Source organism: Triticum aestivum, chromosome 6A (assembly GCF_018294505.1).
Source record: "Triticum aestivum cultivar Chinese Spring chromosome 6A, IWGSC CS RefSeq v2.1, whole genome shotgun sequence".
Taxonomy (NCBI): Eukaryota; Viridiplantae; Streptophyta; class Magnoliopsida; order Poales; family Poaceae; genus Triticum; species Triticum aestivum.
The window spans coordinates 187,606,672-187,678,760 of NC_057809.1; the positions used below are offsets into that span (position 1 = coordinate 187,606,672).

The window sequence follows — 72,089 nt, forward strand, 5'->3', positions numbered from 1 at the left end:
TGACATGTGGGTCCCACTGGACCCACCTGTCTGGTTTGACTGGTCAACCGACCAGTTGACCTGCTGACATCACTCTGATGTCATGCCTGCGTCATCAAGCACTGTTCTGGATAAGGTTGGATTTAAATGAATAAATAAAATCAGAAAATGATTTAAATCTTTAGAAAATCATATCTTTTAATTCGTAACTCGGATGAAAATACTTTCTACATGAAAGTTGATCAGAACGACGAGACGAACCCGGATACGCAGCCCGTTCGTCCACCACACACCTCTAACATACCAAACACGCAACTTTCCCCCTCCGGTTCATCTGTCCAAAAACGCGAAACACCGGGAATACTTTCCCGGATGTTTCCCCCCTTCGTCGGTATCACCTACTACCGCGATTGGGCACACCTAGCATCGTTACTTGTCATGTCATGCATCGATATGCATTTGTTTGCATTGTATTCATTGTTTCTTCCCCCTCTTCTCTCCGGTAGACTACGAGACCGACGCTGCTGCTGCCCAGTTCGACTACGGAGTTGACGACCCCTCCTTCTTGCCAGAGCAACCAGGCAAGCCCCCCCCTTGATCACCAGATATCGCCTATTCTACTCTATACTGCTTGCATTAGAGTAGTGTAGCATGTTACTGCTTTCCGTTATACCTATCCTGATGCATAGCCTGTCCTTGTTACTACTATTGATACCTTTACCTGCAGTCCTATATGCTTAGTATAGGATGCTAGTATTTCCATCTGTGGCCCTACATTCTTGTCCGTCAGCCGTGCTATACTATCGGGCCGTGATCACTCGGGAGGTGATCACGGGTATATACTTTACATACATACATACTATACAGATGGTGACTAAAGTCGGGTCAACTCGAAGAGTACCCGCGAGTGATTCACGGATTGGGGGCTGAAAGGACCTTTGTCCCGACGGCCCTCTGTGTGGATCTTTGTGGCGGAGCGACAGGGCAGGTTGAGACCGCCTAGGAGAGAGGTGGGCCTGGCCCTGTTCGGCGTTCGTGGATATTTAACACGCTTAACGAGATCTTGGTATTTGATCTGAGTTGGCTACGAGCCTATACGCACTAACCATCTATGCAGGAGTAGTTATGGGTATCCCGACGTCGTGGTATCAGCCGAAGCACTTCGTGACGTCAGCGACTGAGCGGCGCGCGCCGGGTTGGACTGCGTTAATGCAACTTCCTTTGTAATGGAGGTTGCTAGGTCTGCTCACCGGCCGCGTACGCAACGTGCAGGTGTGCTCAGGGCGATGGGCCCAGACCCCTGCGCGCTTAGGTTTAGACCGGCGTGCTGGCCTCTCCGTTGAGCCTAGGTGGGGCTGCGACATGTTGATCTTCCGAGGCCGGGCATGACCCAGGAAAGTGTGTCCGGCCAAATGGGATCGAGCGTGTTGGGTTATGTGGTGCACCCCTGCAGGGAAGTTAATCTATTCGAATAGCCGTGATCTTCGGTAACAGGACGACTTGGAGTTGTACCTTGACCTTATGACAACTAGAACCGGATACTTAATAAAACACACCCTTCCAAGTGCCAGATACAACCGGTGGTCGCTCTACCTCAGGGATATGAGGAGGGGATCGCCGGGTAGGATTATGCTATGAGATGCTACTTGGAGATGCTACTTGGAGGACTTCAATCTACTCTCTTCTACTTGATGCAAGACGGTGGCTGCGAGAAGCGTAGTCTTCGACAGGATTAGTTATCCCCCTCTTATTCTGGCATTCTGCAGTTCAGTCCACTAATTTGGCCTCCTTACACATATACCCATGCATATGTAGTGTAGTTCCTTGCTTGCGAGTACTTCGGATGAGTACTCGCGGTTGCTTTCTCCCCCCTTTTCCCCTTTCCTTTCTTTCTGGTTGTCGCAACCAGATGCTGGAGTCCAGGAGCCAGACGCCACCGTCGACGATGACCCCTACTACGCTGGAGGTGCCTACTACTACGTGCTGCCCGCTGATGACGACCGGGAGTAGTTTAGGAGGATCCCAGGCAGGATGCATGCGCCTCTTTCGATCTGTATCCCAGTTTGTGCTAGCCTTCTTAAGGCAAACTTGTTTAACTTATGTCTGTGCTCAGATATTGTTGCTTCCGCTGACTCGTCTATGATCGAGCACATGTATTCGAGCCCTCGAGGCCCCTGGCTTGTATTATGATGCTTGTATGACTTATTTATGTTTTAGAGTTGTGTTGTGATACCTTCCCGTGAGTCCCTGATCTTGATCGTACACATTTGCGTGCATGATTAGTGTACGATTGAATCGAGGGTGTCACAGGGAGCCAAAGAATATTCTCAAGTATTAGCAGCCGAGTTGTAAATTCAACCAAACCTGGAAGACTTAATATCAGCAGCAAAGTATTTAGTAGCAATAGTAGTATGGAAGTAACGGTAGCGATGGCAAAAGTAATAGTAGCAGTTTTTGTAGTAATCGTAACAGTGAAAACGGAAAAGTAACTAAGCAAAGATCAATATTTGAAAAGCTCGTAGGCAATGGATCAGTGATGGATAATTATGTCGGATGTGATTCCTCATGCAATAGTTATAACATAGGGTGACACAGAACTAGCTCCAGTTCATCAATGTAATGTAGGCATGTATTCCGAATATAGTCATACATGCTTATGGAAAAGAACTTGCATGACATCTTTTCTCCTACCCTCCCGTGGCAGCGGGGTCCTATTGGAAACTAAGGGATATTAAGGCCTCCTTTTAATAGAGTTCCGAACCAAAGCATTAACACTTAGTGAATACATGAACTCCTCAAACTACGGTCATCACCGGGAGTTGTCCCGATTATTGTCACTTTGGGGTTACCGGATCATAACACATAGTAGGTGACTGTTGACTTGCAAAATAGGATCAAGAACTCGCATATATTCATGAAAACATAATAGGTTCAGATCTGAAATCATGGCACTCGGGCCCTAGTGACAAGCATTAAGCATAGCAAAGTCATAGCAACATCAATCTTAGAACATAATGGATACTAGGGATCAAACCCTAACAAAACTAACCTGATTACATGATAAATCTCATCCAACCCATCACCGTCCAGCAAGCCTACAATGGGATTACTAACGCACGGCGGTGAACATCATGAAATTGGTGATGGAGAAAGGTTGATGATGACGATGGCGACGGATTCCCCTCTCCGGAGCCCCGAACGGACTCCAGATCAGCCCTCCCGAGAGAGATTAGGGCTTGACGGCGGCTCAATATCGTAAAATGCGATGAATCCTTCTCTCTGATTTTTTCTCTCCCCGAACGTGAATATATAGAGTTGTAGTTGATGTCGGTGGAGCCTCAAGGGGGCCACGAGGCAGGGGGCGCAACCCAGGAGGCGCGGCCTGCACCCTCGTGGACAGGGTGTGGGCCCCCTGGTGTTGATTCTTTTGCCAGTATTTTGTATTAATTCCAGAACATGTCTCTGTTGATTTTTAGGTCATTCCGAGAACTTTTATTTCTGCACAAAAATAACACCATGGCAATTCTGCTGAAAACAGCTTCAGTCCGGGTTAGTTCCATTCGAACCATGCAAGTTAGAGTCCAAAACAATGTTAAAAGTGTTTGGAAAAGTAGATACGTTGGAGACATATCACACACCACAAAAGAGTTACATCATATGGATCTCCAAGAGACCATTGTATTGAGAATCAAGAGAGAGAGAGAGAGATGAAGCAATCTAGCTACTAACTACGGACCTGAAGGTCTACAAAGAACTACTCACGCATCATCGGAGAGGCACCAATGGAGGTGGTGAACCCCATCCGAGATGGTGTCTAGATCGAATCTAGTGGTTTTGGACTTTGCGGCGGCTGGATGAATATTTCGTCGACTCCCCTAGGCGCCCAGATGTTTGGCACTATGTCAATAGGTTAGTACCAAAAAATGATATAAAATGACTATAAAATGATTATAAAACATCCAAGATTGATAATAAAATAGCATGGAACAATAAAAAATTATAGATACGTTGGAGACGTATCAGTCCCATGCAAGAAATGGGAATGAAATTCAAACATCTGGGCGTCGTGGCTCGGTCGGACTTGGTTTTTTAATTCCTGTAAATCGAAAACACGCCTGAAAATCATGAAACTTGGCATGGTGTCATGACATGGCACCAACATGTTGTGGTAAATTTTTTGGCCGAATTGGGACAAGTTTTGGTATAAGCTTCTTGCAAAGCGGAGCTTCCCTCAAGAAGGCTCGTGGTTCCGAGAGGGAACGCGTCACCTCCGTGTGTGAAACAACATACACTGCCTTCTCCCATCTGATTTTTTTACATAGGTAGATTAGACCAAATAGAAGTATCGTGCTAAATTTTGGAATTATTCCGGGTTCGTTTGGTCTTTTTTATACATTAATTGAATTTCTGGGCATTTAATGTGCATAATTAAAATTTGAACTACAAGCACATGCTCCAGTGCACCAAAGTTGGTTGAAAAATCACATGTGTGTCCTTGGGTGAATTTCTAGGTCCCATGCAAGAAATGGGAATGAAATTCAAACATCTGGGCGTCGTGGCTCGGCTGGAAATATTGAGAAACTTGGTTTTTTTTAGTTCTTGTAAATCCAAAACACGCCTGAAAATCATGAAACTTTGCATGGTGTCATGACATGGCACCGACATGTTGTGGTAATTTTTCTGTCCGATTTGCGAAGACGCACACATTAATAATCAACAAAGTCATTTTGGAACAAGTGTTGTCATGTTACAAATCGGAAACACAAGTATTATTGAAACTGTGGGCATTCTACATACCAATTACGTGCCGCCACGTGTCCCCTTTTTTATTGGCTAGGAGGTGACGTGCGGGGTAGCTATTTGAGTACGGGAGGTGTGCGATCAGACCCCTGCGCGTGCTCATCGGGAGGAGAGCCCTTTGACCTCTATCCACCGCACACCTCCCTCCCAACGTCTCCATTAATGGCGTCCGAGCCCCTATTTCATGGCGTGGCTATGTCTCACTGGACTGAGATTTAAGAGAGAAAAAAGAAAATCTAAAAAGGAAGTTTTGCACGGATCTTGATGTAAGATCCGATGGACCTATATAGCATCGACGCGACTTATAGCAAGACTGATGAATATAAGGACAATGATAGTGGATAATAATTGTCTTACAAATTTAGGAACATGATTAAAAAAGCCACATGCGGCAACGCCCGAAATACACAAGGGCAAAAGAAGAAGGAAGACAACGATCTGGCTCATTGATCTCTACTTTCTTGATGTGTTGCTGTAGCCCGCAGGAACTAGTCTCCGCGGCGAGCGGCGAGCGGTTCTTTCTTATCCTCAAGATGCTGCTTGAGAGCATCCACGGATTCCTCCACCAACCTTCTACGCTTGATGCACAGCATGGCATTCTCGTCCATAAGTTTCTCGACGATAACGCTGGTCCTCTTCGGCAAGGCAGTGGTCTCCTCCCGCTGCTCCACACTTCCGACGATCTTCGCCCTCAGCAGGTCACGCTCGGCCCGAAGCTTCGTATTGCTCTCCCTTAGTTGCCAAAGGACGCCGGTAACCTGTTCAAATGAGGCGTTCATGTCGTCCTGCAACCTCGCCCAGCCGGAGATCTGATCCATCTGGCTATGGACGATCGCATGCATGCGCCTGTAAGAGTCCTCGCCTACCCACAAGACATTTTCCCAGGCTGTCGCGGCGTGGGAGGACATCTCTGCTGCATTCACGGCACCGCAGGACATCTCCGCTGCTTTCGCGGCGCGGCCGGACCAGTCTGTTGCGTCGACGGCGCGACCGGACCTCATGCTGCTTCGGTGGTGCTGTGGGACCTCTATGCTACTACGGCCGTGCGACGGGACATGTCAGCTGCTTTCGTGGCGAGGCGGGACATCTCTCATGCTTCCGCTTCCATGCTCGCGTCTCCTTGGTGGAAATCTCTCGACCCAGAACTCACGCTAGCCATGGCAGACGCAAGGGAACGATGATGAATGACTTGTTTGTTTTTGTGGATGAGGAGTTGAGGAAGAATGTGCAGTCATCTTGGAGTAGTAGTATCTATAACCGAGTACTAATATGCTCCGAAGTGGGAAACCGTTTAGGTTTTGATCGATGTGAACATGTTTGCAATTAAATATAGCGTGGTAGTAATTTGGAATGTGATGGGATGCAGGCTCAAAATTTATTGGCGGTTTCATAATTTCTAAGTGCGGCACTATTCCCAGACGGTGTAACGTGGGCACGTTTTCTCAAACGCATACGTGGCGTTCGCACCATAGGGTGCACCGTAATAGGCAATGTCAGCACATGTCTTGTTCCAACAACCGTGCGCGCTCGTTATTACCATCGCGCACGCTTATTTTAATAAGAATGTGTGTCCGTCTAGTGCACACATGTTGATCTATCTAACTGTTTTTGTTTGTTATGGCTAATAGCAAACAGTTCATCTGTGTGAAGTGTATGCCATCAATCGCAGACACTTTGATCTGGCTGACCATTTCTGTTCTATTGCCTAATCGCAAATAGTTAATCCTTCTAAAGTGTATTCCCTTAATCGCACACACCTTTATCTAGCTGCTCATTTCTGTTGTTCCTCCTCATCACAAACAGTTAATCCAAGTGAACTGTATGCCTTATATCACACACGCCTTCATCTGGCTGCATGTTTTTGTTTTGACTCATCGCAAATAGTTCATTGAACTAAACCGTATGCCCCTCATCGCACACGTAACTAAAACCGGAACCGTGTTTGATGCATCCGTCATCGCAAACGTTTTGCACCTTTTTGACGGGTTTTTACATCACCGTTTGCGATGAATGCATCGCACACAGTTTCGTCAAATGGTCTCTGATCATAGTGTCGCGTTAGCAGCATCATGTAGTAGTGAGTGCCAGTCTTAGCAGTCATATTATTGGATGGAGCAAATGCCAGAAATTCCAGTTGCATGGGGTCCACCTCTCTAACTTCACAAACTGATGTATGTTGTTGGCTGATAACCTCCAAACTCATATCTATTACTGGTAGGTCTTGATTGGCTGGAGGGTGCAAAAAGCAACATGATCAGGCTGTGGGTTGTTTTCAGTAGCTATCAGTTGTTGTTGGGCCTCTGGAAGCAGTAGTGAGCCTAGCCCAACAGGATCAAACGCTGTATTCAAATCAGGAATATCTGGTTGTGGTGGCTGAAGGAAATATGCCCTAGAGGCAATAATAAAGTTGTTATTTTATATTTCCTTATATCATGATAAATGTTTATTATTCATGCTAGAATTGTATTAACTGGAAACTTGGTACATGTGTGGATACATAGACAAAACACCGTGTCCCTAGTAAGCCTCTACTAGACTAGCTCGTTAATCAAAGATGGTTAAGTTTCCTAACCATAGACATGTGTTGTCATTTGATAAACGGGATCACATCATTAGGAGAATGATGTGATGGACAAGACCCATCCGTTAGCTTAGCATAATGATCGTTACGTTTTATTGCTATTGCTTTCTTCATGACTTATACATATTCCTTTGACTATGAGATTATGCAACTCCTGGATACCGGAGGAATACCTTCTGTGCTATCAAACATCACAACGTAACTGGGTGATTATAAAGATGCTCTACGGGTATCTCTAAAGGTGTTTGTTGGGTTGGCATAGATCGAGATTAGGATTTATCACTCCGAGTATCGGAGAGGTATCTCTGGGCTCTCTCGGTAATGCACATCATAATAAGCCTTGCAAGCAATGTGACTAATGAGTTAGTTGCGGGATGATGCATTACGGAATGAGTAAAGAGAATTGCCAGTAACGAGATTGAACTAGGTATGAAGATATTGATGATCGAATCTCGGGCAAGTAACATACCGATGACAAAGGGAATAACGTATGTTGTCATTACGGTACGACCGATAAAGATCTTCGTAGAATATGTGGGAACCAATATGAGCATCCAGGTTCCGCTGTTTTTTATTGACCGGAGAGGTGTCTTAGTCATGTGTACATAGTTCTCGAACCCGTAGGGTCCGCACGCTTAGCGATCGATGACGATTTTTATGTGATTTGGTGACCGAATGTTGTTCGGAGTCCCGGATGAGATCACAGACATGACGAGGAGTCGCGAAATGGTCGAGAGGTAAAGTTTCATATATATGAGATAGTATTCGGACACTGGAAGTGTTCTGGGGGTACTGGGTACATATCGGGTCACCGGAAGGGGTTTCGTGCACCCCCCTGGCAAAGATATGGGCCTTATTGGGTCAAGGGCGGGATAGACCAGACCCTATGGGCTGGTGCGCCCCCATATAGGCCGAATAGGAAGGGGAAAGGAAAAGGGGAAGAGAGAAGGAAGGGGAGGCAATTCGGCCTCCCCCTTCCTTCCCTCCTCTCTCTCCTTTCCTTCCCTCTCTGGAAAAGATGGTAGGGGGCGAATTGGACAAGGCCCCCAAGTAGGATTCCTCCTACTTGGGGCGCCCCATGGCTATTCCCCTCCCCCTCACACCTATATATATGTCGGGAGGGGGAGCCTAGAACACACAACAAAGATTGTTATTAGCCGTGTGCGGCGCCCCCCTCCACAGTTTACTCCTACGCTCATATTATCGTAGTGCTTAGGCGAAGCCCTGCGCGGATCACTTCACCATCACCGTCACCACGCCATCATGCTGATAAAACTCTCCCTTGACACTTTTCTGGATCAAGAGTTCAAGGGACGTCATCGAGCTAAACGTGTGCAGAACTCGGAGGTGTCGTACGTTCGGTGCTTGAGCGGTCGGAACGAGAAGAAGTTTGACTACAATAACCGCGTTGTCAAATGCTTCCGCTTTTGGTCTACGAGGGTACATGGACACACTCTCCCCCTCCCGTTGCCATCTCCTAGATATATCTTGCGTGAGCGTAGGAAATTTTTGAAATTGCATGCTACGTTCCCCAATAGTGGCGCCAACGGGCCATTTGCAGAGGCAAAAAAATTATCTGCTGGGCCTCCCGAAATAGTTATACTGTTGTTGGCATTGACTTCACCATCATTTTATTCTGCGTTGAGTGGTTCTATTAACTCATTGAGAGGAAGGAATTCTCCCTGATGGAGTTCCAAATCAATCTCATTTTCTTGTGGCATGGCGCAGTGGCCCTAACCAGGTAGCTCAACTTCCTCCTCATTCTTAGGAGGTTGCTCTTCTTCCATATATAGCCTGGTTATCAATCTCAATTCAGTGCAAGATGAAGATTAACTTGATGAGCCTCTGGTTGATTGTGTGTGGGGTGGAGATCATCATGCTCATGTTGTTGTAAAGGTCCCAGAAAGTGATTATGTTGATTAGGATGATAAACAACTTGTGGTGGTATTGGATGAGGATTATCCTGTGGTTGAACTGGATCTTCATCTGGTGGCACTACCCCTAGGATCTGGTGTTGCAATATCACTATAGGCACAGTCAGAGAACCAGACTGGAATGTGTCCCCCTCTCCAAAAACAATACTGGTGGGGATATCACTGAGTTTCTCAACTCTCACTTTAACCATGAGATTGGCCCTTGTACACCTAACTCTGTCCCATGTGAGAAACTTGCCAAATTTGTTAACTGCATTACTCAGTTCCTGAATGTTCCTTCTGTCAAATGGTACCCACACATTAAGATCCAAACATCTTTGTTTTCTACTAAACTTCTCCAGTTCAGACCTTGATTGTGCTTTTGGAAGATGACATGCACATCGGTGAACAGATGTGGGTTGTACTATCAAAGACACTGTTCAACTTAACATATGCCTACCCAAACGGGCACGGCTCAATCTCAGAAAATCCCAGTCTTTTGACCTCAAAAAAGTCAGATAATACCTCTCTGATGGTGTTAAAGGCGACTGGCAGATTCAGCATTGGCACAATCGTCACAATCGCCCAGTCCTCGTGGGTGGGTGGTGCTGCTCCGGTGATGACCCGAACCCTAGTAGGTCTTCCTTCCACCTGGATGCTCTGATGATTCGAAGGCAAAAACGGGGTGGGATCAAAAGGGAATGCGGCCATGTTTGAGGGGGTTTGTGAGGTCGTCGGTGGATGAATGCGGGATGGAAGATTAGGGTGGATAACCGCAATAAGGAGGCACTGGGTGGTGGAGTTTTGGGAAGTCCTTCAATGTTGGTTGTCTTCCCAGTGTGATTGCAGAGAGGCATTAATTGAGAAATCCTGGTTGGTCGGCTGATAGATTACCTGTGTAGTCTCAATCGCGGGAACAGTGGCATTCTATCTCAGGAATTCAATCGTCAAGTGCTTAGTTGGGCCGGGGCTTGCGGTTGCGTTATGCTGGGCTGGGTGTGACAGTCTCGGGCGATGTGGCCCCAACGCTTACAGGACCGACATTTGATACGATTGGTGCAGCTGGGCCGGGAGTGGCCCGATAGCAGGCAACATACACATAACGCATTTTGTGCATCATTTTGAACATGCGAAGATCCTACCCTATGATTAGTAACTGCAACATTGATGGTGTTCGTACCAGGGGGCCTAAATCGATCCGGAGATGGGGCGGAGTTTGAAAAAATGGCATGAGTAGGGGAAGATCTAGTGGCTGCATTGCTATGATCAGAATACGTCCCCGGTGATCTAAGAGCTTGGAGGTAATATTTTCTAGGATGCTTGCAAAAATGTGGGTCCATTCATCTTCTTTCTCCTAGAGGTATTGATCTAACTCCCAGCAAGAGTTGGGTCCCCCATTGCCCCAGAGCAGAAAATTGACATTGAGCATAGGGATAGTGATGTTACCTCCCTTGATGATGGAGAAACCTACTTCCTTGGATGAGACAAAGAATTTGAAAGACCAATTTTGAAGCCGTTGGACTTTGAAGAGGGAGGCATGACCACCGAAGCGGGATAGAAGAACCGTGCTTACAGATTCTTCTGTGAGTCTGATTTGAGACCGAGTGAACTTAGCAACTAGCAGAAATTCCTCCAGATCTTTACCCTCTATGAAGTTGATCGGGACGCCCCATTTTTCTCCAGACTTCCGCAGCAAAGTCCCGACCAATGTCAAAGTTGAGATCTGCAAGAGCCATGATGTCGTGACGGCAGAGGGAATTGGATGTGTTGGACTGAGCGAGGGTGGCTAGGGTCACCGGCGATCTTACCGGTGAAGATCGTGGACGCCAGGGCCGGAGTGGCCACCGGCGGGCTAGGAAAGGGGGCTAGGATCTCCCCATGTTTTTGCTTGCGAGACACAAATGTATTTTAGGCCAATCGTTAGATGAGATTAATTTGGAACTTAACTACCATTGCTTAGATTCATGACTTTGTCGCCATTCGGAGTGCTCCTCATCAGTGCATCTACAATAGTCACGAGACGGCCTCGACTGATGGGAATTATTCCACGGCTTGGCGTATAGGCTTCAATTCGAGGGGCGACGACGCCCCTTCAATGCCAATAAGGTTTGGAGGCTAGGATGGATCTCAAGTGTAAGTTTTTTCTTGGCTTCTTCTCAAAAGGAAAGCCCTCGCTGTTGATCGCCTTGTCCTCTAAGGATGGCCTCATGATAAGGTTTACGCTTGTTGCTAGGTGGCTCTCTATTGCACACAATTTGGCACTGGACTTGTCATCCCTTGAAGATTGGTGGAACTCGAACATTGCTCACCTTGATTTGCGAAGGAGAATTTTCCAGCAAGGTGGCCAAATTGTCATGTATATTCTTTGAAATGTATGAAAGGAGCGAAATGACCACGCCTTTAGCTTTAGAAAGGACGAGGCTTGCACGCTCTCTCCGCGTGCTTCGTTCCGTGCTCAAATATATGTATCTAGCACTAAAGTACATTTAGATACATCCATTTTGTGATAATTAATATGAGATGAAGGGAGTACTATAAGAGTGTAGCAAGACACATTTGATTTATTTATCTGTACTGTTGATTTATAAAGAAGTATAAGAGCTTTTAGATCATTAACAGAGGGGTATTTATAATAGTTAATCCAACGGCCAGAGCAATCTCCTCCCCCACGTTCCTTTTTCAGCCAAAGTACTCTAAAATATAAAAAATCCTGTATTGTCGTCTGTCATCCCCGATGAACCATCGTATTTTCTTCTCCCCGCGGAGGGGAGCCGTACGAGCCTGCGAAATAATCCGTGCAAGCACGGCCCCGTATTGACGACTCTGTGAACAGCGACGTGGCTGGCACAGCGGGCAGCCTCGCGTAGATGCTGGACCCCGGAGGCCGGAGGTGACTTTGACCCACGCGAGGACGGCTCGTCCACGTAAATATTCTTGGCGTCCTAGCATGCGAAGACCGATCCAGAGTCTACCGCAGGTTTCTGGAGAGAACTGTAGTCTGTTGCATGTTCTTGATCAGCTCCTCAACACCCGCTCCCAGCGTAACCGTGGCCCGTGGGGACGGTGCCCAGCCACACACGCCGAGCAACGCCCGCAACCGTCGTGACTCCCGGCTAAATCCGGCATCCCATCCCCGCCTTTTAAAGCGCGCGCCGCCGGGCCTCTCGTCCCGCTCGCCAGACTTCAGCGGAAAGGAAAAGCTCCTGCACGTACCCCACGTTCGTGCCGCCTCCACACCACCCGCCGTCTACAGCATAACCAGCACGGTCATGGCGCGCGTGTCGCTGATCCTCGCCGCCGCGGTGCTCGCGTGCGCGGTGCTCGCCACCAGGCATGCGGCCGCCGCCGGGGCCGGGGCCGCCGCCGCCGCCGCCGCCGGCCCGGCGGCCCCCGCCCCCGGCGGCTTCGCCTGCAACCCACTCAAGGACAAGACGTGCAAGCTGGGGGAACCCAAGGCGCCGGAGGACACGGAGGAGGAGGGCGGGCTCGGCACGAAGCTGCCGTCCCTGACGTCCATCTCCATTCCTGGCGCCGGCAAGGTCGACCGCGACGGCGATGGAGACACCGACGAGGACGACGAGCTGCCGTCGTTCGACACCCACATGACCATCCTCGGCCACTGAGAGGATCCAAGCCTGACTTCTAAGCACATGGTTGTAGTATCTTCTTGCATTTGCGTTGCTTGTGTAGTTGTGTTGCTGCCCAGAAGAAAGAAACAGAAAAAAGGAAAAAAGGAAAGAGATGAGAGAGTGAGCGTGTCACGATGATCCCCGCTAGCTGATGACGAAATTTGCCAGTTGCTCTTGTTTCTTGTTAATATCGTTCAAGTTCAGATATTAGTTCTAAATTCTAGTCGATTTGGCCTCGTTTTGGTCTTCATATTATTGGCATTGAATAATGTTTGAGCTTGGTCTACAAACCCTTTTTTCCCTCCGCCAAAACGTCCTCTCGTCCCCTCCGTCTTCTTTTCTTGAGTTGGAACCTGGTTGCATCTTCCGCGGGAATTGTAGAAACTTGTATGCTTTCAACCAAAATTTGTATACTAATTTTTATGTAACCTAGCTCAATTTTGTACAAACTTGTCTGATATATATAGTCAAAAGTTATGAGCACTTAGACTAATTGAAAAGTAGAAAGATGTAGCAGTCTCTTCACAAACAAGAATTAAAATATAAGTAGTACATTCCCTAATGATGTATATATAGGATCTTCAATGTTTTTTCAACAATTCATATGACAATCGCTCAAGTGCATGAATAAGGTATACACATAACTAGTTGAATTTATGATGTATCTCTCACAAAGTCTTGTACAACGGTTTGCACTGCAATAGGAATTCTCACTGAGTGGGTATTTTCATCCGACCATGTCAAACTCCCAAAGGTGTACCCACCTTGCACTCTCTTCCTTGCTATGAACATCACCGTAAACATCATGCTTTTGCTACCACCTCTTGTAAAACTGATCATAGATGGCTCCACAGTTACGATTATACCTGCGGGAGCCTCAACCGTCACTCGGTAAGTTGCTTCAACTGGCCCAACATTCATGACAGTGCGCCGGACTGTGATATTGTCTATGATGTCTGGCATGGCGATTGATGGGAGGTTAAGATTGCTGATATAGAACTTACAGTCATCTAACAATTCATTGGTGCAATTTAAGAACTTGTTGTAATCTCTTGCATTCATGCCGTAAACCAAGCCAGGGTCAATGGCCTTATCTGGATCTATATGGCCACCGCCAAAGTCGAATGGGGCGGCTAGTTTCCTCGGGACACCCTCTGCTTGGATCAGCACACCGAAATGATCGGTCATGGAAGCTACAACCATGCCACACACACAAGGTTTAGTCATACTACAATGTTGAGAAGAATTTCTTGTATCGTTCTCATGTGCATACCTGTAGTGATGATGGCAGACTTTATCATGGCAGGGGACCAATCCGGGTGAGCTGACTTAAGTAGTGCAACCACCGCGGATACATGCGGACACGCCATGGATGTCCCGGACATGAACACATAAGTGTTGCCCTTGGCTGCCAAGATGCTGACCCCAGGTGCAGCAACATCTGGCTGTTCATACGTAGGGATGTTTAACATCGTTTAACCTACTGTATAATGTTGTTTCATGTTATAAAGATGATACCTTGAGTATTCCTGGGAACGCGGCACTCGGGCCTCTTGATGAGAATGAGGCGACCATCGGCGACAACACTTGGTTCCCAATAACACTCATGGCAGGAGACACCTTCACCACTGGATTCCTATCAAGTCGTATGCCAAATATGAACTTCTTACAAGGAAAAAAATCACGGCCCCTATTTTGTTGGACAATGCGACATGTACTCACTTTGTTTTATCCAAATATGCGAGAATTGTGTGCGCGATTTCGAAGTCCACCACTACACATGCCATGTTGCCTTTACACATGGTCAAGATGTCAAGGATGTTGGCATCATATTGTGCAAAGATAAGGCCCTTCGCGCCGGCCTCCATTGTACAATTTATGACAATAGGAAGTGCTAGCCGAGGTGGTGTAATGGCCGCCTCTGCCGGTGCATAGCACAGAACAATTTTACCGGTGATGTTGCTTGACGCAAGCGACTGCATGCTACAGCTGCATAAAACAAATAAATTGAACACCGTTTCATAATCATTGTGATTTTAGACAAAGAACAAAATGGGAAACCAAAATGTGTCAAGTGATGCTTTATTTCATTACCTCCTCGCGTAAACAAGGGTCTTAAAGTCACTGATGTTCATAGATGCATTGTTCTGAAGAGATTGCCCCTGTGTTTGAAGTCAAACAAGAAAGAGTTCATCTGAACTTGATGTAGTGTTAACTATGAGAGGAGATAGTGTCGAGGGAGCTCCTATACGACGCTTTATGCGCCGATTCAGGCATCTGGCGCTCACTGCCGCACCTGGTGGGCCGACCCACGAACACCCAACGTAGAGAAAATGTATTTATAACACAACCCCCCCCCCCACACGCACACACAAAGAAAAAAGCGGCTCCCGTGAGGAACCGACCTTACGCCGTTTAGCTCCACTGTAGGTCGCCTAACCACTAGAGCTACAAGGTGCTACTCGATGATTGTAGGGTCAACTATTTAAGAACAAACTGTAGCCGCGCTTTGAAAAAGGTTCATCAATTTCAAAAAATTCACAAATTTGATTTTTTATTGATTTTAAAAAATATTCACAAATTTGAAAAAGGTCAATCGATTTTGAAAAATAGTTCATCCATTTGAAAAAATCGCCCATTTTAGAAAAACTTCATCAATTTTGGAAAAGCTTCATCAATTTTCTTTAAAATTCTAACAAAATTTAGAAGTTGATTGATTTGAAAAAAATCATTGATTTTCAATACAAAAATTACAAATTTGAAAAAGTTCATCGATTTTGAAAAATGTTCATCAATTCTGAAAAAAGTTCACAAATGTGAAAATTTTCATTGATTTTGAAAAAAAAACATGGATTTAAGAAAAGAAAAAGAAAAGCAAAAGGAAGAAAGGAAGAAAAAATAAAAGGAAAAAGGGAGAAGTGATCACAACTAGAGTCGTGGCCCGGGTGGTTGCTGTAGTTTATCAAGTAGAAAGTAGATCCTGGGTTCAACTCATAGCGTGCAGGTTTTTGCGGTTTTAATAGGAAAAAGGAAAAGGCCAAACGGGCCGGCCCCTCTCAGAGGGGGGGGGGGGGTGTGCACCGGTTTGCGGTTAACACCTTAATGGGTGCAACTGACATTGAATAGGAAATGCCTAGTTTCGAGGACATACCAAGTAAACATTTATCCAGGGGAGGGGGTATAATAACAAATATCTCTACTCCTAATAGAGCAGTTGATAGTCTTCGCCGGTTAATTTTCGTCCCACCTCCGCTGGTTTACTTTTGTCCTAAAATTTCGTAGATTAATCAGGGACAACTCCCACTTCCCAGGTTTTTTTCGGTCCCAACTCCCACCCCAACCCACGTACGCACCCAAAAAACCGGCCCTCATCCACCTCTCGACCCACACCAAATAGGGTTTCCGTCCGCCACCGCCGCTCGCATCGTCGCCTTCTCCTCAGCTCTTGAGCTCCCACCCCTCTCGCTCGCCAGTCGCCTGTGCCCCGAGCCCCCACTAGCCCGACCTTGGAGGAGGCTGCGGTCGCCGGATCCAGCCATGGCCGTCACCAACGCCCTCCTCTCCATCGCCGCAGGCCCATGTTGGATTCAGCCGGCGTGCCGGCCGAGCGCGCAACCCTAACCTCAATTAGGAGCCCGAGGGAGGGGGAGCGGGACTGGAGCTCGATTCAGCCGCCGTGCCTTGGATTCAGCCACCGTGCTATACCCGGGGGAGGGGGGAGCGGGACTGGAGCTTGATTTGGACAGGGGGCGGTTTGTGGCTCCCGTGCGCGTTGAAGATCCGGCGGCGGCCGCGTCCTGCATCAACGGCGCGACGAGGAATCATAGGACAGATGGGAGAGATGAGGAGATGGGAGGAGGAAGGAAGGAACGGGGAGGGACTCACCGACGCGGTGGCACTCGCCGGAGGCTGGCTGGCGGCAGGGTCACACGAAAACGGCGGCACGCGTGTGGCACCCTCCCCGGCGGCGCGAGCAGGAAGGAGGAGGTGCACAGGAGGCGTAGGTGCTACGGTGAGATGGGCTTCAGATGTGCAGCCGGCCCTAGCGCTGCAACTTCTGCATCAGAGAAGGTTTGTGATGCAAATGCCTACTCCTTTACTCTTTTTTTATTAGTTTCAACTGATCGTATCGGTTGGATTAGCACATATTATCTGTGATTCCAATGCCTTCTCCTTTCCTCTGCTATAGAATTTCCTCTCTTGTCGATAAACTTTAGTTTCCAGTAAAAACCCCGTGCGTTTGCTTTTTTCCTGGGTGAAAGCACTGGAGGTTTTGTTCATGCATGAACCTTTATTTATTTTTCCTCTTATATTTTTTCTATCTTGCATGATAGGAATGTAGTTATGATATACTCCCTCCAACCCAAAATAAGTTATTTTGGGACGGATGGAGTGTATCTTAACTGAATATTGTATCTCATCAACTGAAAAATGTAGCAATCAGTCACACATCGAATATTCAATTTACATCTTTCTGGTACAAAGACATCAATTATCTTCTATTTGCATCCATGTGCGTAGACATTCTCATGAAGATGGCCATGTTACTTTTAGGTGGAAGATAATCTGTTCAATCTTTTCAAAGGTACATTGGTGAAATGCAGCAACCAGATAAAAGAAATGCATTACTCCATCACCACACTGATGCTCCATCTCCCTCTGATGGCAAGTGCGACCCTGATGAAGCTGCTCCCCTACATCAAGGACTACCCCAACAGTGCGGCCTTGATGGCACAACTCCCATACACCAAGGACTAGCCCCATGGTGCGGCCACGACATCACTGCTCCCCTACACCGCCGACTACAACCTGAGATCTTAGAACAGGTGCAGAACTTACACAAATTCCATCTCCCTCATTTTTGATCAATTACATCTATATTCTTGCTTGCAAGGTCATGTGGATTGTTTTTATTATTATGGCCAGTCGTGAGATCGATTGTTTTGGATGCAGGTTTGCAGGTTCATTGGAACAAATGTTCAAAAGGAAGATGCACAGTAAGAATTACAGTAAGAAGTTCAACTACGAGCCCAGACATGAGGTATTTTAACCGCCAACAGAGGGTGTGTTGCGCTAAAAAATAGTAATCTTCGCTCCAAATTCTTAGGTCACTGGCCCAGGTTAGTGCCCATTGTCATTGTGCATCTCTGTTAACTATTTTAGAACTAGCACAAATCTGAGTAGGGCTGGAACAAAATGAACACCCAGGGTTCGAGTACCTCTACTATGATATAATTATCTTCCAAACAGGTGTCATTTCCTTATCAAGATGGTTCTCGTGATTTAGGAAAACTAACAACACCTCAATGGTCTTCGCACTAGATTAGCTGTAGGATCCATTTTCTGGAGCATTTTGATTTTGGTGGACTATTTAGATACTTCCATACATACACTTTACTGAAGGTTATTTTGACGGAACGTTAGCTTGGAAGCTTTTCCATACTTTTTGTAACTATCCTTCAGCAAAACTAGATGCAGTTTGTGTTGTGATGAAATTAAGATTGCTCACAATATTTTGCAGGATAAAATTAATTACAATGTAAGTTCTTTGGTGTGTGATCCATTACAATACAGGAAGTTTGTGGTTTATGCCATAAAATTTCAGTTAATATTTGGTACATGAAGTGATCTAAGTCTGCCACACTGTTTGCATTTGTAGCTTGCTTTGTTTAATAAATAGATTGATCTTATTTTCTATAAACTTTTTTATTTAACCTACTAACTTCAAATACATTATATTTGATCCTTCAAGGGGCAAAATAGTTCAGCTCTTTGTTTTACAAGTTTCAGGATTGAAGGGGGAGATGCTACAGCAGTACAACTACAAGTTCCCTTGCTTCTTTGTAAGGGAACCAATCAACTAACTTAATGAGATTGATGCACGAGAGCTTCTAGATGTTCTTCTCGATCTTGAATATTCATTTTCTCCAACTATGCAAGATTTGCTTGTGTATAAGTTTGATAAGGCCAGGGGCAAGAACAAAGTGGTTGATTCATTGAGTAAGTTCATCCCTCAGTTAGTTTAACTTGGCTGCTTGTGTCCCATAAGGTTGTACAACCTTTTGCAGCATCTAATCTACTAACACATGGTTAGATTGAATTTGTGTAGTTTCTCATTGTATTCATGCTTTGTAGTCACCGTCTCAAATTTATTTAATTGCTTCAGTTAATTCCATTGGTTAATATGTACTCTTTACTTTATTTGGTTACAAATATAAACCTGCATTACTCATGCCCTTGATATATAATATCATTCGTTCAGGGTGGTTGAATCCACTATAGGGAGTTCTTTAAATTCGCATGTTGTGTTAGTGCATTGTAATTTGTTTGGTACATACGCTGCAATCAATTAGCAGCCACAAGCTTTCCTTTTTCTTTAGCACTATTTTTTCAACTGCAATTGATGCTTTCATTACAGTTAGTTTTATTTTTCCAGATGAAGTATGCGTTATGTACAGTCCTCCAGAATTCAGAAATTGATCTATAATTCTGTGAAGAGAAGGTTTTCAAACCCAAAGGAGCATTGGCAACCTTAGGGACTTGGGCGCCAACGTGTAGTCCCAGCAGAAGTTGCTCACCCGGAAGGTGGTCTTCTCCAAGGCCTCCCTAGCCTTTGAACAAGACCGCTCCATCAAGGTATCTACACACGTTTCCAATTACCAAACATATCTTTTCTCTTGGGCCACAGGACAATATCTTCGTCTTAATTATTTGAATCCATTATTAAATCTTATTCTTTAGTCGAGTTGAATCTATGAGTCTCCCATGGAGCAATGTCGTCTTTGTTAGGCTGCAATTATATGCCTGGGGGTGGTCAAACTGAAAAGTTCAGGGGAGATTCAGATTACATGTGGTAGTGCTGAACATTGTTGTGGCGTTCATCGAATGTGGTAGTGCGTATAAGGTTGTAGCCTCGGGTTAAACTAAAAATATATCTGCAATTTGCTTTTACAGTGTCTAAGAGTTAATGATGTCTAGAATTGCTGCAAATTAATTAATTATTATGGTACCATGTAGTGGTACACTGATTATCTGCCGTTAAGTAATTAATTGAACATTATTTTTGTGTTCATCGATTGTGGCAGTGCATAGGCTGTTATATCTTCAGTTTAAACGAAAAACCATCTAAAATTTGGATTTACATTGTCTAACTGTGAATGGTGGCTAGCTTCGGTTGAAGCTGAAATACCAAAGATCACACTAGAGTGAAAAAACACCCCCGCGTCGCCCTCCTCTGGCGACTCGAGGGGCGACTCCACCCGCGCGCCGCCGGGACTTCCCCTCTCCCCGCTCGTCTCGCGTCCCGGTGCTGCAGGATCGAGCTCGTCCCGCGCCCAACGCGGCTAGACGGAGCTCGTCTCGCGCACGGTGCAGCAGGAGTGACCTTTGGATCGAGCGGTTGCGGCGATCCGGTGTCATTCCTTTGGGATGCGACGTGTCTCGGGTGAGGTGGTGTCGAGGTCTTGGATGCTAGGGCGGCGGCCCTGGTGGTGGTAGCGCGGTGCTTGTGGGCAGAGCCCGTGCCTTGGTGCTGCCCGGTCACCATGGCCGTGTGGGCAGTGTGGTGTCCAGGGTGTGGCGTTCGGTGGCGATGAGTGTTGGCCGAGGTGAAAACCTGTTCTATCTTCGAACGGACCGGCGGCGGCGAAGATCGTTCCCTTCTTGAAGGCGTCGTCGCGGCTCTCATTGCCTGTCATACGGTTCCGGGGGAAACTCTGATCTTTGGATCGGGCGGTGGCGGCGATCCGGTGTCGTTCCCTTCCTGAAGGCGCCGCCTTGGAGCACATGGTTCGTCATATGTAGCTTCATCTCTGTGTGGGTAGTGCTAGGAGTGGTGTTGCTGCGCTCAGCACCTATGTATCCTGCCCTGGGTGTGTGCGTGTGTTGCGGTGGCGGGCGTGTGTTTGTACTGGGTGCTTGTTGATTGATGCTTTATATATAAAGCGGGCCGAAAGCCTTTTTCGCTAAGATCACACTAAAATTCTTTTTTTTAAAGCTCTCATGGCTGAGTTGAATTTCTTCTTGGTCGGTTTAGTAGACGGAAAGTTAGCCTCGTCTCCAAATTCTGAAATACGGAGTATAATTTTTGTTTACTAAAAAGATTAATTGACTTTTAACAGCTGGGGTGATGTGATCTGTTTTTCAACCATGTTAATGTATACTTTTGGAATGGAAAATGAATCTATATCTATTTGTTTAAACAGAGAGAGGACCTGTTTTTCAACCGCATTAATGTATACTTTCGAAACAAAAATGACATTATATCTATTTTTAAGCTTTTCCAAAATTGGAAGCTGGAAGATGTATACTTTTGGCTGCACAGTGATTTTTTTCTGCCTATCCGTCCATTCTACTGAACCTGATCATCTCTGATTAGTGTTGTTCCTACTTCTTTCAGGGTAAACCATTGAGTGGCAATGATACATGTGTGTCCATACGACATAGTGATTAGCAGCATGAGGTGCTGAGCACATCGCGTGTGTGTCTGTATGTGTGCGCTGATATGTGGTTCATGAGGAACAAACTGATTAAGCATGCTCCAAAGCTACGAGTGACTGAACTAGGTATCTTTTCTATTTTCATGGTGAAGCCTGGTTTTAACTGCTAAAGAATAGCAGGAGATGGAATCATTGAAATATAATCAATTCTTAAGTAAATGAACTGAGACTTGATGGTTGTGTGTTATTGGTACAATATGTATTTTGGGCCTGAATTGTGAAGCAAATCGAGAATTCCTGGTTACTTATTATTAGTATAGTATACCTTTTTTGGGCCTGAATTCTGAACCTTGCTGATTTTTTTGGTAGTGTGTTATCAGTGTATATGCATTTTTGGCCTGAATCCTTAACCTTATCTAGGTATTGATTTTCTGCAATCAGTGAAGCACTCATGGTCATGCGTATTTGTTAGTCTACATTACTTATAGATTTAGTTGTTTTGATATGTATCCATTCGTCGGTTAGTTAACTGAAATTTGTTGGCAGTGGTTCTTTATGTTCTTTAACTGTTATACAGAAGCAGCGGACTGAAACATTTAAAAACAATCAGCTCTTTATGAATTAACTAAAGACTTGATGGTTGCGTTATTATTATAGTATATACATTTTTGGGCTTGAATTACAAATCTGATTCAAATATCCTTGTTTTGTGTTATTATGATGGTAATGTTATCGAGCTTTGTTAATGTTTTTTTCCTTTCCTTCCTGAACTTCTGATACTCTCTGCACTGATGAAATGTTTTTGCACGTCAGTTAAGTACCAGGGCAACCACAGATGATGTTCCTTCCTTTCATTGAGTTGCCTTACTGTTATGTCGTCCAACTTTTTGTTAATATACACACTCGACAACTTACTGTTATAACGTCCAACTTTTTGTTAATATACACACTTGATTCTGGAACCCATGAACTCTTTGTCTCTCCGAGGACATGTTTCACATCTACTCCTGTTTGTAAAAAAACATTATAGTCTATTATGTGTTATATAGTCAAAAAATACATAATTGGTTCTCTTCTATGTGCTTTCCTTAATGAATACACTTGGTTCACAAAAGCCTTAGCATAATTTGTTGAACAAGTTTTGCCTAATTTTATTTCTTGCATCTCCTGTGGTAAGTTTTATTTCTTGGTACTTGTAAAATTGTTCAGATTACTTAGCTTCGTTCAACTGCTGTGTTGACTAAATCTACTGTGCCTATAAACATACGTGCTTGCCCGTGACCATGTCGGCTATGTTGTTATTCTTTCTTGAATTGGTAGGTTGAAACCAAGAGGGCATTGTAAACTTTGATGACACTTTGTGGGAAACCAATTACTTCATGGCCAGAGGTGATTTTGGAATGGAGATTTCAGTTGAGAAGATATCCCTTGCACAGAAAATGATGATCTACAAGTGCAACCTTGCTGGTGAGCCTGTTGTCACAGCGATTGTAGGCAACATCCATTCCAATTGTCCATTGGTTTAACTGCAGTTTTTTATGTACAATTTATAGGCCGGACTGATTTTTTTTTACTTGCCCTGATGAAGCTGTAGACTATACACATAAGTTGCTGATTTTGCATGCTATACTTGTGTAAATGTTGTTCCACCTTCCCACTTTGTAATTTCATGGCCATTTCAGATGATCTAGACATTTAATGTATGGAATTTACATTGGCACTAAATAAGGAATATTGAAAGATAGTATGCCACAATATCTGTTATGAGGTAAAAAATAATAATTTTCTCACTTTAATATTTTAGTCATGACTTGTATTTTTATTTACTAACCTCTCTTCATAATTTTTTTTGAATTATATTTAGCTTTTCAGAAAGTTGTAAAGAATAGTTCTATTTTTTGTGGGTAGTCAATCAAATTATGGTTCTTGGTTGAAGCCCTCTTGATGACATCATGGAGAGATTAAGAACATCAGCAACATCTTGCGGTGTTCCTCCTCATCGTTGTTGTCACCACCGAATAATGACGACCAGCTCATTAGACCGCTACTAGAGCATTGGAGCCTTCTTGAGAAGGCAACACACCTGAGATCCGGAGAGAGTGCGCGAGAGAGAGGGGGAGAGAGCGAGGGAGCGAGGGAAGGGGGAATTGGGAGAGAGATCTTGCACACATTGGTAGGAAAAACATGTTCTGAAATATAAATGAGATTTGATGGTAAGTCATCATTGTGTTTGTTCCCTATCTGTCAGATACCATAACCTTAATGTCGGATGTGTTGTAGAATTATTTTTTTGATAAATATATTTTAAACCATTGATATTTTCGTATGATTGTAAATTTGTCCATCCACGTATCACCTCAAGGAACATTTTTAGTTGATGGATGGAAGAAAGAAAAAAAGAAGTCGCCAATGCAGCCCGTTGCAACGCACGGGCGTTCTACTAGTAAGAATAGTTATGTTGTTTGTCCGTCAGTTTTGCCACCTTTATTGCATAAATTATGGATAATGTTTTTCCTTGCAAAGCTTATAAAGAAGATAAAGGATTATGTTGACATTTCAAATATATCTTCATATGCAAAAAGAGCCACAATGAACATTCAATGTGTTGCTTCCATTAGAGCATCTCCAATTGGACCGAACTAATTTGACCCGCTATTTGTCCGCGGGCACATCTGGACAATGTCCGGGCTTGTCCACTCCGAACCCCTATTTGCCCATGCACACAGTCGTCCTCAAAATTGTTTGGGCACATGAATATTATTGTGTGTGTGTGTGTGTGTGAGAGAGAGAGAGAGAGAGAGAGAGAGGGAGAGAGGTCTAAAGTGGGTCAGGTTCGACGTGTTGGGGTGACCGGGGAACGCTCATTTCCTCCCCATATATAGGTTGGGTTTGGGGTTTCGTGGACAACCTAGATATACGAGGATGATTTGAGGTGTCTGATTGGAAAGACTATTCCTTTCTCTCTTCTGTTCGGGCACTGTCTGGGCTGTCAGCTCGGATATATAGGGACAATCTGAGAGGTCCGATTGGAGATGCTCTTAGCAGCTAGTTGCTTAAAATCAGCTTCATTGGATTGACCTACATATCTCCAAAATTTAGACGACATAATTAATATTTCTATGAACATCAATATGTGGAAGTAAACTAGATATTTGAAGTTTAACATTCATAGTCACTTGGTAAATTCTTGCAAATACAAAAATTCAAAAATGAATAAGTATTATAAAATCATGTAGCATGAATATTCTTTCATCTTTATAAGTACGCTTTTCGTTCCATAATAAGAATCGCTGATTTAGTACAACTTGTACTAAATCAGAGACACGTAATATGAACCGAAAGGAGTATATATCTATAGAAAAACTTTGAAAAATATCGTTAGTTGTGCCATGGTTCGTAAAGAAGGATATCTACCCAATCAGTTGCATGTGAAGGATATCGTTAGTTGTGCCTTTACTAGTGCCAATATGTTGGCTTTTATTTTTTCGCTTGTCAAACTATCTGCGATTGGCCGTGCATTCCTATCTATGCAGAGGTCGGATGTTACTCATTATGCTTTGTATCCGTTTGATACTATATTTTAAGTTAATAAAATCGCCCTTTATTCTAAAAAAGTAGTATGAGTTGATGACTATGTAACGCTTTATATATTATACTAGTAGCACCTAAAAGCAAGTATAATAGTGGGCTTATAGCCGAGTGAGGGCTTTTGGAGGCCGAGCTCCACGGAGCTCGTTTTCAAAATACGATTTTCCATTGCGTGAAAAAATTTGAAAATGTTTGTATACACTCTCACATATGTGTATTACGTATGTGCAAAAATTCATAACCATATACTTTCACACGTGGCGTACAGAAAAAAGACAAAAACATATTTCTAAAATGGGCCGCTTTTTTTGTTGTTGGGCCGGAATTTTGTCTTTTTTGTACAGCCTACAAAATACAAAAATTTCAAATGATTTTTCCACACGCACATGCGGAAATCTAATAAGTTTCGATGGAATTTTTTTTGAATTTATTTGAAACTTTGAAATATGACTTTTGATTTTTTTCAAAAATACCGAGCTCCCTGGAGCTCGGCCTCCGTTGGCATTTTCCGGCTTATAGCCTACTTACATGACACTTTTGCATATGTGAAGGAGAGATATATTAAAAAGTAAGAGGAGTGGACTCTCATGCAAAAAGCCTAACTATATGCATACTTCTAGACAAATATAATAAATGTGAAGAAAGAAAAAGAGAGTAGGTAAATAAAATAGTGATGTAATAGCCAACCTTAACCCACACTACTATAGAAGTAACTATAAATGATGACAATAGATGAGACGACAGATTTCTATAGCCAATAGTTTGCTATACTATTAGCCATGCGCTCGCAAAAATAATGTTGTAAGGCTCTAGACCTACTAATATATCTAATAAATCATGACGTCAAGGAATATATAAAATTCATTTTGATAACAATGATTTTCTATTTCGGAGTCGTCTGATATTTTTAGAGGTCTGATTAAATTATACATACCATGAAGCCTAAAATTGCATGAAATGATTTTTGACAATTTTAGACGTACGTAGGAATATGCATGCATATATTTGCCAAAATCTGAATTTACCCCGGAACCATTAACATGCATTGATTTAGAACCGGTAATAAAAACAGTACTCAATAATAGTAAAAGCCAACCCTCGCGTCATTTTGTAACATACATTGTACGAGTAGGTGGGCTGAACTCGCACCCCTCGCGTCGCCTCCCCCCGGGCGATGCCAGGGGGCCCAACCCTAGCGCCGCCAGCACCTCTCCCTCCACCCCCTCCTGCTGCCGCCGCCGCCGCCGGTGGGCCGCGGTGGCGGCGGGCCCGGTGCCAAAGGTCCTGGGCGGGGGGAGGCGGCGGATCCCATCTGAGGCGGCGGGGGCGGCCCTTCTCATGAGATCCAATGGCGGCGGGTAGGACGGAGTATCCGGGTTGTGCGGCGAGGGCCCGAGCACCATCGTCGGCGGAGCGGCGGCCCTACATGGACGGCAGCGGTGGCAGTGCCCCATCCGGCGAGGTGGGCTGTCCTGCTCGTGATGGTGACAACGGCTACTGCGGATCCAACGCCCCGTTTGGATCCGTCGCAGGGAGGCCTTTCGCCGACCGGCGGCGCGTGGAGGGACCGGTGAGGAGATGTCGGATCTCCGTCGGAGTACCGACGGCAACATACGTCTTCGCGACGAGGTTCCGTTCGGTTCCAGCCAGCCACGAGGTCGGGAAGACGTGGCTTCCGATGAAAATCGCGCCAGACTGTGGTCTTGGCGGACGATGGCGGCATCTCAGACGTCGTTTCCTTCTGGAGGCATCGTCGTTGCAGGTCTCATCAACCTGATCGGGAAGTTCCGGGGGAAACCCTAGATCTGGGTCTACCGGATCGGACGATGACGGTGCTATCGGTATCGTTCTCCCTCATGGGGGCATCGTTTTGGAGCGAGTGTTGGTTGGAGGGGACAAGAGGAGGAGCGGTGTTTCATCTGCTTCATTGATGACGGCGGATCTCGGCGGCGTGGCGCAGTGGAGACTCGGCGCCTGATGATCGGAGATGGACTCGCGCAGGAGGGTGACACTGCCTGGCGTCATGGTGGCGTCGGCGGCAGTTGGACCGGCCAAGGTTGATGCAGTAGTACAGCTCTGAAGATGAATTCGTGCATGTGGCTGCGGCGGCCTCATACCCGGCAGGGCTCCTGGTTGAGAAGCACGTCGGACTGGTGGGTGTCCATACCCGGCAGGCGTTCTGAGTGGGACCTCAAGTATTTAGATGTTTAGATTTGGCTGCATGGTCTGTTTGGTATTAGGCCCAGACTTTCAGCGCCCCTACATCAACTGGATAAGGATAGCGACAGTCGTTGCTTAGTTTGGTGGCTTTAGTCTTATTGTTGTATGACTCTGTACAGTCTTGTGTCAATAATTAATAAAGTGGCCGTATGCATCGTCCAGATGCAGAGGCCGGAGATCGTCCTCCTTTTCTAAAAAATAAAATAAAAGTAAAACCCAAAATTGTTTGTACGGTACTTACCATTAACTTTTGTTTACTCCCGAGCGATATCATTGTAGGGAAAGACCGGTCTATGGTGCTAGCAGCCACCGTGGTGACCCAAGGCACAGCATTCCACGCCGTTTGCGGCACAGGTCCGCCGTTCCCGGCAGAGAACACGACGGAGATCCCTCTCTCGACGGCGTGCAGCGTCTCAAAGAGCTCGCTGCCTGCCTGTCCCAGCGAAAGTGACAGCACGTCCACGCCGTCGTCTATGGCGTGGTCGAGGGCCGCAAGGACCCCCGCGTGGGAGCCCGATCCACGTGCCCCCCACAACACCTTGTAGATTGCCAGTCTGGCGCGTGGCGCCCCGCCGCGTGCCACCCCGGCGGCAAGGCCTCCGTAGCTCACGTTCGGAACCTGCCCGCCGGCGATGGTCGAGGCGACGTGCGTGCCGTGGCCGCTGAGGTCCCTGGGCGACATGTACTCGCCCTTGAGCTCCTCATCGCTCATGTCATCGCTGAACCATCGTGCGCCGATGATCTTTCTGTTGCAACTCGTGGCGTCGAACTGCTGTCCGGCCTGGCATGTGCCTCTCCACCTCGCCGGTACCGGACCATAGCCGCTGTCGTCAAAGCTTCGTGATTCAGGCCATATCCCTGCAGCATGCATGCACAGGCATGGAGCCGATTGATTATGTCCCCGACTCTCTGAGTCCTTTTGTTTTTCATTTGGATGTGGTGATGGTGATTTTAAGCTAGAAATGTGGTTGCAAACCTGAATCCATCACCCCGATGATGACATCTTCACCGTACTTTGCCTTTTGCAGGAGGCCTGAATCCTCTGGCGGTTGGTCGTGGTCAAGGCCGAGGAAGTCCCAGCTCCGAGTCGTGTGCGCTTCGTGGTAAATGTTGGGCCTCACACTGACAACATCAGAACATTCTACAGTGGGCGCGTGTTGATTAGTTTCTGTGGATTATGCATGTAAGATGCAATGATAACATGCTGAGGCCATCTTATGAATAATGATTACTTGCAAGTGTCGCAGCTTGAGAGTCGGTGAGCATGGCGGCAAAGCCAGAAAATCCGTGCCTGTAGCTGTAAACTATCGACTTCATGGCTTCGTTCTTGCTGTTGCCAACGGAGAAAAGGTGAGCAAATTATATCAGTTTCGTTGTAATATGTATATCAGGCACTATGAACTACTAGCTACTCGCTAAAACCACGACACTTGTTATGAAAACGGAGGGAGTACTAGCTAGTACCTCCCAAAAACGGAGGTTAGTATGTCGTGGTGTGACGCGGTGACCATGGATGGATCATCATGTTTCTTCTCCCCCATGTACACTATATAGAGCTGGAATTCATGACACGATGTTTTCAAGAACTCATATCAGAACAAGACGACCGTTTTTTTTGTTTGAAAAGTAAGTCTTTTGAAAGAGGAATCATGCATCTTACTTTGCTCGACGCATCCGCCTCGGAAAGAGGCGACAGTGCCGCCAGTAGCAGGGTGCAGGCGAAAGCTCTTCTCATATCCATGTCTGGTTTGGGGACAAGTGTTATGTTTGTCAAGTGAGTATCCTTTTGTTCTCTCATGTGTATGCATAAATACAGCCCCAGACATGTTCAGCCATGGGGTGCAGGTAAACAGTTCATAGACCAACACGTGAGAAAAACTACCATGTACCCGATCAGATAACCATGAAACCCAATATGGTATTCAGGTTTCTGATGTAATGACCTCGTCGACGTGTAGTTATAACTCATAGGAAAGTTGACAATCGTACGTGCAACGGAATTTCATAGAGTTTGGTAGACTTTTGGCAGAATAATAAAACATTCCACGAGCGACGAATGGTTTGGCTGATTCGTTTTTCTTATAGACAAGTTTACAGATAAGGCAATACTATCGGTTTATTGGCGATGACGTACATGCATTTTCTATTTTCTTTAAGGCCGACGTAGGGTGCCTTGGACATCCTTCTAAGCGCGTCTTTTTAAGATTCATTGCATCATGGATGACATGGAATGGCCAAGCAAGATGAAATCAACAAAGCAAGAAAATGGTATCATCAACAAATGAGAAGCAAGCCTTTAATCAACCCTTGTTCGGTTGTTCATGAGCTTTCTGACGAGTATAGCTAGTCCATTAGCAATTACTCCCTCCTTTCCGGTTTATAAGGCTCAATTCAAAAATCTCACCAACCAAGATAGATGATGAGTGGTGAAATATTTTTTATAGTTTACAAAAACATCCAATTAATGCTCTTATTTTCCTCAAAAAATTATGTTTACGAATGCATTATTTGCAATGTATGCATGCATAAAGTGCATGCATTGGTCAGTTTTCTCTTAATACTTGCATGCAATGATTTAATGCACCTTGAAGTCTGAACATGTGATGAAGAACAACCAAATTGAGCCTTATAAAATGGAAAAATTAAAATTTTAAGATAAGCCCTATAAACCGGAAAGGAGGCAGTATGTCAAAAAGACAGGGTGATACCGAAACCCCTGCCTAGTCCCTTTGAAAATGGAGAAATAAGGCGAACCAACATGTGGTTATATGGGTAGGAGGACCTTGGTATCCCCATCCCGCCAGGATTCAAGTATTAAACTTGACGTTGATGCTCGCATTTTTCTATATTTATTTCAGTCTTCTTGCTATGTGCATTAAGTGAGAGGAGACGTTTTCGTTGACTATGAAGACGTCTGTGTCGATTTCGTCAATCTTAAGATGATGTGGCGATTTAGTCTTTCAAAGATGCTCATAGGGATAGGATGCGAGTGCGTGCACTCATAGGGATGAGTGTATGTGCATATGTATTAGCGTCTCATTTATACTATGTTAAAAAAAAGAAACCGAAAAATTAAGGACCAATCTGCTCTCCCTCTCATGGATTTCATAACCCAATCACATCATTTTCAGCAAGCACGCATCACTGGCTTCGCAACCTAAACCACAATCCTAAAACTAATGAGAAATGTACCACACAACCTATGAAGCCACGTCGTCATGTATCTTCATGCTTTACTCCTCTTCTGTGAAGATGCCTAGTGCTATGAACGTATATGGAAGTCTTCATAATCTTTACATTTTCTTCACCTTTTTTTTCAAAATTTGTTCACTTTTAAAAATTTGAACAAAATTTATAATACTTTTTTGAAATTTAACTTTGTTGTGAACATACATGTTTTCAAAATTTTGTTCACAAATGATTACGCCTCTTCTGAAGATGCCTAGTTCATTGAATGTACATGGAAGTCTTTGTAATCATTACATTTCGTATATGAACGTTCATGATTTCAAAAATTGTTTATGTCTTTCAAAAAAAATCACATTTGTTGAAAAATGTTGTTCATGTGTCCAAAATTTGTTCATAATTCTAAAACAATTGTTCAGAATTTCAAATGTGTTTGTAATTTCGAAAGGTACTTTTTCGAAAACATTGTTCACATTCTAAAAAAATGTTCATATTTTTCAAACCACAATTCAGAATTTTTTTCCAGAATTTGAATTTTTTTTGCGATTTAAAAAATGTTCACATATTCAGAAAAACAGTGTTCATATTTTCAAAAGTGTTCATGATTTTTAAATTTTGTTCACCTTTTAAAACTTGTTCAAAAATTGAAAAAATTGTTCAGAATTCTAATTTTGTTCACAATTTTCTGAAATAAATTCTATATCTTTAAATAGGTTTTAAAATATGCCCTCCATTTGTATTAAGTGTCGCTCAACCGGATGTATCTAGAGGCTAGATACATCCATTTGAGCGACACTTAATATCGGTGGAGGGAGTAGCTTCTATAACCATTTTTGTGCGTGAAAAAAACTGACTAAAAACAAAGAATAAATAGAAAGTCGGTCTATTTGCGCTGTCCTTCAGTGAAAGCTCCTTTGTCTAACGCCTACGAGCATCATACATGAGCTCTCACTCAAGGATTTCATTTTTCTCCAAAAATAAAACTTAAGTATTTCGTGCATGCCAGGCAGACCCACTGGCAGGAGGTAATAAACACAAAAACTTCCGATGGGACCACTCACGTTCTCAAAAAGTGTTCAGGTTTTCAAAATTATGTTCACAATTTTTTCAGAAAATCAGAATTAAGTTTTTTAACAATTTTTTAATACATGTCTTCTATTATTTAATATGTTTTTAAAATATGCCCTCCATCCCATATTAAGTGTTGGTCAAACGGATGTGTGCAGACGTATTTGAATATTAAAAAAGGAGCCTGGGAGGGCTGGGCTTGATCAGTGGGCCAGGCCTGGGCCTCAAAAGTAAGCCCCAGCAGTTATTGGGGCCGGGCCTGGGCTTCAATATTAGACCAAAATTAGGCCCATTTGGCCCTACTCCAACAGCAGCAACCAGCAGCCCAGTAGGCAGCCCAGCAGTCCACCACTCCACCTCTAGTCCTCGACTCCTCCACCGCATCGACTTGAATCCTAATTTATCCATCGACAGGTAATCGCTACCCCTCCCCTCCTCTGCCTGTGGCCCGTGCTGGCTACGGCGACCTAGCCCGTCCTGAAGTGCCGCGACCCGCCCCGCACCGCCGCCGGCAGGCTACCTCTCCTCCCCAACCGCACCGCCACCGGCAGGCCTCCTCTCCTCCCCAACTGAGACGCCGGCAGGATTCGTCTCCTCCCCAATAGCGACGCCGCTCGGTTGCCTCTCCTCCTCAACCGCGCCGCTGCCTGATTGCCTCTCTTCCCCAATCGTACCGCCGTCGGCAGGCCTCCTCTCCTCCCCAACCGTGACGCCGGCATGCTTCCTCTCCAGCAACTAGCCATCGTCCGAGCGCCGCCGCACCTCTGCTCTTAAGGTAATTTGATGCAGATTTTTTTCCTGTTCTTGACTGATTAGCAGGTGTACATGCATGTCAGCAGGATGGGTTTGATGCAGATTTGTATTTCATAAACAATGGTAGATGATTTCGCTACTGTACATGAATATAAGTGTGTGTAGACTGTAGAACTATAGATGAACTCGCTGCTGTACATGAATATAAGTGTGTGTAGATGATTGATGAAACCGTGGCTATAAGTGTGTTGATATAGATATCTTGCTGCTGTTGACATAGATATTTCTTGTTGTTGACAACTTGACATATATATTTCTTGTTGTTGATTGATACGTTTCCAACGTATCTATAATTTTTGATTGTTCCATGCTATATTATATTCTGTTTTGGACATTACTGGGCTTTATTATACACTTTTATATTATTTTTGGGACTAACCTATTAACCGGAGGACCAGCCCAGAATTGCTGTTTTTTGACTATTTTAGGGTTTCACAGAAAAAGAATATCAAACGGAGTCCAAACGGAATGAAACCTTCGGGAACGTGATTTTCGGAACGAACATGATCCAGAGGACTTGGACTCTACGTCAAGACATCAACCAGGAGGCCACGAGGTAGGGGGCGCGCCCTCCACCCTCGTGGGCCCCCTGTTGCTCCACCGACGTACTCCTTCCTCCTATATATACCTACGTACCCCCAAACTACCAGATGCGGAGCCAAAACCCTAATTCCACTGCCTTAACTTTATGTATCCACGAGATCCCATCTTGGGGCCTTTTTCGGAGCTCCGCCGGAGGGGGCATCGATCACGGAAGGCTTCTACATCAACACCATAGCCTCTCCGATGAAGTGTGAGTAGTTTACCTCAGACCTACGGGTCTATAGTTATTAGCTACATGGCTTCTTCTCTCTTTTTGGATCTCAATACAAAGTTCTCCCCCTCTCTTGTGGAGATCTATTCGACGTAATCTTCTTTTGCGGTGTGTTTGTTGAGACCGATGAATTGTTGGTTTATGATCAAGTTTATCTATGAACAATATTTGAATCTTCTCTGAATTCTTTTATGTATGATTGGTTATCTTTGCAAGTCTCTTTGAATTATCAGTTTGGTTTGGCCTACTAGATTGATCTTTCTTGCAATGGGAGAAGTGCTTAGCTTTGGGTTCAATCTTGCGGTGTCCTTTCCTAGTGACAGTAGGGGCAGGAAGGCACGTATTGTATTGTTGCCATCGAGGATAACAAGATGGGGTTTACATCATATTGCATGAGTTTATCCATCTACATCATGTCATCTTGCTTAAAGCGTTACTCTGTTCTCTTGAACTTAATACTCTAGATGCATGCTGGATAGCGGTCGAGGTGTGGAGTAATAGTAGTAGATGCAGGCAGGAGTCGGTCTACTTGTCTCGGACGTGATGGCTATATACATGATCATACCTAGATATTCTCATAACTATGCTCAATTCTGTCAATTGCTCAACAGTAATTTGTTTACCCACCATGAATACTTATGCTCTTGAGAGAAGCCATTAGTGAAACATATGGCCCCCGGGTCTATCTTCCATCATATTAATCTTTCAATAGTTAGTTATTTTCTTTGCCTTTTATTTTACTTTGCATCTTTATTATAAAAATACCAAAAATATTATCTTATCATATCTATCAGATCTCACTCTCGTAAGTGACTGTGTAGGGATTGACAACCCCTTATCGCGTTGGTTGCGAGGATTTATTTGTTTGTGTAGGTGCGAGGGACTCGTGCGTGGCCTCCTACTGGATTGATACCTTGATTCTCAAAAACTGAGGGAAATACTTACGCTACTTTGTTGTATCACCCTTTCTCTCTTCAAGGGAAAACCAACACAAGTGCTGAAGAGGTAGCAAGAAGGATTTCTAGTGCCGCTGCCGGGGAGTCTACGCAAAAGTCAACACACCAAGTACCCATCATAAACCCTTATCTCCCGCATTACATTATTTGCCATTTGCCTCTCGTTTTCCTCTTCCCCACTTCACCCTTACCGTTTTATTCGCCCTCTCTCTCCCCGTCCTCCCTCTCTTTCTCTATTTGCCTCTTTTTGCCTGTCTCTCATTTGCTTGTGTGTTGGATTGCTTGCTTGTCACGATGGCTCAAGATAATACTAAATTGTGTGACTTTAGCAATACCAACAACATGATTTTATTAGCACTCTGATTGCTCCTCTTACCAATGCGGAATCTTATGAAGTTAATGCTGCTTTGCTGAATCTTGTCATGAAAGATCCGTTTTCCGGCCTTCCTAGTGAAGATGCCGCTACCCATCTAAATAGCTTCGTTGATTTGTGTGATATGCAAAAGAAGAAAGATGTGGATAATGATATTGTTAAATTTAAGCTATTTCCTTTTTTGCTTAGAGATCGTGCTAAATCTTGCTTTTCGTCTTTGCCTAAAAATAGTATTGATTCGTGGAATAAGTGCAAAGATGTTTTTATCTCTAAGTATTTTCCTCCCGCTAAGATCATCTCTCTTAGAAATGATATTATGAATTTTAAGCAACTTGATCATGAACATGTTGCACAAGCTTGGGAGAGGATGAAATTAATGATACGTAATTGCCCTACACATGGTTTGAATTTATGGATGATTATACAAAATTTTTATGTCGAATTGAATATTTCTTCTAGAAATCTTTTAGATTCGGCCGCGGGAGGCACTTTTATGGAAATCATTTTAGGAGAAGCTACTAAACTCCTAGATAATATTATGGTTAATTATTCTCAATGGCACACTGAAAGATTACTAATAAGAAAGTGCATGCGATAGAAGAAATTAATGTTTTGAGTGGAAAGATGGATGAACTTATGAAATTATTTGCTAATAAAAGTGTTTATTCTGATCCTAATGATATGCCTTTGTCTACTTTGATTGAGAATAATAATGAATCTATGGATGTGAATTTTGTTGGTAGGAATAAATTTGGTAACAATGCGTATGGAGGAAACTTTAACCCTAGGTCGTATCCTAGTAATTCCTCTAATAATTATGGTAATTCCTACAACAATTCTTATGGAAATTATAATAAGATGCCCTCTAATTTTGAATCTAATATTAAATAATTTATTACTTCGCAAAAGAATTTCAATGCTTTGATTGAAGAAAAATTGCTTAAGATTGATGAGTTGGCTAGGAACGTTGATAGAATTTCTCTTGATGTTGATTCTTTAAAAATTAGATCTATTCCACCTAAGCATGATATCAATGAGTCTCTCAAAGCCATGAGAATTTCCATTGATGAGTGCAAAGAAAGAACCGCTAGGATGCGTGCTAAGAAAGATTGCTTTATAAAAGCGTGTTCTTCTAGTTTCCATGATAATAAAGATGAAGATCTAAAAGTTATTGATGTGTCCCCAATTAAATCTTTGTTCTGCAATAAGAATCTTGATAATGATGGAACTGAATATGATCCACCTTTACCTAGACGGCATTCCAAGAATTCGGAGTCTTTAGATCTTGATGTTAACATTGTTAAAAGTGGGATTGAAGAAGTCAAAACTTTAAATATTAATGAACCCACTATTTTGGATTTTAAGGAATTTAATTATGATAATTGCTCTTTGATAGATTGTATTTCCTCGTTGCAATCCGTGCTAAATTCTTCTCATGCTTATAGCCAAAATAAAGCTTTTACTAAACATATCGTTGATGCTTTGATGCAATCTTATGAAGAGAAACTTGAGTTGGAAGTTTCTATTCCTAGAAAACTTTATGATGAGTGGGAACCTACTATTAAAATTAAAATTACAGATCATGAATGATATTCTTTGTGTGATTTGGGTGCTAGTGTTTCCACGATTCCAAAGAGTTTGTGTGATTTATTAGGTTTCCGTGATTTTGATGATTGCTCTTTAAACTTGCATCTTGCGGATTCCACCACTAAGAAACCTATGGGAAGAATTAATGATGTTCTTATTGTTGCAAATAGGAACTATGTGCCCGTAGATTTTATTGTTCTTGATATCGATTGCAATCCTTCATGTCCTATTATTCTTGATAGACCTTTACTTAGAACAATTGGTGCAATTATTGATATGAAGGAAGGGAATATTAGATTCCAATTTCTATTAAGAAAAGGCATGGAACACTTCCCTAGAAATAAAATAAAATTACCATATGAATCTATTATGAGAGCCACTTATGGATTGCCTACCAAAGATGGCAACACCTAGATCTATCCTTGCTTTTTATGCCTTGCTAGGGGCGTTAAACGATAGCGCTTGTTGGGAGGCAACCCAATTTTATTTTTATTCTTTGCTTTTTGCTCCTGTTTAGTAATAAATAATTTATCTAGCCTCTGTTTTGGTTGTGTTTTTTGTGTTTAATTAGTGTTTGTGCCAAGTAGAACCGTTGCGAAGACTTGGGGGAAGTCCTTTTAATCTTGCTGTAAAAAAACAGAAACTATAGCGCTCACGAGAACTGATGCCATTTTATTTGGAAAGTGATATTTAGTTAATTCTTTTCTCAGATGATTAATAGATATATTCCTCACGTCCATCAATTTATTTTAGAATTTTTGGGGTTCCAGATCTTGCGTTAGCTATAGATTACTACAGACTGTTCTGTTTTTGACAGATTCTATTTTTCGTGTGTTGTTTGCTTATTTTGATGAATCTATGGCTAGTAAAATAGTTTATAAACCATAGAGAAGTTGGAATACAGTAGGTTTAACACCAATATAAGTAAATAATGAGTTCATTACAGTACCTTGAGGTGGTGTTTTCTTTTCTTTCGCGAACGGAGCTCACGAGATTTTTCTACTTTAAGTTTTGTGTTGTGAAGTTTTTAAGTTTTGGGTGAAAGATTTGATGGATTATGGAACAAGGAGTGGCAAGAGCCTAATATTTGGGATGCCCATGGCACCCCAAGATAATCTAAGGACACCTAAAAGCCAAAGCTTGGGGATGCCCCAGAAGGCATCCCCTCTTTCGTCTACTTCCATCGGTAACTTTACTTGGAGCTATATTTTTATTTTCCACATGACATGTGTTTTGCTTGGGGCATCTTGTATTATTTGAGTCTTTATTTGTTAGTTTTCCACAATCATCTTTTCTGTACACACCTTTTGAGAGAGACACACATGATTTGGAAATTGTTGGAATACTCTATGTGCTTCACTTATATCATTTGAGTTATATAGTTTTTGCTCTAGTGCTTCACTTATATCTTTTAGAGCACGTCGGTGGACTTGTTTTATAGAAACTATTGTTCTCTCATGCTTCACTTAGATTATTTTGAGAGTACTACAAAACAGTATGGTAATTTTCTTTAATTATGTTAGGCATTCAAGATTAATAATAAAATTTTCTTATGAGCGTGTTGAATACTATGAGAAGTTTGATACTTGATAATTGTTTTGAGATATGGAGATGGTAATATTAGAGTCATGCTAGTTGAGTAGTTGTGAATTTGAGAAATACTTGTGTTAAAGTTTGTGATTCCCGTAGCATGCACGCATGGTGAACCGTTATGTGATGAAGTCGGAGCATGATTTATTTATTGATTGTCTTCCTTATGAGTGGCGGTCGGGGACGAGCGATGGTCTTTTCCTACCAATCTATCCCCCTAGGAGCATGTGCGTAATACTTTGCTTTGATAACTTGTAGATTTTTGCAATAAGTATATGAGTTCTTTATGACTAAGATTGAGTCCATGGATCATAAGCACTTTTCTTCCTTCCACCATTGCTAGCCTCTCTAATACCGCGCACCTTTCGCCGGTATCATACACCCACCATATACCTTCCTCAAAACAGCCACCATGCCTACCTATCATGGTATTTCCATAGTCATTCCGAGATATATTGCCATGCAACTTTCCACCGTTCTGTTTACTATGACACGCTCCATCATTGTCATACTGCTTTGCATGATCATGTAGTTGACATTGTATTTGTGGCAAAGCCACCGTTCATAATTCTTTCATACATGTCACTCTTGATTCATTGCATATCCCGGTACACCGTCGGAGGCATTCACATAGAGTCATATTTTGTTCTAAGTATTGAGTTGTAAGTAAATAAAAGTGTGATGATCATCATTTTTAGAGCATTGTCCCAAGTGAGGAAAGGATGATGGAGACTATGATTCCCCCATAAGTCGGGATGAGACTCCGGACGAAAAATAAATAAATAAAAAGAGGCCAAAGAAGCCAAAAAAAGAGGCCATAAAAAAAGAGGAAAAGGCCCAAATAAAAAAATGAGAGAAAAAGAGAGAAGGGACAATGCTACTATCCTTTTACCACACTTGTGCTTCAAAGTAGCACCATGATCTTCATAATAGAGAGTCTCCTATGTTATCACTTTCATATACTAGTGGGAATTTTTCATTATAGAACTTGGCTTGTATATTCCAGTGATGGGGCTTCCTCAAAATGCCTTAGGTCTTTGTGAGCAAGCGAGTTGGATGCACACCCACTTAGTTCCTTTTGTTGAGCTTTCATATACTTATAGCTCTAGTGCATCCGTTGCATGGCAATCCCTACTCACTCACATTGATATCTATTGATAGGCATCTCCATAGCCCGTTGATACGCCTAGTTGATGTGAGACTATTTCCCCCCTTTTTGTCTCCTCCACAACCACCATTCTATTCCACCTAAAGTGCTATGACCATGGCTCACTCTCATGTATTGCGTGAAGATTGAAAAAGTTTGAGAACACCAAAAGTATGAAACAATTGCTTGGCTTGTCATCGGGGTTGTGCATGATTTAAATACTTTGTGTGGTGAAGATAGAGCATAGCCAAACTATATGATTTTGTAGGGATAACTTTCTTTGGCCATATTATTTTGAAGAGACATAATTGCTTAGTTAGTATGCTTGAAGTATTATTATTTCTATGTCAATATTGAACTTTTGTCTTGAATCTTTCGGATCTGAATATTCATACCACAATTAAGAAGAATTACATTGAAATTATGCCAAGTAGCATTTCACATCAAAAATTCTGTTTTTATCATTTACCTACTCGAGACGAGCATGAATTAAGCTTGGGGATGCTTGATACGTCTCCAACGTATCTATAGTTTTTTTATTGTTCCATGCTATATTATATTCTGTTTTGGACATTATTAGGCTTTATTATACACTTTTATATTATTTTTGGGACTAACCTATTAACTGGAGGCCCAGCCCAGAATTGCTGTATTTTTGCCTATTTTAGGGTTTCGCAGAAAAAGAATATCAAACGGAATGAAACCTTCGGGAACGTGATTTTCAGAACAAACATGATCCAGAGGAGTTGGACCCTACGTCAAGACATCAACCAGGAGGCCACTAGGTAGGGGGCGCGCCTAACCCCCCTGGGCGTGCCCTCCTCCCTCGTGGGCCCCCTGTTGCTCCACCGACGTACTCCTTCCTCCTATATATACCTACGTACCCCCAAACTACCAGATACGGAGCCAAAACCCTAATTCCACCGCCGTAACTTTCTGTATCCATGAGATCCCATCTTGAGGCCTTTTCCGGAGCTCCGCCGAAGGGGTCATCGATCACGGAAGGCTTCTACATCAACACCATAGCCTCTCCGTTGAAGTGTGAGTAGTTTACCTCAGACCTACGGGTCCATAGTTATTAGTTAGATGGCTTCTTCTCTCTTTTTGGATCTCAATACAAAGTTCTCCCCTCTCTTGTGGAGATCTATTCGATGTAATCTTCTTTTGCGGTGTGTTTGTTGAGACCGATGAATTGTGGGTTTATGATCAAGTTTATCTATGAACAATATTTGAATCTTCTCTGAATTCTTTTATGTATGATTGGTTATCTTTGCAAGTCTCTTCGAATTATCAGTTTGGTTTGGCCTACTAGATTGATCTTTCTTGCAATGGGAGAAGTGCTTAGCTTTGGGTTCAATCTTGCGATGTCCTTTCCCAGTGACAATAGGGGCAGCAAGACACGTATTGTATTGTTGCCATCGAGGATAACAAGATGGGGTTTACATCATATTCCATGAGTTTATCCCTCTACATCATGTCATCTTGCTTAAAGTGTTACTCTGTTCTCTTGAACTTAATACTCTAGATGCATGCTGGATAGCGGTCGAGGTGTGGAGTAATAGTAGTAGATGCAGGCAGGAGTCGGTCTACTTGTCTCGGACGTGATGCCTATATACATGATCATACCTAGATATTCTCATAACTATGCTCAATTCTGTTAATTGCTCAACAGTAATTTGTTTACCCACCGTGAATACTTATGCTCTTGAGAGAAGCCACTAGTGAAACCTATGGCCCCTGGGTCTATCTTCCATCATATTAATCTTCCAATACTTAGTTATTTCCTTTGCCTTTTATTTTACTTTGCATCTTTATCATAAAAATACCAAAAATATTATCTTATCATATCTATCAAATCTCACTCTCGTAAGTGACCGTGTAGGGATTGACAACCCCTTATCGCATTGGTTGCGAGGATTTATTCGTTTGTGTAGGTGCGAGGGACTCGTGCGTGGCCTCCTATTGGATTGATACCTTGGTTCTCAAAAACCGAGGGAAATACTTACGCTACTTTGCTGCATCACCCTTTCCTCTTCAAGGGAAACCAATGCAAGTGCTCAAGAGGTAGCATTGATATAGATTTAGCATGGAGGGTGCTCAGGGTGATGAACCAGATTATCATCCTGAAGAATTAGAAGGGCATGAGGTTGAGGGTGAGATGGAGCTGTTTATTGTATGTACCTCCAAATCCTCCTCGTGTACGACAGAAATCTGCAAGTAAAAGGGGGAGGAGGCCAGCATCTACTACACGTTCAGGAAGTGGACAATCGGCAGGACAGCAGCAGCCTGCAACCGAAGCACAGCAGCAACCTATAGCCAAAGCACAACAGTAACGCACTGCGTCCTCTAGCAGTAGCTGAAGGAAATATGCCCTAGAGGCAATAATAATTTTATTATTTTATTTCCTTATATCATGATAAATGTTTATTATTCATTCTAGAATTGTATTATCCGGAAACATAATACTTGTGTGAATACATAGACAAACTAAAAGTCACTAGTATGCCTCTACTTGACTAGCTCGTTAATCAAAGATGGTTATGTTTCCTAACCATAGACATGTGTTGTCATTTGATTAACGGGATCACATTATTAGGAGAATGATGTGATTGACATGACCCATTCCATTAGCTTAGCACCCGATCGTTTAGTATGTTGCTATTGCTTTCTTCATGACTTATACATGTTCCTATGACTATGAGATTATGCAACTCCCGTTTGCCGGAGGAACACTTTGTGTGCTACCAAACGTCACAACATAACTGGGTGATTATAAAGGAGCTCTACAGGTGTCTCCAAAGGTACATGTTGGGTTGGCGTATTTCGAGATTAGGATTTGTCACTCCGATTGTCGGAGAGGTATCTCTGGGCCCGCTCGGTAATGCACATCACATAAGCCTTGCAAGCATTACAACTAATAAGTTAGTTGTGAGATGATGTATTACGAAACGAGTAAAGAGACTTGCCGGTAACGAGATTGAACTAGGTATTGAGATACCGACGATCGAATCTCGGGCAAGTAACATACCGATGACAAAGGGAACAACGTATGTTGTTATGCGGTCTGACCGATAAAAGATCTTCGTAGAATATGTGGGAGCCAATATGAGCATCCAGGTTCCGCTATTAGTTATTGACCGGAGACATGTCTCGGTCATGTCTACATTGTTCTCGAACCCGTAGGGTCCGCACGCTTAACGTTACGATGACAGTTTCATTATGAGTTTATATATTTTCATGTACCGAAGCTAGTTCAGAGTCCCGGATGTGATCACGGACATGACGAGGAGTCTCGAAATGGTCAAGACATAAAGATTGATATATTGGAAGCCTATGTTTGGACATCGGAAGTGTTCCGGGTGAAATCGGCATTTTACCGGAGTACCGGGAGGTTACCGGAACCCCCCAGTAACCTAATGGGCCTTAATGGGCCTAGTGGAGGAAGAGGAGAGGAGGCCTAGGGGCTGCCGCGCGCCCCTCCCCCCCCCCAAGTACGAATTGGACAAGGAGGGGGGGCGGCGCCCCCCTTCCTTTCTTCCCTCTCCTCCTTCCCCCCAAGTCCTAATCTAACTAGGGAAAAGGGAGAGGAGTCCTACTCCCGGTAGGAGTAGGACTCCTCCTGCGCGCCTCCTCCTAGGGCCGGCTGCACCCCCCTTGGCTCCTTTATATACGGGGGCAGGGGGCACCCCTAGACACACAAGTTGATCTCTAAGATCGTTCTCTTAGCCGTGTGCGGTGCCCCCTTCCACCATAGTCCTCGATAATATTGTAGTGGTGCTTAGGCGAAGCCCTGCGACAGTTGAACATCAAGATCGTCACCACGCCATCGTGCTGACGGAACTCTTCCCTGACACTTTGCTGGATCGGAGTCCGGGGATCGTCATCGAGCTGAACGTGTGCTAGAACTCAGAGGTGCCGTAGTTTTGGTGCTTGATCGGTCAGGCCGTGAAGACGTACGACTACATCAACCGCGTTGTCATAACGCTTCCGTTGTCGGTCTACGAGGGTACGTAGATCACACTCTCCCCTCTCGTTGCTATGCATCACCATGATCTTGCGTGTGCGTAGGATTTTTTTTTGAAATTACTATGTTCCCCAATAGTGGTATCAGAGCCTAGGTTTTATGCGTTGATGTTATATGCACGAGTAGAACACAAGTGAGTTGTGGGCGATATAAGTCATACTGCTTACCAGCATGTCATACTTTGGTTCGGCGGTATTGTTGGACGAAGCGGCCCGGACCGACATTACGCGTACGCTTACGCGAGACCGGTTCTCCCGACGTGCTTTGCACAAAGGTGGCTAGCGGGTGTCAGTTTCTCCAACTTTAGTTGAACCAAGTGTGGCTACGCCCGGTCCTTGCGAAGGTTAAAACAACACCAACTTGACAAACTATCATTGTGGTTTTGATGCGTAGGTAAGACCGGTTCTTGCTAAGCCCGTAGCAGCCACGTAAAACTTGCAACAACAAAGTATAGGACGTCTAACTTGTTTTTGCAGGGCATGTTGTGATGTGATATGGTCAAGACATGATGCTAAATTTTATTGTATGAGATGATCATGTTTTGTAACTGAGTTATCGGCAACTGGCAGGAGCCATATGGTTGTCGCTTTATTGTATGCAATGCAATTGCACTGTAATGCTTTACTTTATCACTAAGCGGTAGCGATAGTCGTGGAAGCATAAGATTTGCGAGACGACAACGATGCTACGATGATGATCAAGGTGTCGCACCGGTGACGATGGTGATCATGACGATGCTTCGAAGATGGAGATCACAAGCACAAGATGATGATGGCCATATCATATCACTTATATTGATTGCATGTGATGTTTATCTTTTATGCATCTTATCTTGCTTTGATTAACGGTAGCATTTTAAGATGATCTCTCACTAATTATCAAGAAGTGTTCTCCCTGAGTATGCACCGTTGCGAAAGTTCTTCGTGCTGAGACACCACGTGATGATCGGGTGTGATAGGCTCTACGTTCAAATACAACGGGTGCAAAATAGTTGCACACGCGGAATACTCAGGTTATACTTGACGAGCCAAGCATATACAGATATGGCCTCGGAACACGAAGACCGAAAGGTCGAGCGTGAATCATATAGTAGATATGATCAACATAGTGATGTTCACCAATGAAACTACTCCATCTCACGTGATGATCGGACATGGTTTAGTTGATTTGGATCACGTGATCACTTAGAGGATTAGAGGGATGTCTATCTAAGTGGGAGTTCTTTAGTAATATGATTAATTGAACTTAAAATTTATCATGAACTTAGTACCTGATAGTATCTTGCTTGTTTATGTTTGATTGTAGATAGATGGCCCGTGATGTTGTTCCGTTGAATTTTAATGCGTTCCTTGAGAAAGCAAAGTTGAAAGATGATGGTAGCAATTACACGGACTGGGTTCATAACTTGAGGATTATCCTCATTGCTGCACAGAAGAATTACGTCCTGGAAGCACCGCTGGGTGCCAGGCCTGCTGCTGGAGCAACACCAGATGTTATGAACATCTGGCAGAGCAAAGCTGATGACTCTCATTGCTGCACAGAAGAATTACATCCTGGAAGCACCGCTGGGTGCCAGGCCTGCTGCTGGAGCAACACCAGATGTTATGAACATCTGGCAGAGCAAAGCTGATGACTACTCGATAGTTCAGTGTGCCATGCTTTATGGCTTAGAATCGGGACTTCAACAACGTTTTGAACGTCATGGAGCATATGAGATGTTCCAGGAGTTGAAGTTAATATTTCAAGCAAATGCCCGGATTGAGAGATATGAAGTCTCCAATAGGTTCTATAGCTGCAAGATGGAGGAGAACAGTTCTGTCAGTGAGCATATACTCAAAATGTCTGGGTATAATAATCACTTGATTCAATTGGGAGTTAATCTTCCAGATGATTGCGTCATTGACAGAATTCTCCAATCACTGCCACCTAGCTACAAGAGCTTCGTGATGAACTATAATATGCAAGGGATGAATAAGACTATTCCCGAGCTCTTCGCAATGCTGAAAGTTGCGGAGGTAGAAATCAAGAAGGAGCATCAAGTGTTGATGGTCAACAAGACCACTAGTTTCAAGAAAAAGGGCAAAGGGAAGAAGAAGGGGAAATTTAAAAAGAACAGCAAGCAAGTTGCTTCTCAAGAGAAGAAACCCAAATCTGGACCTAAGCCTGAAACTGAGTGCTTCTACTGCAAGCAGACTGGTCACTGAAAGCGGAACTGCCCTAAGTATTTGGCGTATAAGAAGGATGGCAAGGTGAACAAAGGTATATGCGATATACATGTTATTGATGTGTACCTTACTAATGCTCGCAGTAGCACCTGGGTATTTGATACTGATTCTGTTGCTAACATTTGCAACTCGAAACAGGAACTACGGATTAAGCGAAGATTGGATAAGGACGAGGTGACGATGCGCGTGGGAAATGGTTCCAAAGTCGATGTGATCGTGGTCGGCACGCTACCTCTACATCTACCTTCGGGATTAGTATTAGACCTAAATAATAATTATTTGGTGCCAGCGTTGAGCATGAATATTATATCTGGATCTTGTTTGATGCGAGACGGTTATTCATTTAAATCAGAGAATAATGGTTGTTCTATTTATATGAGTAAAATCTTTTATGGTCATGCACCCATGAAGAATGGCCTATTCTTATTAAATATCGATAGTGGTGACACACACATTCATAATGTTGAAGCCAAAAGATGCAGAGTTGATAATGATAGTGCAACTTATTTGTGGCACTTCTGTTTAGGTCATATCGGTGTAAAGCGCATGAAGAAACTCCATACTGATGGACTTTTGGAACCAATTGATTATGAATCAGTTGGTACTTGCGAACCGTGCCTTATGGGTAAGATGACAAAAACACCGTTCTCCGGTACTATGGAGAGAGCAACAAATTTGTTGGAAATCATACATACAGATGTATGTGGTCCGATGAATGTTGAGGCTCGTGGCAGATATCGTTATTTTCTCACCTTCACAGATGACTTAAGCAGATATGGGTATATCTACTTAATGAAACATAAGTCTGAAACATTCGAAAAGTTCAAAGAATTTCAGAGTGAAGTTGAAAATCATCGTAACAAGAAAATAAAATTCCTACGATCTGATCGTGGAGGAGAATATTTGAGTTACGAGTTTGGTGTACATTTGAAACAATGCGGAATAGTTTCGCAACTCACGCCACCCGGAACACCACAGCGTAATGGTGTGTCCGAACGTCGTAATCGTACTTTACTAGATATGGTGCGATCTATGATGTTTCTTATTGATTTACCGCTATCGTTTTGGGGTTATGCTTTAGAGACGGCCGCATTCACGTTAAATAGGGCACTATCAAAATCTGTTGAGACGACGCCTTATGAACTGTGGTTTGGCAAGAAACCAAAGTTGTCGTTTCTAAAAGTTTGGGGCTGCGATGCTTATGTGAAAAAGCTTCAACCTGATAAGCTCGAACCCAAATCGGAGAAATGTGTCTTCATAGGATATCCAAAGGAAACTATTGGATACACCTTCTATCACAGATCCGAAGGCAAGACTTTTGTTGCTAAACTCGGAAAATTTCTAGAGAAGGAGTTTCTCTCGAAAGAAGTGAGTGGGAGGAAAGTAGAACTTGATGAGGTAACTGTACCTGCTCCCTTATTGGAAAGTAGTACATCACAGAAATCAGTTTCTGTGACACCTACACCAATTAGTGAGGAAGCTAATGATGATGATCATGAAACTTCAGAACAAGATACTACTAAACCTCGTAGATCAACCAGAGTAAGATTCGCACCAGAGTGGTATGGTAATCCTGTTCTGGAAATCATGCTAGTAGATCATGATGAACCTACGAACTATGAAGAAGCGATGGTGAGCCCAGATTCCGCAAAATGGCTTGAAGCCATGAAATCTGAGATTGGATCCATGTATGAGAACAAAGTATGGACTTTGGTTGACTTGCCCATTGATCGGCAAGCAATTGAAAATAAATGGATCTTCAAGAAGAAGACTGACGTTGACGGTAATGTTACTGTCTACAAAGCTCGACTTGTCGCAAAAGGTTTTCGACAAGTTCAAGGGATTGACTACGATGAGACCTTCTCACCCGTAGCGATGCTTAAGTCTGTCCGAATCATGTTAGCAATTGCCGCATTTTATGATTATGAAATTTGGCAGATGGATGTAAAAATTGCATTCCTGAATGGATTTCTGGAAGAAGAGTTGTATATGATGCAGCCGGAAGGTTTTGTCGATCCAAAGGGAGCTAACAAAGTGTGCAAGCTCCAGCGATCCATTTATGGACTGGTGCAAGCCTCTCGTAGTTGGAATAAACGCTTTGATAGTGTGATCAAAGCATTTGGTTTTGTACAGACTTTTGGAGAAGCCTGTATTTACAAGAAAGTGAGTGGGAGCTCTGTAGCATTTCTGATATTATATGTAGATGACATATTACTAATTGGAAATGATATAGAATTTCTGGATAGCATAAAGGGATACTTCAATAAGAGTTTTTCAATGAAAGACTTCGGTGAAGCTTCTTACATATTGGGCATTAAGATCTATAGAGATAGATCAAGACGCTTAATTGGACTTTCACAAAGCACATACCTTGACAAAATTTTGAAGAAGTTCAAAATGGATCAAGCAAAAAAAGGATTCTTGTCTGTGTTACAAGGTGTGAAATTGAGTAAGACTCAATGCCCGACCAATGAAGAAGATAGAGAGAAAATGAAAGATGTTCCCTATGCTTCAGCCATAGGCTCTATCATGTATGCAATGCTGTGTACCAGACCTGATGTGTGTCTTGCTTTAAGTCTAGCAGGGAGGTACCAAAGTAATCCAGGAGTGGATCACTAGAAAGCGGTCAAGAACATCCTGAAATACCTGAAAAGGACTAAGGATATGTTTCTCATATATGGAGGTGACACAGAGCTCATCGTAAATGGTTACGTTGATGCAAGCTTTGACACTGATCCGGACGATTCTAAATCGCAAACCGGATACGTGTTTACATTAAACGGTGGAGCTGTCAGTTGGTGCAGTTCTAAACAAAGCATTGTGGCGGGATCTACATGTGAAGCAGAGTACATAGCTGCTTCGGAAGCAGCAAACGAAGGAGTCTAGATGAAGGAGTTCATATCCGATCTAGGTGTCATACCTAGTGCATCGGGTCCAATGAAAATCTTTTGTGACAATACTGGTGCAATTGCCTTGGGAAAGGAATCCAGATTTCACAAGAGAACCAAGCACATCAAGAGACGCTTCAATTCCATCCGGGATCTAGTCCAGGTGGGAGACATAGAGATTTGCAAGATACATACGGATCTGAATGTTGCAGACCCGTTGACTAAGCCTCTTCCACGAGCAAAACATGATCAGCACCAAAGCTCCATGGGTGTTAGAATCATTACTGTGTAATCTAGATTATTGACTCTAGTGCAAGTGGGAGACTGAAGGAAATATGCCCTAGAGGCAATAATAATGTTATTATTTATTTCCTTATATCATGATAAATGTTTATTATTCATGCTAGAATTGTATTATCCGGAAACATAATACTTGTGTGAATACATAGACAAACTAAACGTCACTAGTATGCCTCTACTTGACTAGCTCGTTAATCAAAGATGGTTATGTTTCCTAACCATAGACATGTGTTGTCATTTGATTAACGGGATCACATTATTAGGAGAATGATGTGATTGACATGACCCATTCCATTAGCTTAGCACCCGATCGTTTAGTATGTTGCTATTGCTTTCTTCATGACTTATACATGTTCCTATGACTATGAGATTATGCAACTCCCGTTTGCCGGAGGAACACTTTGTGTGCTACCAAACGTCACAACGTAACTGGGTGATTATAAAGGAGCTCTACAGGTGTCTCCAAAGGTACATGTTGGGTTGGCGTATTTCGAGATTAGGATTTGTCACTCCGATTGTCGGAGAGGTATCTCTGGGCCCTCTCGGTAATGCACATCACATAAGCCTTGCAAGCATTACAACTAATAATTTAGTTGTGAGATGATGTATTACGAAATGAGTAAAGAGACTTGCCGGTAACGAGATTGAACTAGGTATTGAGATACCGACGATCGAATCTCGGGCAAGTAACATACCGATGACAAAGGGAACAACGTATGTTGTTATGCGGTCTGACCGATAAAAGATCTTCGTAGAATATGTGGGAGCCAATATGAGCATCCAGGTTCCGCTATTGGTTATTGACCGGAGACATGTCTCGGTCATGTCTACATTGTTCTCGAACCCGTAGGGTCCGCACGCTTAACGTTATGATGACTGTTTCATTATGAGTTTATATATTTTGATGTACCGAAGTTAGTTAGGAGTCCCGAATGTGATCACGGACATGACGAGGAGTCTCGAAATGGTCGAGACATAAAGATTGATATATTGGAAGCCTATGTTTGGACATTGGAAGTGTTCCGGGTGAAATCGGCATTTTACCGGAGTACCGGGAGGTTACCGGAACCCCCCGGTAACCTAATGGGCCTTAATGGGCCTAGTGGAGGAAGAGGAGAGGAGGCCTAGGGGCTGCCGTGCGCCCCCGCCCCCAAGTACGAATTGGACAAGGAGGGGGGGCGACGCCGCCCCCTTTCCTTTCTTCCCTCTCCTCCTTCCCCCCAAGTCCTAATCCAGCTAGGGAAAAGGGAGAGGAGTCCTACTCCCGGTAGGAGTAGGACTCCTCCTGCACGCCTCCTCCTAGGGCCGGCCGCACCCCCCTTGGCTCCTTTATATACGGGGGCAGGGGGCACCCCTAGACACACAAGTTGATCTCTAAGATCGTTCTCTTAGCCGTGTGCGGTGCCCCTTCCACCATAGTCCTCGATAATATTGTAGTGGTGCTTACGTGAAGCCCTGTGATAGTTGAACATCAAGATCATCACCACGCCGTCGTGCTGACGGAACTCTTCCCCGACACTTTGCTGGATCGGAGTCCGGGGATCGTCATCGAGCTGAACGTGTGCTAGAACTCGGAGGTGCCGTAGTTTCAGTGCTTGATCGGTCGGGCCGTGAAGACGTACGACTACATCAACCGTGTTGTCATAACGCTTCCGCTGTCGGTCTACGAGGATACGTAGATCACACTCTCCCCTCTTATTGCTATGCATCACCATGATCTTGCGTGTGCGTAGGAATTTTTTTGAAATTACTACGTTCCCCAACAGTAGCAGACTGAAGTCAAAAGTATGGTTGGACTTCACCAAGATATCCAAAGATGGTGATGCCTTTATTGTAGCTAAGTGCAACCATTGCTCCGCTGAGCTGTCAGGTAAACCTGGACACGGTACATCTCATCTCCTTAGGCACACCGAATCGTTGCATAAGACTGATCAATCAACAATGAATAATTTTTTCTTGAAATCTGAAACAAATGATGATGGAACAAATGCATTGAGAAATGTTAGATATGATGCTCAAGTAGCTAGACATGGAGTCTCTATTTATCTTGTGTCCGGTTCTCATCCATTTACAACAGTTGAAGAAGATGGTTTTAGAACAATGATGACTGCTTGTTGTCCAGCATTCAAGAGTATTGGTCGGCACACAATAAAAAGATAGATAATGGCAATGTTTCTTGACCAGAAAAAAGAATTTCTTGAAATTATTGTTGCTGCCCCTGGTAAAGTAAGTTCCACATCTGACAATTGGAAATCTGAAGTCACCAAGCATAGCTATATTTGCATTACCTGTCATTACATAGATGCTGATTGGAAACTAAACAAAAGAATTGTTTGGTTCAAAAAAATTGATACACCATATGATGGAGCATCTATTGCCGATGAGGTCCATCTAGCTTTTCATGAATGGAGGATTGAGAAGAAAGTAATGTGCATCACTCTTGATAATGCAGCCTATAATGATAGAATGATTGTTTGCTTGCGAACCCACTTGTCTCAAGGTGCTTTACCTTTGTCCAAAAAATTCTTTCAAATTCGTTGTTGTGCACACATACTGAATTTGGTAGTTCAATCTGGTTTGACATTGATTGATAAAGTTGTGGACAAACTTAGAGATGGTATAATGTATCTAAAGGCTTCAAGTAATAGGCTGCACAAGTTTTATAGCACTGCTACAACTACTTTCAACCTAGAAGAATCAAGGAAGTTGAAACCTGACATGCCCATTCGTTGGAATTCAACGTATACTATGCTTGGCTCCTGTTTATACTTTAAAGAAGTGTTGCAGTGGTATCCTGAGAGGGATAGCATCTTCAAGGTGCATTTTTGGCCATGTGAGGAAGAATGGTCCAAGGTATCTCATATGTATCAGTTTTTGAAGGTTTTCTTCGAGGTAACTACTATTTTCTCAGGAACAAAATATCCAACAGCCAACTTGTACTTCATGAATGTTTATCTAGTTCACACTGCTATTATTGAGGCTACCGTTGGTATAAATGGCTACATGGGTCCAATGTTGTTTGCTATGAGAGAAAAGTTCATGAAATATTGGTCTGACTATAGCGTATTTCTATCTTGTGCTATTGTTCTCGATCCTCGTATTAAGTTCAAGTTCTTGGCTTATTCCTACTCCAAGTTGTATGAAGAGGATGATGCCAAGCGTCGGATTGCTGATGTTAGAACTACCTTGACTTCTTTATTTAATGAATATGGTAGTGTTGTGCCTATTCATGACAACTTACCCAAAACTAGTATGTCAAGCACTTGTGGACTTGGTGCCTTTGCTGACTATGATCAGTATGTGGAAAGCACGAGCACATTTGAAGAGAAATCTGAATTGGAATTGTACTTGGCTGAACCTGCGAAGAGGTTAAATGAGAACATTGATATCTTGGATTACTGGAGCAAGTCTGCAGCTAGGTATCTGCAGCTAGCAAGATTGGCACGTGATATCCTTGTTGTTCCCGTGTCAAGTGTTGCATCAGAATCTGCTTTCAGCTTGAGTAAAAAGGTTATAACCCCGAGCCGAGCCTCACTTAAACCAAAGACGGTTGAGGCCTTGATGTGTTTGGAAGATTGGTATCGCTGCAAATTGGAGAAGAAAGATGATATATAGTTTAACTTACTTTGTTTCTTTCTTCATGCTATGTACTTTAGAGTTTATAACTAACATGTTGTTGTAGTTGTAGGTAATAAGAGAAAGGCGGAAGTGGTTGAGCTAGATGATGGAAATTCTTCTTCCGATGATGAATGTAACATCCCTATTATTTGTTCATGTCTACTTGTCAAGTTCAACATGTACTTTAGAGTTTATAGCTAACCTGCTATTTATTGCATTTTGTAGAGTTCTTGCTAGAGCAATGAGATGAGTAGAAGATTCGGAGAAGGCATGTCGAGATGGCAACCAGCAGCTACTGGTCCTTATTTTTGGTTCTATGAATTGGCCATCTGGCGTGTAATAATACATTTATGCACTTGTATTTCTAGAAACTCGAAATTGGAATGTTTGATACTATTTGATGTGAAAACAATGCTCTTTAGTGCTATTTTGGTGCTGATGTGCTGCTGTTTTGGTGCAGTTTATGCACTTTTGGTGCTGCTGTGCACTTTTGGTGTTGTTGTGTTGTTTTGGAGCAATTTTGTTTTGGTGTTGTTTATGCTCTTTCCTCTTTAGTGCTGTTTATGCACTTTAAGATACTATGTGTTGTGTTGTTTTGGAGCAATTTTGTTCTGATACTATTTGATGTTACAACGTCGAGGGCTTTTGGGAGGGCTTAGGGCTTTCGGGCTTTCTGTGTTGGGAGGGCCTGGGCCTGGGAAACATAGTATTTTCGTGGGCCTGGGAAACAGACCGTGGGCTTGATGGGCCAGGGCCAAAGCCCAGCCCGGCCCGGCCCATGGCCAGATATAGCGACGGGGGAGTAACTTCTAAAACCGTTTTTGTGCGTGAAAACCCCGACGAAAAAATAACGGATAAATAGAAAATCAGTCATAGGCAAAGTGGGCCGGCCCATTTGTGTTTCCTTTCAGCAACCCACTCAAGTATTTCGCAATCCTCTTCGTCTCAAAAAAAAAGTATTTCGCAATCCTAAAAAAAAACTCAAGTATTTCGCGCGTTTCTCAAAAAAACTCAAGTATTTTGCATGGGCGATTCTCAGAAAAAAAATCGCGTGGGCCACGCCGACCCTCTGGCAAGAGGTATGTAATGAACAGGGAAAGTTTTGATGGGACCCTCACCAGTGTGACTCCGCTGTAATAGTAACACACGGTTAGAGCAAACATTCTCTTGCTCTGATCATATCTCTTGTTCAGTACTCCGATTAAGAAAAAAATGAAACCGCCTGCAGTATACAAAATAAACTTTGTAGCTGAATATAGTACCTTTTCAAACGCAAGAAATGAAGAGGGCAAGATCAGTAGCAGACGGCCGGGATGAAATGGTCGAGTAAAAACATAAACCAAGGAGCAGCGATGCGAGGCCGCTGTTCCCGGCCCGGGTGCGACGGCATGCGGAACAACACCGCTGTCCCCGCTTTCTGGCCGGCCGGACCCTCATCGTATCTTCGTTTGGACGTGCACGTAGGAGAATGATTCGTGAACATGCGTTTGCATTCCAGAGCGAGAGGTTTGAGAGTGCAAGTCGGCCATAAGAAATTGGGGGCGTGCATATGGTTTTGTACGTACGCGCCTCCGAGGAGAGGATCCATTCGAGGCGCCACATATTCGGCTCCTGCTCCCGATGGCACTTCGATCGCGGGGGAAAAGATTCTCCGCTCCTCTACCGCATCGGTGTGGGATCACTCCCTATTCTATGCGATCGTGTGCTAATTTGTTAACGGGGAGTGCTTCGGTACAACCTTCCTAAAACGTATAGTAGGTAATATGGTAATTTTACATTAGGTATAGGAATACCCACCCGACGCCGTACGCCGCGTGCGACGTCGTACGCCCGCCCGCGTATGCCGCACCCATCGCTGTACGCCCGCCCGTCCGCGTACCCGCACCTGTCGCCGTACGCCCTCACGTCTCGACGTTGGCGTGGACAGTTGTTGGAGGAAAAAAAAGACACGGTAGCCGCCGACGCCCGCCGTCGAAACCCTGAACCCTAACGCATCCACGCCGTCTCCACGTTGGCCCCCATCTACACGAAGGCGCCGTCACCCGAGTCGCGGCCCAAACAGGCCGCCGCGCGTCCCCGACACCTTTACCGCTGCCGGCGCGCATGCCCGCCGCCGCATTCCATTCCCGTCGCCCAGATGGCCGCCCACCCACGATCTACGTCGCCACCTCCCTCCGCGCACTACGCCTACTACGACCAGCCATCGTCCTCACGCCGTCGACACCTGCCTCCGCCGGCCAGCAACGTCACGCCGTCATCACGTTCGTCATCGGAGGAAATGGATCCGGCTTAAATCCTCGCCGCCGTGCAAGAGGTTGGTTTGAGACATTGTTGTGCTTGATAAGATAGTTGTTTTAGGGATGATGTTACACGGCGTTTGATTCATCGTACAATTTTTTTTAACTATATAGTAGGTTTTAATATAGTTAGAGGAGGAGGGAGATTATGATGGCGATGATTACGGCGAGGACAACGAAACCTTGTCACGGAATATGGATGAACCTCGTGAGGAGAACTACATGAGTTTGGATGAATCTTATAGTGGCAATGTAAGTGTGATCAATGTTGATAAAACAATAAATATGAGGGGGTAAATATGATAGACCGCATGGAAAATTTAATATTTTTTTGCATGATGCAGCGTCATGGCGATGATGATGATGATATGGATATAGATGATTCATTTGCTGAAAGTGCACTCCGGGTATGTTATTAATAAAATCAGAGAAGAAATGACATAATAACCATATGAGCGCTTACATGTTTTTTTTTGCAATGCGCGCAGATGGACGAGGACGGGGACTTTGTGAGGAATATTGTGGATGATGAAAGTGACAAATCGCACGTTGATGCATCTCATGATGACAGCTTCAGCAAAGTAAGTTTTGAAACTTACATCACTAAAGTACATTTTAAAATTATAACTGACTGGCATAAATGGTTTAATGCATTAATTTACAGGGAGATATAGATGGTACAAGCGGGAATGATGAGCATGTTGGTGATGATTTGTTTAATTTTGACATCGGATTTGATGAATATCAGCAAGAATCATTGGACATGCATTGGAAGGTCATGAGGAAGACGCTCAAGTCACTAGGAGATGCTTACAATTTCTATAATCAGTATGCGTACGAGCGTGGTTTCAGCGTAAGAAAGGACTCACTGAAATATTCGAAAGGTCCTGAGGCAACTAAGCGCTTGAGAAAGTATGTGTGTGCGAGAGCTGGGAAACGATAGGCAAAACGTTGTACAATGGAAGGCAGGACCCGCAGGCTGAGAGGGGAGACTCGTTGCTTCTGCGATGCGCATATAAGTTTGAAACTTGATAAAGAGCGTGACGTTTGGTATGTCAGCAGTTTCAATGACGATCACACTCACGTTCTAGCTAGACCGGATGAAGTCACGTTTCTTCGGTCTCACAATCAGATAAAAGAATATCAGAAGGCTGAGATCTTAACCATGGCAGGTGCTGGAATCAGGAAACATATGATTTATGATCAACTCGTTGCGCGCTTCGGGTCATATGCAAAGGCTGGTTTTGGGAGGAAGAAGCTTTATAACATGTGTTATAGAGACAAAATGAAGTTGCTTGCACAAGGTGATGCAGGCACTGCCATTGGGATCATGATGACCAGGAAAGAGAGAGATCCAGATTTCTTATTTGAGCACACCGTCGATGATGAAGGAAGACTGAAAAACATATTCTGGTGTGATTCTCAATCATGTCGAAACTATGTTGACTACGGTGATGTGACAGTCTTCGACAGCACATACAGGATGAATAGGTATGGCATGCCGTTTATACCTTTTGTTGGTCTGAACAACCACCGTTGCACCACGGTATTCGGTTGTGCTCTTGTGTCTGACGAGACGGAAGATACATATGTCTGGCTGCTTCAGACATTTTTGAGGGCTCACTGTCAGAAGAGGCCCAGGTCAGTAATTACTGATGGAGATGCAGCTATGATTAATGCCATAAGGAAGGTACTTTCGGAGGTTTGGCATCGTATTTGCTCGTGGCATATTGAGAAGAACATGCAGAAACACCTTCATCATAAGTCTCTAAAGGAGTTCAGGTCTCTACTTTATTATGCCACTTCAAAAAAGGTATTTGAGGAGAGATGGGCAGCGTTTACCGCCAAATGGCAGTCGGAGAAAACAAAGACATGGTTACGTAGGATGTACAAGAAGAAAAGGCTTTGGGCTGCATCATATCTGTCAGGTGGGTTTTTCTTAGGTATGCGAAGTAACCAGCGAAGTGAGAGTCTGAATTCATGCCTTCACTTGCATCTAGACTCCGGTATGACTATTGTTGATATGATTGTGCACTATGAGAACTGCATAGTTCGTCTCCGTGAGAATGAGGCGCATGACGATTGCACAAACTCACAGACAGTTCCAGTACCAGTATTGGATGAGTGTAAAGATATTGAGAAATCAGCTGCCCGTGAGTTCACTGCGGCAAACTTTTATATCTTGCAGGAAGATATGAAGAAGGCACGGGAGCTAGAGGTCCTTAAGAGACTGAGAGGAGCAGACACTCACAGATTCATACTGACACGGAAGGAAAATAGAGATATCAGATTCACTATGGACTACACCCCAGGTAACTTAGAAAAAACTATGAAGTGCAGTTGCAGAAGCATGTATCGCAAAGGACTTCCTTGCAAACATATTCTTCACGTTCTGATTCAGCTACGCTTACGTGAGATACATAAGTGTTTAGTACTGAGCCAAGTTGCAAGGGGTGGACTTCCCATGAAGCGCACTAGCGATCTGTTTGTATGGGGATGGGCAGGTGCAGGGGACAGAGCTAGGTACAGCGAGTTGACTATCTTATCTGCTGAAGCAACTCATAAAGCATGCCATAAACCATTTTTATTCGACAAGTTGAAGGCGGCTCTGAGGGACATAATAGATAATGATTACACTGAGGAGGATGAGCCTGGTGCGGAGGTACAGTTTGTGAACGACGATGCATTCGAGCCTAATCAAGATCATGGTCTTGTTCGTGATCCCGCAAAAGTTAACACCAAAGGCGCACCAAAACAGAATGTTAAAGGCCGCGGTAAGGATGGTCCTGATGTCACTAAAAATGGGCGACCAAAAGCTTTTGATGAGAAAAGCAAACGTCAATGTGGACTGTGCGGTGTTACGGGTCATTATAAGTCCACGTGCCCTCAAAATCCTAAGTATGATTTTCTTATGTTATTGTATGTTATTGTTCAAACCGAATTTATTTGTTCATTGTGAATTAACACATATCTTATTGTTATGTAGGAACTTTGCTTAACTTGTGGAGTATGGAAGATTGGTTCACCCTTTGATTGAAGACAGTTTTATTATGGATGGCTATGGAAGATCGTTCCACCCTTTCATTGAAGACAGTTTTTTAATGTTCTATACATTTGATCTTTAATAATTGTTATAATATGTTATATGAACTTATTTTACTTCGTTGATGTCAGACTATTTTGTTTTGATGACAGACTATGTAATGCAAGAAGGAGTTTTACTTTGTTTATTTTGATGTGTTAATTTTTACTGTTAATTTTGTGCAAGTCGCTGTTGTTTATTTTGACGTGCTCATTTTTGCATAGTACTGTCGTCGCTGTTTACTGTATATTTTCTGCATTGCACGGTCGCCGTCGCTTAGAATGCCGTCATTTAAAAAAAACCCGACAAGTGCGCCGGCGGCACTGTCCCACAGTGGCAGCGTCGGCCGGCGGCACTGTCCCACAGGGCAGAGTCGGACGGCGGCAGCAGTACAAGGCAACGAAAGGAGTTCGATAGCCTATGTGCCGCCGGGTATATAAGCCGGTCGTCGCGCGCTCCGTCGGCCGAGGTGGGACTAAACATCCCAAGTGGCCCCTCGTGGAACTTGGGCCGTCGTCGCGCCGCGTGCTACTTTGGCCGTCGTCGCGCCGTGGGCGGAAACAATGATATTGGGCCGGCCCACGCGGTCACGCGCGTCACTGCAGGCACGGCGGCTGCGATAGCTAAGTTTTAGTCCCACCTCGCCCGACGGAGCGCGCGACGACCAGCTTATATACCCGGCGGCGCACTTGCAGTCGAGCGTCTTTGATTAGTTATGCTACCCGTCGTTCGACGCTGCCCTGTTGGACAGTGCCGTCGGTCCTGTCTGACGTCAGACTAGCCGGCACACTTGTCTGCAATTTTTTTTGTAGAAAAGGAAATTAAGAACGTCGGTGTTATAATAAGCGACATCGACAGTGCTTTAAAGTGCATAATAAATACATGTACATTTTTTTAACATTCAGCAGTACAGGAAAACAACTTGACGACTGCACAACTATAAATATGAAGATTTCAAATCTAAAGACAACGGCATGAAGACAACATAATAATCCAAATGTCATTCTCGACTTAAATATTCAAAATAGTAGTGTCTTCTTCATCACAAGACATGATAGTCGAAATAAATGTAAACATTATTTGAGCCTACAAAATTTTCTTTTACAATTTTTTTGGCACATTTATTTCTTCTTTGCAAGCCGGGTAACTTTGTCCTTCACATCGTTGAGCGTATTTCTCTCCGAAAAAATAAGCTGCGCAATCATTAAGTCCCTCGATTTATCAATTGACCCCTGTTAGAACTTCATATTAGTACAATTCAAATAGTATTACATAATGAATTTAATTGAATATAAGCATTTGAAAAAAAAACCAGACCTGAGAAAAATGGCTTGTCCATTTTTCACCGTTCCAATATTGAAAGCATCGAAGAACAAATATTCCACATGAATTGCTGGTCCGTACAAACAACAGTTCATAAGTTCGCATTTGAGGTAAGATATTAAAACAATATGAAAGTATTTACTCACCCGTCTTCTTGTTGTGGGATGTTATACGTTTTGATAGGCCAGGTAGACACATCCGGAAAATTCACAGCACCGCTCGCATTCGCATCACGTATGTCATATCCAAGTTGATTTTTCTGTTCATATACATAATAGCACGAAAAGAATTTAACATAGTTCAGTTACTAAATGATAATTTCAATATGCTCATGTAAATTTATGCCGTACCAGCTCCTCAACTTTTTCTGTAATTTCACTGTCAAGTTCGGGTCCCATCAAAGAATCAAGAACCTGGAACTCTTCCTTCGGGCGATGCATGACAACCGAAACCCAGTGGGTATTTCCCTTATTAAGAGGAATATAAAGCTGCATCACAACGAAAATATGATGCAATCAACATATACTATCTTATTATTTATATCCCATATATGCATACTTTAAGGCAGTTGAACTTACCTTATCTTTTTTAAAATACTCATCGGTGCATCTATTCAAGGGTCCATTCTTCTTCGCCACAACTTCGTTGTCATTTTTTCCTCCCTGGGTGTCCGGTCTAAATTCAAGTAACCAATTGACCAGCCAGGTCGGCATTATATGACGATCTTCACCAACAACTCCCAACAGATACGACGAATAAGCATTGATAACCTGAAAATAATTTAAATGATGTATAACAATTCCAATTTGCATTGAATGCTAATAGAAAACAGAACAATAACTTACATCACCGGTTAGCCATTCATGGTCAAGAATCTTACAAGCCCTCTCTGCACTCAGACCTTCGCGCATGCCATCATTGAATATTTCCTTCTTTCTATGTTTTGCTGACCGCTGATAAGCACGAACAAACTTAACACTAGCTTTAATCACATCGTATTCTTCTTCAAAGACTTCTTTCTCGAATAGTTCTGCAATACATGACGGTAATATGTTAATAATTCAATGATAAGTAGTAATTTCAGCTCGAAAATAATATGATAAAACTCACTTGCTTTTGCTGAACGCTTTGCACGCTTTGTAGGTATAACGGGAATATAAGGAGACTTTATAAGGTTTGATCGTCTCCGCTTCCGTTTCCCTACACCCTTCTCCTCTACCTCATCTTCTCCAATACAATCTACCGATCCACGTGATGCGATTTCATCTGTTCCTAAAGATGTAACGGATTTCTCATCAGATACCTCAGGAACTTCGATAGGATCTTCTTCATCACCCTTGAAACTATCGAAATATTCAGGTGTGCAATAATAAGGTGTCTTCTCTTCAGAATCATTAATATCATCTTCATCATCCTCTTGCACATTCTTTTTTCCCGGTGTTTCGAAATTGTCCACGTCAGGATTATATACAAATTCCTTACGAGGTTTTCCACCATAGTTTCTACTTTCACTATTTTCACCATACTCATTCTCTTCTTCTTTTTCACTATCACCGGCTTTGTAAAATACAGCGCTTTTGTTCAATTTCTCTATGACCCTCTGTGATTAAAAATTAGTTGTAATTAGTTATGTGACACATCGAAAACCATTGTGAACGGCAAAATCAGAAAACTTGTACCTGTGCGCATAGCTCCGGCATACGAAGCATATCCTTACGAATGTGCTTCAGCTCAGTCAAAATCCGATCCATAATAGGGTTCTGGGTAGCTGAAGCCTCAGATGTACTCACGCCTGTTCTCCTTCCAGTAATGTTAGACTTTCTCGTACTGGATTTCTTGTTCTTTTCAGCCTGTTCCATTCTTATTTTGTTTAAGCGGTACTCTTCAGTAATGGTGTCATCGATCTACAACATAAAGAATCATACAATCATATTTAATTAATAATTAATTGCAGACTTTAAATGGAAAAATAAATATTTAACGTATTACCATTCCAACACCACGACCATTTTGAAAGTCGTACTTGTCTCTTTTCTCCGCTGCCGCTTCTGTCCAATTCCTCATCAAGGGGCTCAACAACGCTAAAGGATCATACTTTGGACCGGTGCTTGGCTGCACCTTCTCCCAATATAGATACTGCAAAACAAACACACAACCATTTAGCATGTGTTACACTATTATTACATAATACAACTATTCAATTTTAAAAATAAATCATACCTGCAGAAGTGCTAGGTTGCCACGTGGCCATTCCCTAACACGACCGGGCTGCAAGACCGTACCAATCTCCGACAAACAAAACCGCAAAGTGAATGCGTTCCAGTTGAACTTTTTTATCTGCCTGACATCTTGCACTAGTGCATAATAATTCTTCGGAATGTACTCATTAGACACTTGTGCAATTATAGTCCCTAACAGGACGAGAAACGCCATCCGAACAAATTCATCGTCCGTGTTTTTATTTCTCACAATCTTCTCAATAAGATCATCAATAAATATTTTACGATTCTTCTTGTTAACAAAACTAGCTGGAATTTTTTTTATTGCTTTGCCTTGGTCCATACTCAAAAAACTAGAAACATCAACTCCTTCATTCTTCAAACCAAATATAGCAAACACATCATCAGGCCTCAATGAAATCAACCCTTTTTTCCGGCTGCCTCTTGCACCATGAATTTTTTACTACAAGGATTGTAACCTTGAATCATAAGTGCAAGCAAATTATCACGCATCTTGACCGAAGGTATTCGTAACATGCCCTCCATCTCCGTTTCGTAAAACGTAAATCGCTGACTTGATGTTAATTTATTAACAAGAGTAACCAATTTTTCGACAGAACATGCAATCACACCATCGATGTCCATACTGCATATAAAAATATCTATGTGACGTTGCACGCAGCTAATGTGTTATATAATGTTGAAAATTTTAAAATATATACCTGCCCGATGGCGACTACAGCGGGCGACGGCGATCACAGCGGCTGACGGTGGCGTCTGACGGCGTGTTCACAACCGGCGCTGACGGTGAGTGGTGACGTCGGCCGCTGACGACCGGCGCTGACGGAGGGTGCTGACGTCGACTATTGCTGGGTGTCGACGGGCGTTGACAACCGGCACTGACGGCGGGTGGTGACGTCGACTAGTGCGGGCTGACGGCGGCGAGACGCTGTCGGGCGGGGAACGACAGTGTGGGCGGCGGGCGACGGGGATCAGATCGGGCGCGTCGTCGGCATGTACGACGCAAAAAGGGCATGCGCGACGTGATTGGGCGACGTGATTGGGCGACGTGCGCGTTTGTCGGGAATATTCCCTCGGATAGCGACGGCTCGTGCAGATATTGGGTAGATATTTTGCTGCGTCGGGCCCGCGACGATTATTAAGTGGGCGACGGCCAGTCTACAATATTGAATATGTATTTATTTATTTGTATAATTTTGTCATTTAGTGTATTTTTTATAAACTTTGCACGAAAAACAAACATGTTTTGTGCCCAATTTTTTTTCACAGGCCATAGTGACCATGCAGGGCACGCACGCAAAAATTTGTCGCGTTTCGAGTCCGTATGGATTTTCTACGATTTTCCGGGCCGAAAACCCCTAAAATACTGCCCGGACGTGACGCAACTTGTGTTCGTTGTCGGATTTCGTTCATTTTGGCCACGGGGTGCCCGGGTAGGGCCCCACACGCGCTGCCAAAAGTTGGGTGCATTCCGTGAAACCGCTCAGGTACTTGCTGTGGAAGAGGGTGGTTGCGGTATGGCCAGAGGGGACCCTCGGTCGCACGTCTCCGCTTCGTATCCGCCAAACGTGCCCAATTTTTTTTCATGGGCCACAGTGACCATGCAGGGCACGCACGCAAAAATTTGTCGCGTTTCTAGTCTGTATAGATTTTCTACGATTTTCTGGGCCGAAAACCCCTAAAATACTGCCCGGACGTGACGCAACTTGTGTTCGTTGTCGGATTTCGTTCACTTTGGCCGTGGGGAGCCCGTGTGGGGCCCCATACGCGCTGCCAAAAGTTGGGTGCATTCCGTGAAACCGCTCAGGTACTTGCTGTGGAAGGGGGTGGTTGCGGTATGGCCGGAGGGGACCCTCGGTCGCACGTCTCCGCTTCGCATCCGCCAAACGTGCCCAATTTTTTTCACGGGCCACAGTGACCATGCAGGGCACGCACGCAAAAATTTGCCGCGTTTCGAGTCCGTATGGATTTTCTACGATTTTCCGGGTCGAAAACCCCTAAAATACTGCCCGGACGTGACGCAACTTGCGTTCGTTGTCGGATTTCGTTCATTTTGGCCGTGGGGTGCCCGGGTGGGGCCCCACACGCGCTGCCAAAAGTTGGGTGCATTCCGTGAAACCGCTCAGGTACTTGCTGTGGAAGGGGGTGGTTGCGGTATGGCCGGAGGGGACCCTCGGTCGCACGTCTCCGCTTCGCATCCGCCAAACGTGCCCAATTTTTTTTCACGGGCCACAGTGACCATGCAGGGCACGCACGCAAAAATTTGCCGCGTTTCGAGTCCGTATGGATTTTCTACGATTTTCCGGGCCGAAAACCCCTAAAATTTTGTCACGTCTCGCGTTTCCAGAAAATTCATAAATGTTAATGAATATAAAACTATTTCAGATAATGTTAATGAATTTAAAAATTCTCGGATTCATAAATGTTAATGAATTTAAAAATATTTCAGAAAATGTTAATTAATGAATTAAAATATCTCACCTTTTTGATTATTTTTTAATTTGTTAATTTTTTTATTTCTTAATTTTCATTTTTTTCATCCACCGGGCTTTACTATATGCACATATTTTAACAACATCTGAACATTTCTAAAACACTTTATAAACATTTAGAAACACTTTTGACTTTTTATTCAGTTTTCTTTTATATTTTATGTGTTTTCACGATTTTTTTGCTACAATTTTTAGATAATTGCATACCTTATTTTGTGCTATGTATATTCGATGGAAATTTTTTAAATATATTGTGAACATTTTTATGCATGGGTCGGATAATTTTCAAATTTTTGTCAAAATAAGCGTTCAATATTTTGCTAAATTTTTAAACAAACTTTGAAGACAAATTAAAACAACATTCGAACAAACTTGATTGAACATAGATATATTTTACATAGTCCATTAAACACTACGGAAACGAAATGAGTTCATCCGAACATAAACGATTCATAGTTCATACTTAGAACATTTAAAAAAACTACTCCTCCTCGTCGTCGCTACCCAGCAGATCGATGACCGCACTGTCACCGCCGTCACCGCCGCTGTCGTCGTCGTCGTCGTCGCTGACCTGGGCTAGCCGCTCCCAGTCGATGTCGTCTTTGTCCGACGACTCTGCCGCCTCCGCCTCCGCCTGCGGGACCACCGGCGGAATCGCCGCCGCCTCCTGGATCGCTGCCGCCTGCTCGGCGGCCTCCCTTGCAGCTGCCGCCGCCGCCTCTGCAGCCGCCGCTGCAGCCATCACACTACTAGGAAAAGGCCTACTAATGGCGCACCTAATTTGGCCATTAATGGCGCATTAGTGGTGCGCCATTAGTGCCACGCCATTAGTATATTTTACTAATGGCACACCACTGGTGCGCCATTAGTATCTGGTATACTAATGGCGCACCTCAGATCCGCCATTAGTATATACAACAGTGCGCCATTAGTATGCCTCCCAGGGGGCCATGTATACCCAGGTGCTTTGGCATACTAATTGCGCACAACAACAGGATGCGCAATTAGTAACTTCGGCATACTAATGGCGCACTGTTTAATGATGCGCCATTAGTATCCTTTGGCATACTAATGGCGCACTATAATGTGATGCGCCATTAGTATGAATATTAGGTTTTTTTATTTTTTTTATTTTCTGTTTTTTGCACAGGTTACAAAATGTATAATTAGACAAAATATAGACAGCACACATCAACAACAGATTCATCGAATACAATAGAAGATTAGTCTCTCAATACAATTCATCATTTTAGTCTCCGAATACAATTCATCATATTAGTCTCCGAATTGAAAAGACCGAACAAAGATAGAACAATATATTACAAGTCTCGAGACCGCGAGTTTGTCTTCACATTACAAGTCGATATCGATCATCTAAACTACCATCACATAGAAGAGAGCCGCGGTCATCACGATGAGCATCATCACGATGAAACTCGTCTTCATCCGGTTTCTCCAATGCTCCCTCCCCTCTCCCGCTAGATAGCGGGCGTATCTAGATTCAGCCTCGGCCCTAGTGGCGTACCCTTTGTAACTGTTACCGCTGAATCGGTGAACCTGTCTTCGACACTCCTCCCAGTCGTCGTAGACTCCGGGAACCTTACCCTTGTACACGACATACCACGGCATCGCTATGCAGTAGCCAAACGAAACGTTAGTACCAATTCACAGACAATACATAAGCAATATATAAGTATGCAACAGAACGATCGGAAGAGAAAAGCAAGACATTAATAGCATCGATTACATCTAAGTTGAACAACTCTCGAAACCAAAGAGACATACTACAAGTTCATTAAAGTTTAATTACAACATGAGCCAATCGATGTTTCAGAACTAGACACAGCATCACTGCTTTTGACTCGACTCAAGGGACCGGAGCATGGATGAATCCACCGTCTATCGTGGGAGTCATGAAACAACGGGCATTGTCAGCCTGCATTTGTAGGATTGTGTCGATGTCACTGTTGAACGGTTGATTTCTGAGGTAGAACTGCCCCGAGGTACGAAGGACATCTTGATGGATGATTTCCGCAAACTCCGACTGGATGCGAAAGAATTCTTGTCTGATGTCCGCGTCCTAGATTGCCGACATGCTCGCGGCCCAATCTTTGAGTCTACTCAGTAGCAGAAGTTGATGATGGTCCCGTACAATCGCCCACATGTGATGGATGGCGTAGTAGGCACCCTTCTGACCGCCAGGCGGCTGCTTGACGCAGCAGAACATCGTATTGTGGGAGAACACGTGCTTGCCGTACTTACGAATAGGCCTGGTGAAGGTGCCTCCAGATTTGACGTAGCCGGGGAGAACATCATCAAGAACCTTCTTGACATTTGTGTAGTCTACGTTCCACTGACGGTCCGGGTCGAAATACGTGGCCATGGAATATTTGGGGCTTAGGAGGATGAGCGTGCAATGTGTGTCACTGCAGAAAACACGGAATGTTAAAAGAAAAACGATCGAAATCTAAGAATTCATATGTTACGGGGCGGTTGAGCGGAGGACTTACTCGGGAAAGTAAGGCACGAGGAAGTTATCCTTATCTTGGTTTGCCAGAATGACGCCTTCGAGGTAAGAACTCGCGACTTGCCGGTCCCTAGCGCTGCCCAAGATCTTGGCACGCATGTAGAAGGGGTCGACTATCACGATGTCTGGGGTCTTGTCGCGAATGATCTGCATCTCCATACTCAGCGAAAATAGCCGAACGAAGGTGTAGTGCAGCGGATGAAGGTTCAACATAGCATGGATGTCATCAAATCGCAGGACGATCGTACCCCCGATGGAGTTATCCACAAAGCCCTTGCCCTCTGGCACCTTGGCCGCGAAAACCGGGTATGCCACATCCTTCTCTCTGAGACGCCGCTTCTCCAAAGAAAGAACACTGTCATGCAGACTCCGCATAGCACCGGTTGCAGCATCGAGCATATTTCTCGGTAGCATCGGCCTACCCGCCACATGCACCCTCCTCGAGATATCCTCAGGTGAAGGTGGCCCGTCCTGAGCACGGATCGTACTCGGTGCCGGCTGGCCCGCACCATTGTTAGTCTTTCTTTTGCGTGCCTTCTTCTTCTCCTATAATGGGACCGAGTTCTGCTCACAGACCGCCTTCTTGAGTGTGTTGGGGCTGATAATATTTCGCACCTCGCCTATCTGAGGTTCGGTGAAGTCGGCAGCTGGAGGCGTCTCCTGAGAGCTGAATGGCAGACGACGCCTGTTGCAACTTGGCTTCTCCGCGGTACCAGCTAGATCGCGCACGTCTTTTGTTGGGTTGGGTTCTTGAGAAGGAGGCCCCATGAAGTCGCCACCGTACCCATGATCGGCAAAGTACTGATCGACGTTGGCAAATGTATCGTCGTCGTCGTCGTTCTAATCCTGTGCCATATGCATGTTTGGATCCAGTGGCATATGGATGTTGTCACGACCGGTTTTCCGGGTATAAATTTCCAGAAAAAGACCGTCGTGCTCATCAGCCCCAGGATTACTGTTAGCTGATGAGGCTCCAACTTGATACAGAAATTCCAAGCAAATACAAAATATGTAGTACAAGACCGTTCTGGCCTGTGAGTACAACAAAAGGTTTCTAGTGGTTGATGGCGGAAGCGGGTTGTGAAACATCAGTGTCTATGGGACTCCATTTCCCAACAGGAACAGCTGACCAGGTTAACTCCTATCTTCGTGAGGCTGCTATCTCCATTGTGTGGGTTCCGGGGCTTTCAACATGGTTGCTCCTTTCCGCGCAAGAAATCTGGCCAAGACAATAGCCAGAGACAAGCCAGTGAGTACTTTGAATGTACTCGCAAACATTAGAACACAGGTATAATATAACAATGATGTGCTGAAAATATTTTATGCTCATGACGTCAGTCAAAAAAGATAAATAAATCTCTGATGCGTGCAAGCAAGTTATTTATAAAATTGCAATAACATAGTAGTATTAAAATTTATGAAATAAATAACAAGCAAAGCCACAGTCGGGCGTCTTAGCGACACCACATAAAGGGCTTTAAAAGAAATGCCACAGTCAGGCGTCTGAGCGACACCACATAAAGGGCTTTAAAAGAAATGCCACAGTCGGGCGTCTGAGCGACACCACATAAAGGGCTTTAAAAGAAATGCCACAGTCGGGCGTCTGAGCGACACCATACAAAGGGCTTTAAAAGAAATGCCACAGTCGGGCGTCTGAGCGACACCACATAAAGGGCTTTAAAAGAAATGCCACAGTCGGGCATCTGAGCGACACCACACAAAGGACTTTAAAAGAAATGCCACAAGGAAAAAGTTGTGAGTGTGGTGCACAAAGTGAGGGTTGCTGGGTAAAGTCACAAGGTGGCCTTTATATAACAATGGAGCTGGATCATTTTACCCTGGTGAAAGGTAATAAATTTGCCATCTCAGCTCCAAAGGTCAGGTCAGTGTCAGAGATACACATATCTCATAAAGAGACGTGTTATTGTGGTTGTCGTTGGGTTGGTTTTGGTAGCTGTGCCCGGAAAAATTATGCAACTATGCGCTGACCAAAAAAATGCAAGGCTATTATTAAAATAGAGGCACAACGACAGGCTGCGTTTATATACAAGGTCGCACGATTTCAAAGCGAGGATACACTGAAACTCGGTGCTACTCGCACGACTTAATCTACCTCGTTTATGTCTAAACGGGCGTGCCTGGTGGATGTCGAGGCTTCTCCACGTGTCTCACTGCCGGGATTAGTCGGAGATGGCGGAGGAACTGCAGGGTCGGGGTAGTGATGATGACCATCGCGGGGATTGTTGGCCACAACCCCGTTGGAGTGTGCTCCCAAAAGGCGACGAAGCACTTCTGGGGTCATCAAAGCATCTCGGCTGATGGCTGGAGCTGATCTCGGGGTCTCGATCGGTTGTCCAAACAGCACGACTGGGTTGTCGGCGTTGGGCTCGTTTTCTTCTCTCGCCGGGGCTCGACGAACTAGCTCTCCACGAGATGCGATCAGATCAATGGTGATCTGGTCGAACAGTGCCTCTAGTGCACTTACATAGCGACACTAGGTGCAACAATGCGGGGTCTGTCTCCTGATCTCCGTTGGCAACCTGGGGTGGTCTACCATACCCTTCGTGTCTGGGGTAGTAGTGGAACGAGCGACAGTTAACTCTGGGCAACAAGTGCCTGAGATGAACTATAGCCTCTCGAGCGGCTAGTTGGATGGCTTGAAGCTCAAAGGAAGTTGTCCTTCCGGTGAACCTGTAGGGGCGCTCGGGTGCTAGACCCCTACCGTAGATGTGCACGGTGGCCCAGAATTGACGGTCTTCACCGCTCATGGGTCCTTGGTACACAACATATTCTGGTGGCTCTTCTAACGCATAGGCACGACGGGTGAGGTTTGCGAGTATGGTCACAAAACCTCCAAGGTTGGTTGCTGTGGTTTCATTGTGCACGACAGGGCCAGGCATTGTAGCTTGGTTTGGGGGTAGAGGCTGTGATGTGCTGTGTTGGGGCTAGCATGCCCCTTTTTATAGGAAAAGGGGACGGAGTCTTCCTTCGCACGCTTGCGAGAAAGGACTATTTAGGGGCCGGTCACTAGCGCATGAGCGACATGTTAGGTTGATAGGTTGGGCACCGACTGCCAAAAGGTGTTGGGTCACTATGTGGCTATCCTGCATGAGAAGCTTGGCTGGGGTTTGGTTATGGTTTGGTGGGTTGGTTTGCCTAAATTTATTGACCTGGCTAAGATAGGATAAGCTAATGGTCAGCCTGGCTCTGATACCAAGTCTGTCACGACCGGTTTTCCGGGTATAAATTTCCAGAAAAGACCGTCGTGCTCATCAGCCCCAGGATTACTGTTAGCTGATGAGGCTCCAACTTGATACAGAAATTCCAAGCAAATACAAAATATGTAGTACAAGACCGTTCTGGCCTGTGAGTACAACAAAAGGTTTCTAGTGGTTGATGGCGGAAGCGGGTTGTGAAACATCAGTGTCTATGGGACTCCATTTCCCAACAGGAACAGCTGACCAGGTTAACTCCTATCTTCGCGAGGCTGCTATCTCCATTGTGTGGGTTCCGGGGCTTTCAACATGGTCGCTCCTCTTCCGTGCAAGAAATCTGGCCAAGACAATAGCCAGGGACAAGCCAGTGAGTACTTTGAATGTACTCGCAAACATTATGAACACAGGTATAATATAACAATGATGTGCTGAAAATATTTTATGCTCATGACGTCAGTCACAAAAGATAAATAAATCTCTGATGCGTGCAAGCAAGTTATTTATAAAATTGCAATAACATAGTAGTATTAAAATTTATGAAATAAATAACAAGCAAAGCCACAGTCGGGCGTCTTAGCGACACCACATAAAGGGCTTTAAAAGAAATGCCACAGTCGGGCGTCTGAGCGACACCACATAAAGGGCTTTAAAAGAAATGCCACAATCGGGCGTCTGGGCGACACCACATAAAGGGCTTTAAAAGAAATGCCACAGTCGGGCGTCTGGGCGACACCACATAAAGGGCTTTAAAAGAAATGCCACAGTCGGGCGTCTGAGCGACACCACATAAAGGGCTTTAAAAGAAATGCCACAGTCGGGCGTCTGAGCGACACCACATAAAGGGCTTTAAAAGAAATGCCACAGTCGGGCGTCTGAGCGACACCACATAAAGGGCTTTAAAAGAAATGCCACAGTCGGGCGTCTGAGCGACACCACATAAAGGGCTTTAAAAGAAATGCCACAGTCGGGCGTCTGAGCGACACCACATAAAGGGCTTTAAAATAAACATTCATAGTGAATATCCCGGAGGTAGAACCATCCCAGAGATACTCGATAATGACAATAATATCACGGGTTAGTCAACAATAATAATAATCATAATTATCACAAGTCACCAGGTAGTAGTTCCAGTTCTGGTTAACAGTTTCACCTCCGAAGACCGACACTAAGACCGACACTTGACCCATCCCAGACTGTAATCCTTAACCATGGACACGGCTATTCGAATAGGTTTAATCTCTGCAGAGGGTGTACTCTTTACCCACGAGTAACGGATTTCTTTAGTCCATCGGGACTAATTCCGTCTACGGTCTTTTTGTTGAAAACACACCTAACTTGCACACACCAGCTTATCTCACACGTGTCTGGAATCACCCACGACACCTGTTAAGCAAACTCTAAGTGGGGAGGCTACAACCTCGCGTAGCATGGGATCAAATTTATATCGCGCGCTCTAAGGGGTGGCCTCCCCTCTCGGTCCCAACCGGAAACACCCATGCCCCCGGACCAGGTGGCCTGCCTACCAGCTACAACCGGTATCTTCCACCATGGCCTCTCTGTACGGTGTGTGCTAGAAAGAGGTTGACAACTTACTGAACCGTACTCTACTTGCTGTAGAGACGAGTGGTAGTACGAAACAAGTATGGGGGTTACTGGCACAAGACTCGATCTACGGTCGACTCAGGAGGTTTAAGTATTCCCTGCATGATTAGCATGACGAATATATTTCAACCAACAGAGTCACCGCTCATATCACCTTGCCATGCCATACCAGACATAACCGTCCCGACGGAGACCGGCGACAAACTCATGCCTACCCAAGGCAGAGGTTTTCCCGGGTTCCTGCCGGTATGCATGCAAGGCACATGAGGGTGATTATCATCACAAGTGTGTCCATTTCCAACAGCATGGAAATCAATAACATGCACCCATGCATATGATCATATCACATGAAATAACAAGTTCTTCAAAGTGAGGTGATGTTATGAACGTGTCATCGAACACACAAAAATATTATGCCGGGGTTCAGAATGCTTGCCTTCAATGTGTGGAAAGGCAGGGTGCACTCCAAAACTTGAAACATTTCTCCTCTCTTCAAAAATCCTATTTTAGCAATATAAAAGAATTAACACACAAATAAAAACAGCACCAAAAGTTGTTCTGAATTTTTTTAAATAAATCTTAAAATAAACTAGGTGAAATTTGAGAGAGGTAGGAAAAAGAATCATTTCATTTGGAGTTGTATTTAAAAAGATATAACCAGTCAAAGTTTTGGTCAAATTCTGTTTTTTTAAATAAAACAAAAGAAAACGTTTCAGCCACGAATACGCTTTCTAAGAAGGGGTTACGTACTCGCAAGTTTTATGCTTCCACTTACTCCGCGTGGACCGAGCGGGGGTCACTGACAGTGGGTCCTAGGTGGCCCACTAGTCAGGTTTGACTAGTCTTTCTCCCTCTCCTTCCTCTGTCCCGAGCGGAGGCGGAGCTCCGGCGATCGTCGCCGGCGACTGGCGGCTCCTCGCGGGGCCCCAAGGGCGGGGATGGATCCGCCACTCCAGGGCGGTCATCCCGGTGGTCGTCAGGTAGGTGGGGGCGGAGGGAGCTGCCGGCGGCGAGCTTCGCGGCGGAGGAGGCTTTGGTGGCGAAGTGGTTTTGTGGCAGCGATGGCTCCCGATCAAAATCAAGTAGGGGGTTGGGTTCCTGGATGGAAGGAGGGGTTCTTGGTGAAGAGAACGGGGAGGGGGAAGCCCTGGTGGCGCCGGAGTGAACGAGACAGTGGCGGCGGCAGGAGTTGCCGGAGATGAAGAAGGCGGCGTTTCCCTGACGATTGCGGGCTATGGGGGTTCCATGGGGGTAGCTTGAGGTTGCGTGCGTGCTCAGAGGGGCTCGGGGTCCCTTTTATAGCGCGACGAGGTCGGTTCCGCGGCGGTGGATAAGGCGGCCGGCGAACCGCCGTTCTGTAGCTGCAGGGGAACGTGGCGGCGACGAGAGCTAGGCGACACCCTTGTGGATGAGCTTGAGCTGTTCAAGGGGCCAGGTGGCGAGCCGGGGTGGCTTGGGCGGCGCTGAACGGCGCAGGGCTGTCGGCCGACGCCGGCGTGCCGCCAAAAGTGCTCTGGCGGTGGCGCTGTAGGGCGCCAGGGCGGGCTGTCGTGTTGTGGCGAGGCGGGGAGTGC

The 72,089-nt window shown here is 44.2% G+C and overlaps 3 protein-coding genes and 1 pseudogene across 19 annotated transcripts; 3 read left to right on the forward strand and 1 right to left on the reverse strand.

Moving 5' to 3' along the window:
* Positions 1-12,455: 12,455 nt before the first annotated feature.
* On the forward strand, positions 12,456-13,192 carry LOC123130540 (uncharacterized). The gene has a single exon (XM_044550415.1). It carries the CDS (start codon positions 12,543-12,545, stop codon positions 12,894-12,896), a length of 354 nt encoding a protein of 117 aa, XP_044406350.1. The 5' UTR covers positions 12,456-12,542; the 3' UTR covers positions 12,897-13,192.
* Positions 13,193-13,467: 275 nt separating this feature from the next.
* On the reverse strand, positions 13,468-28,907 carry LOC123127217 (subtilisin-like protease SBT3.9). The gene is made up of 10 exons (XM_044546799.1): positions 28,809-28,907; positions 28,613-28,704; positions 28,381-28,478; positions 28,125-28,289; positions 27,390-28,006; positions 14,997-15,064; positions 14,625-14,891; positions 14,421-14,538; positions 14,176-14,347; positions 13,468-14,095 (listed from the first exon to the last, which is right to left on the reverse strand). The coding sequence occupies exons 1-10, from the start codon at positions 28,887-28,889 to the stop codon at positions 13,557-13,559; spliced, it is 2,217 nt and encodes a 738-aa protein (XP_044402734.1). The 5' UTR covers positions 28,890-28,907; the 3' UTR covers positions 13,468-13,556.
* Positions 16,269-23,459, forward strand: LOC123127218 (uncharacterized). Of its 17 annotated transcripts, none has more exons than XR_006462189.1 (7): positions 16,269-16,973; positions 17,488-17,728; positions 17,856-18,902; positions 19,339-19,538; positions 21,301-22,807; positions 23,023-23,108; positions 23,205-23,459. XR_006462189.1 is itself a non-coding variant. In XM_044546800.1 (4 exons), exons 1-3 carry the CDS (start codon positions 16,735-16,737, stop codon positions 17,901-17,903), a joined length of 528 nt encoding a protein of 175 aa, XP_044402735.1. In that variant the 5' UTR covers positions 16,270-16,734; the 3' UTR covers positions 17,904-17,943; positions 18,424-18,509. The 17 variants fall into 17 exon arrangements, 1 of the variants encoding a protein (XP_044402735.1); XR_006462190.1 differs by lacking the exon at positions 23,205-23,459 and having other exon boundaries at positions 16,271-16,973; positions 21,301-21,466; positions 22,661-22,807; positions 22,894-23,136; XR_006462183.1 differs by lacking the exon at positions 23,205-23,459 and having other exon boundaries at positions 22,894-23,136.
* Positions 28,908-53,874: 24,967 nt separating the features above from the next.
* On the forward strand, positions 53,875-58,094 carry LOC123129564 (protein FAR1-RELATED SEQUENCE 6-like; annotated as a pseudogene).
* Positions 58,095-72,089: the final 13,995 nt, after the last annotated feature.

Bases quoted from the DNA above. Each gene is read 5' to 3' on its own strand.
- LOC123130540 (XM_044550415.1), top strand. From the start codon at position 12,543: ATGGCGCGCGTGTCGCTGATCCTCGCCGCCGCGGTGCTCGCGTGCGCG.
- LOC123127218 (XM_044546800.1), top strand. From the start codon at position 16,735: ATGGGAGAGATGAGGAGATGGGAGGAGGAAGGAAGGAACGGGGAGGGA. The intron at 16,974-17,487 runs GTTTGTGATGCA...ATCTTTTCAAAG, and splicing joins CAACTTCTGCATCAGAGAAG to GTACATTGGTGAAATGCAGC. The intron at 17,729-17,855 runs GTGCAGAACTTA...TTTTGGATGCAG, and splicing joins AACCTGAGATCTTAGAACAG to GTTTGCAGGTTCATTGGAAC.
- LOC123127217 (XM_044546799.1), bottom strand. From the start codon at position 28,889: ATGGATATGAGAAGAGCTTTCGCCTGCACCCTGCTACTGGCGGCACTG. The intron at 28,290-28,380 runs GTAATCATTATT...CGCCCACTGTAG, and splicing joins TCAAGCTGCGACACTTGCAA to AATGTTCTGATGTTGTCAGT. The intron at 14,096-14,175 runs GTATGCACATGA...GCATGGTTGTAG, and splicing joins GTCTGCCATCATCACTACAG to CTTCCATGACCGATCATTTC.